Here is a 70161-nt window from a genome sequence, read left to right as displayed (position 1 = left end):
GGCGTCGTCTGCCGTTCAGCTCTCAGGAGACGCCTCCAGCTGCCGACTTCACCGAGCCTCAGATAGGCGAGGTGCGAAATATTATCAGCCCCAACACACTCAAGAAGGCGGTCTGTGAGCAGAACTCGGTCCCATTACAGGAGAAGAAGAAGGCACGCAAAAGAAAGACTAACAAGGGTGCGGGCCAGCCGGCACCGAGTACGATCCGTGCTCAGGACGGGCCACCTTCACCTGAGGATATCTTGAGGAGGGTGCATGTGGCGGGTAGGCCGATGCTACCGAGAAATATGCTCGATGCTGCAACCGGTGCTATGTGGAGTCTGCATGACAGTGTTCTTTCTTTGGAGAAGCGGCGTCTCGGAGAGAAGGATGTGGCATACCCGGTTTTCGCGGCCAAGGTGCCAGAGGGCAAGGGCTTTGTGGATAACTCCATCGGGGGTACGATCGTCCTGCGGTTTGATGACATCCACGCTATGTTGAACCTTCATCCGCTGCACTACACCTTCGTTCGGCTATTTTCGCTGAGTATGGAGATGCGGATCATTCGCGACAAGACCCCGGACATCGTGATAGTCGACCCCTTCTACATGCGTGCCAAGATCTTGGGCAGCGCTGGGGACCGGCAAGTCGCGAGTTCTTACCTCGAAGGCGTCATTCTGGCAAACCAAGATAAGGATAACTTCCTCGTGCCTCACTTTCCCGAGTAAGTCCTCCCCTCAACCGCCCCGTAACATATGAATTCTTAGATTTCGATTGTTTTTCTTTTAACATTCCGTGTTTTCTGCAGTGACACACGTTGCACGCTCATCCTCCTAAGCCCCAAATATTCCATGGCCACATATTTCGACCCGGACCGTCAGTCGAACGTAGACTACACAAATGTCAAGAAGGTTCTTGATGATGTTCTCCCCGGCTACGTCAAATCTGGAGGCACCTTCACCAGGCCTATTCGTAAGTACGGCAAGCACGTGTTCTCCCACAATACGACGTTCTGCTGCGTCAAGCAGCCAACTGGCGGTCAGAAGGGTGCCTACTACGCCATCCATCACATGCGGGCGATCGTACGGGACCATCATCAACTTCTGCTACCGAGTAGACTCAAAGATTGGGCCGCGAGCGTGTCGGCAATCCAGGACGCGGACATCAGACAAGAATTCTTTCGCATCCAGTCGGAGTTTGCGGAAATCATCCATCAAGATGTCCTTCGTACCTCGGGGCAGTTCTACCTCAGAAATCAACCGTCCAACAGTGACATCGACACAATCCTACAAATGCAGGCTAACAACGCCCGTTGTTTCATGACTCCCACGATAGACGGCGGCTTCATCCACGCTCCGGTCCCTTGAGTCGAGTCGAAAACAGTGATGCTGTGTCTAGTCTGAAACATCGATTGGCTCATGTTGTAATTAAACTTTAATGAACTTGTAGTATGTCTCTTTGGTTTCGAGAGTCGTTCAACTTAGATGTAATCGATGCTATTAATGTTTTGCTTTTCTCTTCAGATCGTTCTATTGCATACTTATATATTGCTTATGTATTGTCTGTGAATTGGTACTAACGTTTCGTTTGGCTACTGCATAGCGATGCCGTGGTATGTCGTGTACAAGGGTAAGGTTCCCGGAGTCTACAACGACTGGGAGGAGTGTCGGAGACAGGTTCACCGATTCAGCGGTAACAGATACAAAGGGTACACCACTAGGGCCGAGGCCGAATCTAGATACGCCCGCTATCTAGCGGGAGAGGGGAGGGAGCGTTGGAGGAACCGGATGAAGACGAGTTTCATCGTGATGATGCTCATCGTGATGACCGCAACTCTCTTCTATGTGATGGTAGTTTAGATGATCGATATCGACTTGTAATGTGAAGACAAACTCGCGGTCTCGAGACTTCTAGTATAATGTTCTATCTTTGTTCGGTCTTTTCAATTCGGAGACTAATATGATGAATTGTATTCGGAGACTAAAATGATGAATTGTATTCAGAGACTAATCTTTTATTTTATTCGATGAATCTGTTGTTGATGTGTGTTGTCTATATTTTGTCTAATTATACATTTTGTAACCTGTGCAAAAAACAGAAAATAAAAAAATAAAAAAACCCTAATATTCATACTAATGGCGCATCACACCATAGTGCGCCATTAGTATGCCAAAGGATACTAATGGCGCATCATTAAACAGTGCACCATTAGTATGCCGAAGTTACTAATGGCGCATCCTGTTGTTGTGCGCCATTAGTATGCCAAAGCACCGGGGTATACATGGCCTCCTGGGAGGCATACTAATGGCGCACTGTTGTATATACTAATGGCACATCCCAGGTGCACCATTAGTATACCAGATACTAATGGCGCACTAGTGGTGCGCCATTAATAAAATATATTAATGGCGTGGCACTAATGGTGCATCGCTAATGCGCCATTAATGGACAAATTAGGTGCGCCATTAGTAGGCCTTTTCCTAGTAGTCTTTTGAAGGTGCTCATAGGGGTAGGCTGTGCGTGTGTACGCTCATAAAGGTGAGTGTATGTGTGTGTATATGAGCGCTTGCGTCTGTACTTGTTAAAAAAAATGCAGTACATAATTCTTCAAAAGATGGGCAGTATATATTCCGACAGCACATACCATAATGTTAGTACATGCTCCGTAAAAAAGGTCAGCATATACTACGTACGAAAAATGATATACTCCTTTAAAAGGCAGTGCATACTACTTACATTTTTAAATACTAATACTCATATAGTTCTTCAAAAACAAATTCAGTATGTACTCCAAATGAAATTCAGTATATACTCCTTTGAAAAGCCAGTACACACTCGGTGAACTAAGTCAGTGTATACTCCTTAAATAAAAGCAGTATATATCCATTTACAAAAAACAGTATATACTCCTTGAAGAAAAATGTAGATGTAAGATATAACTCCATACGCATTTCACAGGTTCAGAGATACGTTGGAAATTGCTCACATACTAATACCAATTGCAAAAATGTCAAGGTATAAGCTGGATCTTGGCGAACATAAATAATCTTCCTAATTATTTAAGTAAAGCCACCGGCTGCATGTGCCTTTTTTATAGGGGGAGTAGTTTCTCATTTGCACGGCTTGCTCAACAGTTGCTGGGTATAGCCATCTACCTTATCCATTCATGTGGGAGTGCATACTCAGGAGTACTCCCCTATGAAAGAAAAGAAAAGAAAGATAAAGATTACTATTAATTGATATAATCGAAAGCATGTAGCTAGCTTGACCGATCAATCGCCAGAGTACAAGGCCACGTTGCTGGCAAAGTGTGCGGAGACGAAATTCTCCGTGTTCTGCTGGTACAGGACATTCTTAGTAGCGCCCCTCCTCCGAGACATCACCACGTCGCATTCGATAGCATCACGCGACGCATCGGCCAGCTTGTTGGCCGCTCCGACGGGGCTTCGTCCGGCGATGAGGTCGCCGAGAGCGCTGTCCACTGTCTTGCCCATACGGTCACCGTAGGAAAGCTTGCACTCAGCAAGGTCGGAGAGTAGGCCTTGGATGAGCTTGACCGTGGACGTGATGTTGCGCGCGGTGGCGTTGGTAGCGATGATGGCGAGACCGCGCGTGTCCCTGGCAGAGGCGGCCGCCGCCGGGTCGGAGGAGAGGACGCTGAAGCAGTAGTCGTAGCCAGGGTATTTGTCGTATGATAAGGTGGAGCATGTCGCGTTGATGATGGCAGCGGCTCGGGCTCCGGCGAGATGCTGATCACTGCCGTTTGATGATCTAGAGGACTTGGTGATCAGCATCGCAATTTCCCTGGCGAAAAGGGCCAAGGCCATGTTGTCCGAGTTCTCCTGCGCCAGAGGTTCCCTAGAGAAGCCCCACCTCTCGGTGAGGACGATGAAGCAGTTGAGAGGGCCCAGACCGTAGGCGTCAATCAACTTGCTCACAGCCTCAGATGGGTCGCGTCCGGCCATGAGGTCTCCGAGGGCGCTGGCCACCTTGTCGGCCATCTGGCGCCCGTACAACTCCGAGCATTCGGTGAGGCCGTCGAGCAGGTTGTCGATGAGCCCGATCGTGTGCGTGACGTTGTGCGCGGTGGCGTTGGCTGCAAGGACGGCGAGACCACGCCCGTCACGGGTGGCGGACGGCTCGGAGGAGAGTACTTGCACGCAGTAGTCTTAGCCGGGGTAGGCGTCGGCAGTAACCAAGGAGCATGTCCCCTTGATGGCAACAGGCGAGGCGCCAGCTGCCATGGCAGCGGCGGAGGTGAGGACCGCGGCGAGTATCCCGGCGAGGGGCTGCATCGGTGTTTACCTGGCTTCGATTACTGGCCGTGGCCGGGAGGGGTGTGATCCTGTGATGACGGGTGCCTTAGAGATGGAAGCTACAATTTCCGGCAAATCAATAAAAGGAAAGATACGAAGTAGCGTGAATTGATGGAATTGATTATACCAAATCTGGTTTCTTTTCATTCCATTAATCCTTCTCCAAAAAAGTGCAATCGTACTAATGAATTAATTTCCTTATTTACGATTGCCACCTATCTACGCATATACTACCTCCATTCTTTTATATAAGGTGTATTTGTTTTTTTGATAAAATTTCAGAACGTAAGGTGCATTTCTTCTGATTCCTTATAATTCACTTGTTAGCTCTTCAGAAAAAGGGAAAGTATCTCTCTTCTGATTGTCTGCATCTCTTCTTGTAGCAAAAGAAGCAAAATATCTCTCTGTTGATTGCATGTATCTCCTATTTTTTCGGACTAACTGATTTACTTGCCACTAACCAAGAAATTTTGACAAGGGTAATTTCGTCGTAACATGTCTATAATTATGTGCCTTGGTCACCGTGGCAAAAATAATACACCTTACATAAAAAAACGGAGGGAGTATTCAATTAGGAGGAATGTTATGTCTCTGATGTAAGAAATGTTGTCCCTCCAAGCGAACATGCTCGTTGCCGGGAAATGCACTCCACGGATCTTAAAGAGGGGAGAGGAGACATGTCAACCCTGAAACATATTCGCTACAACAAAAACGGGTTGTGCCCTTCGTTGGCCATCCATCCTGGTGAATCTTTGATTCCGGCGCACTACTGGAGCTGTGTCCCCTTTCGGCTCCTTGGCTCGCCGACGTCCCTGCTGCTCCGGTCTCGGTGACCAGGTTTTGCGCTACCCTCTGGATTGTGGCTCGGTTGGGCCTCTGGCCACCGTCACATCCCTCGCCACCTCTCATTCCGCCTAGCCACCCACCCCCGTGCCCCATTTGTCCCTTCGCCGCTCCATTGATCACGTGTCAGGTGGCGCCCAGTGCCTCCTTCGGCGGCGGGCATGGCTACCCTTTCCTGTGGTCCTGGTTTTGGCCTATGCTCAACTTGCTCTTCTCCGACTCGTGCTCCAACATATTGGGATTGCTCGGACTCTCGCCAGGGTGAAATCCCTGCATCCTATGTGGGCAGCAGCGACACCCGCGGGTGGCGTCGCCTTCTTGAAGGCGCTGCCACGGCCGTTATTTGTGCCCCCTTCGATCATCAGTGGAAACACTAGGTTCGGTTGGCGTCTCCGCGTCGTTCTTCTTCGTGAAGGCGGTGTCCTATTTGCTTGCAACGTCCTTGGTTCTGGGTCTAAAAATGTTGGTTGTCTTGTTGGTTTGGGTTACTTCTCCGGATGGCGAGTTTAGTTGTTCTCTGTTTGGGCCGAGCATCTCATGTCTGCCTGCTTCGGGCGTCATGTTCATGACTATTGCGTCTGTGTCATGTGTTTTACCATATTTTACACTCGTTCTATCTTCTTCTATCAGTGAATTGAATGAATTAATACGCAAGCTTTGCATATCGAGAAAAAAAAAGAACACAAAAAAGGCTTGAATTCTCTCCTATCCAAACACACCCGCACACCGCACAAGCTAGCGCCTCAAGCATCCACTTAGAGGACTTGGGTTTCAATCCCAGTTACTTCCTTTTTCTCTCTTTACTAGGTGGCAACAAATATGCAAGAAATTGTTTTAGGTACATGGAAAATTCACAAAAGATGTATGCAGCAATATTTTGAACCAGGTACAAACGGTCATCCCCAAGTTTGTTTGGATTTGTTTGCAGTGAATTTATTTACACCAAATTACATGGCGGTTTTATTTTCATGCATCATTTCAAAGTTGTCATGTGTCTATGGCAAATACATTGTACACACAATGGCAAGTTTTCCAATTAGTCCATGGAAATATTAATTGCACTATGGTAGTTTGATCGTGGGTATGATAAACATTTAATTATTTAGGCCATGACCTTTTTTGTAGGTAGCATGGCAATTTCATCATTTAAACCTAGCAATTTTTTCACTTAGACCATGGCAATTTTATTAATTCGACAATGGCAATTTTCTTAATTAGACATTGGCAAGAAAATTGGATCTTTTTACAAACTTTTTTTGGTCACTGGACCATGGAAAATTTATTTGATTCATCTAGATAAAAAAAAATTTCTAGCAAATGACAGTTTCTCTTCCATTTTTCTGTATAAGTTTTTTTTGCTCATGGCATTTTTTCAAATAAAAATTGGCTAACTGGGCCTCTGGGCCAAGCGGGGGTCACGCTAGACTCCCCACCGAATAGAACGCTAAAGAGAGAGAGAGCATTTCGCTCGCTGGTCCATTCCTCGCCTAGTGAGCGGAATGCGTTCCTCGCCCTGCTGTATCGGCATTATACGAATCTACTCCCTCCCTCCAGTAATATAAGGATGCCTATCGATGCAAGGGCATCTACAATGCCAAGCGCTTATGTAGGCGTTTAGAGAGGAAAAATAAATAGCAGAAAATCAGAAGTAAATGTAAGCGCTATCTCTTGAATTGGTAGGCGCTAGCTTAGAGGCGCTAAATACGGATCTGAAACAAGGCCCAGAGGTATCGCACATGAAAGGAAAATAGCAAGCGCTCGAAGCAATAGTTGGCGTCTACGCGACACCTGACACCAGAAATTGACGAGGAAACTGCCGATTAGCTGGGAATAATTTCCTAGCGCTCCTCACTAGCGCCCGGCGTTGGACATGCCCTAAGACACCACCTTTCACACAACATACAAGTCAAAACGTACGCGTCATGTCTCATGTGGGTGGAATGATGGGTATCACAACACAAGTTATGAAAGAATCTGCAACTACCACAGAAAATGCACACACGTGCATATCCATCTACAACCGTTGATCTGTGCCATGATCTGGAAGCTTGTTTCAGTGGAAAATACCTGAAAAAGAGATGGAAATTATGAATCCTATCAATACAACATAGTATACATGTTTATCGTGTACTAATACTTCATGCAACCATTCTTCTATGTTCATATTTGTGTATGTAGGCTTCATCTTTCTGTCCTGTTTAATGCTTTCTTTATTCTTAAACTGGCTCTTCCTTCCCGCAAAAAAAATGGCTCTTCCTTTTCATCATGAGTCATCCTTTGTTACAGTTCACATTATTCTTCCTCGACGCACGTGTTTCAGTGTCACCTTTCACTACCCTTCTCTTTCGTGTCATATGTGTTCTTCCTTTCAATCCTTTGATTGTGTTGTTTCTCGATTGGTTTTATGCCCGTCCAATTATCTTCGTCTTCTTGATCTCACTTGATCAGTTCCTCCTGCTTTGTGCCATCGCAAGTCCATGTCATCCTTGTTCCCATCATAAATTCATGCACTCTTTATGCGATACAATTATTTTAGTACGCCGCAATATGCCATCTTAGACATGTTCCTCCAACCACCTTGGACGTATACCTCCTTCCACATTATGTGGAACAAACGAGATAAACATCAACCAAACTTCCGGTCTAAATGAGGTAGTACGCCTGTTGAACGCCTCATTGTGTGGAACAAACGAGATAAGCAGATCCTCCTCCTCTAACTCAATAGGTGTGACCACTGCCATATCCCTCATGAAGGAATCAACGAAACTGAAAATCCCAATCCCAAACAGATGGTCACTGACCTCTGTGGTGAACAGCTGTGATTCATGGAGCAGCGCAACGATCTGGTTGCGGACAGCAGCTCTGCGGTGCAGAGGAACATAGTGGCTGGACTTCGCGATGGCCAGGAAGTCGTGATTAAGAGGAGCAATGGGGCCGACCACCATGCCGCTGCGCACAAGCCGATCCGCCGGGCCGGGCTCGACGACAAACCCCGGTGGGAGGAAGGGTACGGGGGTTCAGTGGATAGTTGGCCATGGTCGAGGTGTGAGAAGGATGGAGTGACTGCAGTGTTGACGGGACAGGGCAGAGCGAGGGCTTTTGGGTTTTCGAGGTGGAAGACGGAGCGTGAGGGGGGGACGGGGCGGTTGTGAAACTTTTACTACCCACCTCCACTTCTTCTGAAATTTCAGCCTTCTGCAAGATCTCTCCACGTGTCCGTAGAAGCCACATGCGGCACAACGGATGGACGGTTTGGATTGATGAGCAGGCTGGTGAGCACAAATGGGTTCTCCAGAAGATCCGGCTGGATTGATCGTAGTATTGCCAATTGATGAAACTTTCCCATTAATTTGTGAAGCAGTGACACGCTTGGGCCAGTTAATGGCTTTGTGATCAGGTCCCGAGCAATTAATCCAAATGAGTCTCGCCTTGCAATTAATCCGTTTGTGCCCCCATTGAAGACATTTTGAACATAAGGCAGCCCAATTAGTAGCAAGATCCTCGATTTCCTTCTGCGAGTATTGCGCTTGAGCTAAATCATCCTTGTGTTGTGCCTTGAGCAAAGGTGGCCAAATATCGTGAGGAGGGGCATATTTGAATGCCGAATTCAAAAAGCATAGAGGCAACGGGGCATAAGGCAAATACAAAGGGCATTTAAAACTGGCCAAAACAAGGCATTCAATGACTTGATTCTCCTCAGACTGAGCATGCGACAAATAATGATTCATTAGAGCAATGTGATTAGTGCCTCGTGCCGAAACCACGCCCAAATCTTTGCTCGTTGGAATTGAACCAAAATGAATTGGAAATTGCTGCTTCGGATCTAATGAAGAAGAAGAAGCTTAATGGGCATTCTTGTTCAAAAATTCCGGTTGTCCAGCTGAATAAGCCCAAACTTACTAAGCTCCCTCGAGGATGAATGATCCAACTGCTCCTTGGGAGCCAGAAACTTGAGTGAAGAATTGAGGGCCATGGTATGGCGATCCTCAATATCAACCAACTCCGTATCAGCATGCCAATGATTATCAATAGAATGAGCTTTGTCAAAACGACCATTGAACAAATGAAAGTGACACACAAAATCTGGCCAAATGCGGTCTTTGAGCCCATATATGAAGTGCCCCACTTTGTTATTGGCTACCGAAAAACAAAAAGAACGTAGAGTGATCGGCACCACCTTGAAACCAGAGGAAATCCCTCCAAGACAACATTGCAACGCAATACCCACTGATTCCACAAAGAGAGGGAACGAAGCCGAAGAGAAAGAAACGACCAAAAAGAACCCTTTGGTGTCTCTAGAGGGGGAGAAGTGAACTGTTGACCCAAACTTCCTTCTCACCTGATCTGCAAGGGCCAAGCCCGGAGCAAAGTCCTAATGCAGTAAGCTTTCCATGGTTGATTAGGCTAGAGATCGCCATTGTAGGTGGAGAGCAGGTGGAGGGAGAGGGAGGGGGGAGAGGGGGAGGAGAGGAGAGCCATTGTAAACCAAAGCGTCGTCATCATCAGTTGCTATTGTCTGTAAATGATTTCTTTCACCACCAGAAGATCCACGGGAAGGAACTTTACTATGTCATTTTAGAGATTTTAGAAAAATTTTATATGTTAACTGATGTCATTTTTATTTTACGAACTTTACTATGTTAACCATTATCCAACTTTTTTTGACCCACGTTGAATCAACTTTATTATGAATTTTTCTTCCGTTGCAACACACGCTAAATTCCATGTGATGTCTTTGACTCCCGATGTGTTGCAACACACGTTTAAAAAATCATAATCGATGGCCATTGGAGATTATGGGCATGGCCACTGGAGATTATGAATTTTTTTATTATGGTTTCTTTCTCCCATTGCAACACACGTTAAAAAAAATCATAATATCCAATGGTAATGCCCACACTTTACTGCATCACCGAGATACACTATCACTATCATTATCGTGAAATCGTGAACAATTGTTGAAAATCATGACAAATTTTTAAACTTCTGAACATATCTGAAATCATGAATATTTTTAAAATTCGTGAACAATTTTTTAGAGATTTTCGAACATTTACTAAAATCAGGAAAAAATTGAATTCATGAGCATTCATACTATTTGCAAAACAAGTTAAAAAATTGAAAATTTTCTAAAACAATTTTCTTGAACAGGAGAACATTTCTAGAATCGACAAACATTTTTTTGGAAATTGGTGAAACAATTTCTGAAATTCACGAACATTTTTATATTTAACAAACATGTTTTAAAATGCATGATCATTTAATGAATCAGCAACCATTTTAAGAATCAATGTACTATATTGTAAGTCACGAACAGTTTTTGAAGTTTTAGGATATTTTTTAATTCATGAACATTTTTGAGTTGGCAATATTTTATTAAATTTCATTAACATATTTAGAAATTATGAATTGTTTTTATTTCCTCGACATTGTTTCTCAAAATTGGGAACATATTTTAAAAACGCAAACATTTTATGAATCAACAAACATTTATGAATAATTAAACATTTGGTTTTAGAAATTCTCATTTTTTAAATTTTCAAAACTTTTTGTTGAATTGCCAAACTAATTAAAGTAGAAAAAATAAAGACGAAAAATAGAAAACAAAAAAAATCGAAAACAAAAAAGAAGGCCATCCAGACATGGGCCCGCCTAAAGAGGTGCGCTATGTGTTCTCCCAATGCGTGCGTAGGGCAGTGTCCAAAACTCATGCACATATTTGAAATCATTAGCATTTTGCATATTCGTGAACACTTTTACAAATTTTCGAACAATTTCTAAAATCAAGAGCTTTTATACTATTTGGAAACATTTTTTAATTGTAAACACTTTTAAACAATTTTCTTGAATCGGTGAACATTTGTTGAATCGATGAACATTTTTTTTGGAAATTGGTGGAACTATTTCCAAATTCACGATTTTTTTATTTAAAGAACACTTTTTGAAATTCATGGTCATTTTTTGAATAAATAAACTATTTTTTAAGTCAAGAGCAGTTTTTCATTTTTAGGATATTTTTTCATTCATGAAATTTTTTTGAATTGGTAAAATTTTGTTCAATTTTGTTAATGATTTTTAATAGATGAACTATAAAGAACATGCATAATTTTTTATTTCCCGAGCATTTGTTATCAAAATTTTGAACATTGTTTGAATAAGCAAACAGTTTTTCAAAAACTGTGAACGTTTTTTGAATCCACAAACATTTTATTCTTTATGATTTTTTATAATAAAATTATCATTTTATTTTAAATCTTGGAGTTTTTTGAAGTTCCAGATTATTTATAAAGTAGCAATAATGAAGAAGAAAAATAATAAGAAAAAATAAAAACGAAAGTTAAAAAACAGGCCACCCGGACATAGGCCTGCCCAAACGGGTGTGCTGCGTCATCTCCCGGCGCACAGAGCATAGTATAGGAGGTCCGTACTGCATGGGCCGAAAAGGCGGGGATTTTGCTGTTTGAAATGTTTATTCATGACGTACTCGCAGAAGCAATAGACCCTTTTTTATTATAGGCATAGATAGATATATATTAGTAGATGTGAGACAGATTAAATATTTTTTTGGTTTGAACTGCTACCATCATTGGCTATGTTAAATCACCATTTTTTAAAAGATAGTTTTATCGAATCTAGCAAATTTATGGTGCGTTCTAGTACGATAATTTTTTTAGCCAGATGGACACGTAAGTTCGGTAAACGTCTTCTTTTCTCAGGAAAATGCTAACTAGAAACAGAAGACCTCACAAGCAGTCGAACACATCTCTTGCACTGAGTCAATGTTCTAATCCAACTGTTTAAATTGTCGGCACATATACAAGCTAGTATGAACTTCAATGTGTAGACTTATTCTAATAATGAAGTCTAATAGAAGCAAAATAATACATGCATGTCGCATTCCGATCCAGTTTATTCTAATACCCAGTGTTGCCCGTCAGAAACACTGGCATAGGCTCCAATATAAGATGAACATTTTGTTACATATATGAACATTCATACTGAGACACCTGGACATTTTTCGGTTTTTCGCAAATATTTTTACTTGGATGGCCAAATTAGATTTATCAACCAACAAAATTATGCAGGGCATGACCGAGGAAAGGACACACTGTATGCCGATATTTGCCCTCCATCGAGAGTATGCCGTTCAGCTTCTACTACACATACCCTTAGTTATCCTCCATCGTTCATGTGGTTGATGATACTACGAAGGCTGGCACATCAGAATACCTTGAGTTTGCAGTGTGTGGGCACATTAAATGTTCAAGAGAGTCTCAACTAGGATTGTCCAGGCATCGTTTCATCTCGTTTTTCTATGCTTGCCTTGGTAGGCTAATAGCTCATTCGGCATGCTACCATCTAGGACTATTCCTAAGCCTCCTGATGTGTCGGTCCAACCGCGATATATAATTGGGTGGCCAAGTATGAGTTACCAATTCCCGATCCTTCCCAAACCCAGACATACATGCACACCCGCAGTTGGCCTTGGCACGTAGTGCCCTGCATTGTGTTTCGTCTTTCTCAACTATACCAAAGTGTTCCCATGAGAGATTGTTTATATAACTTCCTTTAGGATTGACACATTTATAGGTATGCCTTCAATATGAAGATGGGCATTGATGGATATCATCAAAGTTAGTGAGGTTGTGTAAAATGTGTTGGTGGATGCCATCAACCTCCCATTGTTGTACGTTAGTGCAAGTCGAAGAGATCGAGTACACAGGAGTCGTCCTTTGAGTGCAAATATGTTATTGTCATTGCAGTTTGCACATAAAAAGATACACAAGCGTTGCAAAAGAATGATGTAGTTTATGGAGTGCGTAACAAAACTCCTTTCATTTTTTTATTTTGTTAATTTTTTTGCAGAGTTTATTTGTTAATTTAATATTGATAAAACCAGACTTTAAGTAGTGTTGTAGTACTTTTAAAACAGTAACATAACTCTTTTCATTTATATCATCTGTTAACTAATTTCATTTTATTTTTCAAACTTTACTATGTTAACCATAACCCAACTAACTTGCTAGCTCCTTATTTTTGATATTGTAAACAATACGTTTACATGTTTAAAAAAAATCCATGACTTAAAATAATTAGTGGATGTGAGACACATTTTAAGAAAATTAGCTGGAACTCTTACCTTCAATGGCTATTTTAAATCGCCATTTTTTGTTCAGGCACTCTTGAAAATAGGTTTATATAAAATCTAGCAAATTTATGGTGCGTTCTAGTACGGTAGTTTTTCTAGCCACATGGAAACATCTCTACTCCTAATGGAGCAGTTTGTAGTCTCGCTTCCAGGTTTTTTTTCGTCCCACCTCCCATGGTTTTTTTTGGTACCTCCTCCCACCTTCGCTGGTTTTTTCGTAGATTTTTTCGCCCCCTCCCCCCACTTCATCGGTTTATTTTCACGTCACCCTCTCACACAACGAAAGAAATCTGAACAGATCAGAATTTTCCATACTGGCGCAAATTATTTAGTAATGTAGAATCAATCACGAAGAATCTTTAAAGATCAAATCTAAATTAATTAACCTTACCTTAAATCACTCAATCACATTAATTAGAAAACAAATAATTGATTTTCAGAAAAATCGCTCAATCACATTAATCTTACCTTAACTCACGGATGGTAATCAATCTCCAAACAAAGGAAATAAACTCCCTTTCTTACATCGAGGGAGCAGTAAATAAACTCCCTTTCTTATGACATGTATATGATCTTCCCTTCCCTCTCCGTTGTCGAGCGTTCTTGATTCTCGAGGCCGATGCTTGGGCTGCGTCACTGGGTCGCGACGGTGCCAGAGGACGAGGATGGCGAGGCCGGGTGCCGCGGCACCGCGTTGGTCGTGGCCGGTGAAGGGGGCGCAGAAGGGCGGCTTCCCTGGCCGTGGCCCTGGGAGTTGGTGCGGTGGAAGCGGCACTTGAAGGACCCGGCGTGGGTGGCCGGTGCGCAGAGGCACTTGGAAGCGGGCCCGTGGCCCGCGCCGGCCCGCGCCGACGCCGACCCGGGCCACCTCCTCCGCGTATTCTTGGAGTTGTGACTGGCCGATTTACATGAAATTAATTCCCTCAGTTGTGATGGCAAATATAATACACATAACCCATATTGTTATGCACTAGCGTGTCTGTGTGAAATAGATGGATTATGGTCCCGAATCTAATAAGATGGATATATGTGTGTTTGTTAGAGAGAGAGAGAGGGAGAGGGGGAGAGAGGGTGAGGAAGAGGGAGAGAGAGAGAGTGTGTGTGAGGATTTGGTGGTAAAAAAGGTTGCCAATGTTACTTGATATGTATGAGAATATTAATATTACTCTTAAAATTAATGTGGCTCCGTGGCAACGCACGCGCGATTCTTCTAGTAAGTTCAGTAAACGTCTTAATGCTAACTAGAAACACAGGACTTCACAAGCAGTCGAACACATCCCTTGCAGTGGGTGAACGTCCTAATCGAGGTGTTTAAATTGTCGGCACACATACGAACTCGTATGAACTTCCTTCAGAGTAGAAGCAAAATACATGCATGTCGCATTTATTATAATCAATACCCGGTGTTGCTCAACACGGACACTGGCATAGGCTCCAATATGAGATGAACATTTTGTTATATATATATATATATATATATATATATATATATATATATATATATATATATATATATATATATATATGAACATTCCTATTGAGACACCTGGACATTTTTCAGCTTTTCGCAAATATTTTTACATGTTGTCTTAGAATATTTGCTTGCATTCTGTTGGATAAAATTATATTTTCTTTGTTACGGTATTTCTTGAAATATACAAAATCGACACTAGGAATGTTGAATAGGAGGTTTCCATGTTCTTTCCACCGTCCGACGACAGTCCACTGTATAGTTTCTCCGGCCCTCTTCATTGTTTCCACGGCCCATTTCAGATTCTGTTTTAGCCATCATTTTTGCAGGGGAGGCCGACCCATAAGCCCAACTCTGGCTTATCCACCCCTCAAAAGAAAAAAAAAAGAAAACTCTGGCTTATTCATCCATCCATCCAAAGAGAAAGAAAATATCCACAATGGCGGCCGGCGGCCGGAGGCCGGTTGCCGGCGAGCGATTCCCCCGGCGTCCGTCGTACTTGGGCAGCTCCCGCTCGGATTGGCCGGCGGCTAAGCGAGCTCCTCGTCTTCTCTCGCGTCTCAGCGAAGCGCCCCCAATCCTCTGCTCTGCTCTGGCGAGGGACTCCGGCGGGACGGGAGCTCTCTGCAATCCCCTTGTATGCTCTCCCTTTGTTTTTAGTGCAGTAGCATGATTAGTGCAGCCGGATACTCTCTTTTTTCTGCGCATCTCTGTATTGGAAAAGAGCTTACAGTATCTCTGTATTGTGATTTGGAGAAGGAAATGGCTGCTGCACTACACTAGACTAGACAATGGAGTATGTATGAGGCACTAGCACCGTCTTGCTCTCTTCTTAACTTCAGGGAGATCACATCAGGAAATACTAGTAGCACTGATGAGGAATGCACTGTAGAAAATACTGAAGCATGGAACCGCAGAGCAAAGCTCCATGTTAAACTGTCGAACGCAGAAAATAAAGCTCCATGTGATTCTGATATGCTGCAAATAGCTACTACGACTATTCCTATATTCACGCATCAGCTGGCAGGTGCTGCTAGTAGAGGGGCAAGGTCGAAACAAATTCCATGCTAGTGCTATGGATTGCTGACATTTTGAGGAACAGGGCATGATTAATCCATCTGTAGAGTGATCCTGTGATATTCTCAGCACAATGAAAGGGCACAATCAAAGGGAATAATGCACTGCAGGAAATACTCAAGTGGAGATAAATCAGCGGAGCAGCAGACCAAGGTAACCAACAAATCACTGTATTTTTAGCTGTTGTACAGTCCAAAAAAAGTTCAATGTCCTTCTCATATGGTCTTGCATATACCTAGTAGTACTATTTTATTACATGGGGACGGACGATTATTCATACAATCAGGCGCTAATAGAGTGGAAAGATGGAAATATACTGCATGCTAGTGCTATGCATTGCGGTGCAACTCATGGACTAAGTGCATGTCTGCAATATGTACCTGCCTGACGGCAGCATGTTCTATGTGCTTTATGTTGTTGGATGATTTCCAGACGACACAAAGGGCTTAGGGGGAATCTGTAGGTTCTGCAACCTCCCCGTTAACATGTTTACCACCTTTGTCATTGAAGGCCGATTCTTCGGGTTCCACTGGATACACCACAGGGCCACAACCGTCAGCTGCCTTATATTTTCTTTGTCTTCTGCTGTCATTTCCGAAATAGGCTCCCATTCTTCCCCAGTGATTACTTTCTTGTAGATCCACTCCGGGAGATATACTTCATCCTGGTTCTCAACACTTGGATCCAAGTTCCTCCGTCCGCTCGCCATTTCCAACACCAGCATGCCAAAACTGTATACATCTGACTTGTAAGACACCCCTCCAAAGTTTCGAGAGTATAGCTCTGGTGCGATGTATCCCATAGTGCCTCTTGCTGCTGTTAAGGTAACAATACTCTGGTCCCTTGCACACAGCTTTGCAAGGCCAAAGTCTGAGATCTTTGGATTGAAGTTGTAGTCTAGCAAGATGTTGTGTGGCTTGATGTCAAAGTGGAGAATGCGCTGGTTGCAGCCTTGATGCAGGTATTCCATTCCTCGGGCTATGCCTAAAGCAATGTCTTTCATTTTGTTGGGTGCTAGGAGTTGTCGAGAGATGTTAGAAACGTCTGAGAATATGTATTTCTCCAGTGACTCGTTAGGCATGAATTCGTAAATAAGAGCCCGTCTAGTTCCTTCGGAGCAAAAGCCCAAGAGACGGACGATATTTGCATGGTGAGTTAGTCCAACGGTTGCAACTTCATTTATGAACTCTTCTCCCTCTCCTGTAGAGATCTCTAGCATCTTCACTGCCACAGGCACTCCATTTCGTAGCTCGCCCTTGTACACACTTCCGAATCCGCCCTGACCGAGTTTATCCTTGAACCGTCTTGCTATCTTCTTAACTTCAGGGAAAGTGTACCTTGTAGGTTTTGATGTGCCATATGCCTTGAGAAACATTTCAACCTTCCTATTTATCTCTTCATTATACCTTGACTTCAGTGAGAGGTAGAGCGTTGTGGCTAACATCAATGAAAGAGCTACAAATGCAGCTACAGATGATGCTGCTGATTTAAAAGAAAGGAAATTAGCCAGCTGCATTTAGAGAGTTAGCTACGTTTCCATGATTAAATGTTTTTCCGAGGGATATATTGTATCTCATTGCAATGAGAGAACATGAAATTTAAGGTGGTAGGAATTGACGCAGCTCAGTTAAACCCACACCACACAGGTTCAATGACTCCTCGAGTTAAATTTCAGTGGCTATTTCTCATATGAGTGAAAAGTTAAGAACATTTATAATGGAAACAGAGAAAAGTTGCAGCATTACCTGCAATTTGGATGACCTGCATACCTGCATGTAAGAATGACAGAATGAGTTATCCCATGATTTAATGTTGACAAAACATAAGAAATGCACTTCTAAAAATTTATAGAAACTTGTTGCTGATTTGTTTTCATGAGATTTGATATGTGGGTATAGGAGGGGCATATATGTAGTGTAGCTTCCTGTTAGCTTCATCTTTCATGTATATTGGGCCTCACACGTAGGGCTTATATTGGTCAATATATTTCATATTTTATTCATTTTCTCATACCTTTTGTGCAAATCTAGTAACATAAAGCTGCTACGAACATTTGAATACTGCAGCTACGTGCTTATTGGTTAGTATCCAATATCGTTACCTATTATTCCAGTTCGATATTGAAATGTCGAACATGATTTAAATTAATACAATTTTACTAAAATGGATGCTTATAAATGTGAAGTTTACAGTCAGTACATTTATACATTGCTGCACATGCTATTTATTGGACGGTTGTTCCTCAAAATATTATAAAAGTTCCACACAAAATTATTATTGGACGGTTGGCCTCTACTTGTAAGGTAGCCCTGCCTCTAACTAACATGGGAGATGGGGGAATATGGCATAGACATAAAACTGTTATCTTCAAGCAATCCATATGAGTGTGTATATGTATTAAAGAACCATATAGGTTGGTGATTTTAAAAAATATAAACTTTGATGTTCATTCTGTTAGTAGTAATAAAAAAGATAACTTGTTGATTGGTTCCATAAATTTACACCAACTTAACACGAATAAAGACCATTGTATGCCGTGAATGGTAACATGTTGAGTATTCATGACAAGTTTGCTTTCTGTAGCAAAACAAAGATCTATGTTAACCTGAAATCAGGTGCTAGAGAGAACAAAATGCTTAATCCAACAGTCCTGAAGATCATCATAGCAGAGGTGCACATGGACAACTTTGCAACCAACACAGGTTTATAAAAATCTGTTTCAGATTCAACTTTGTTAGCAATGTATGATTTTGTTGTGTGAATGGTCTAAATAATTTTGTTATTATTAGTAGCTTGTGATGGGTAAACTTTTTTTATAACCAAGACTCAGGACTACTGCAGTAGCACAAACGGACATAATTCTAATGATGACTACGTTCAGGCTACTCTACAGTAGTCTAAAGTTCCAAACTAAGAGAACCTGGCGTTTAGCTCCATTTGACTCTAAAGTTACCAATGGTCTATGCCAAGAAGCCCAAGAAGTCCAAGTGGATCATATTTTGGAACCCACCTGGTTCAAATTCTCTTAAGTTATCGGAAACTTAATCCAACACAACTGAATTATGTCCTAAAAACCATTTACATTATATCTGACAGTATGCAAGTGTCAATATTCAAATGTTACTGATGTTAGATTTGTTGATAGTCATCAGTGCACCTCACATCCATACAGTGCCAAATTTCATGGACTAAAATCATCTTCTGAATGCTTACTTTGGGCAGAAGCAAAAAAAGGAAAGAAAGGAAATAATAAGGGAGTTTTTGTTGACAGAAAAATAATAAGGGAGTTACTGATAACCAAAGTCCATATCAAGCCTTGCTAATCTAGGCAAAAAGAAGACCTTATGTCCAAGCAAAATTTGGTTTCTGTTCTGAAACAAATGATCTGCACGGTGGGCAGCCATGTCTTGTTCCTTTTTTCGTGAGAAATTTGCAAAAGAGCTAACCATAATAATTTCACACTGCCATCTCTAGACAAAAAGTTTTTGAGGGTACGTCCATGGGTGTGAACATATGTGAAAAGTTTTGCTATTGGTAAAAATCTTGCTGAGTATCAGGAAAATTTGGAACATACGAGATTGGCAAGCGAATAGATGGACAAATAAAGATTCTGAAATGTCATTAGAAAGGAATTGAGACACCATAATGATACATGATTTGGACTAGGGAAAGGAAAAATACCGTGACTCTTGCAGAAAGCTCGATCCCTTTCTGAGTTAAATCCACATTGTTGACCTTTTTTGTCACACTGTTGGCAAACACTAGTGATGTTACTAGAGTACCAAGAAAATGCTGTCTCACCAGGGCTGATGCTTCTGCTTGCCCTATACTCAAAGGTTGCAGTGTGTTCGACCTTCTTTGGTATTATGAAAAAGTCTGAGTAATCAATCTGACTAGTATATGGTATTGTGATGTCCTTAGAAACAACCATGCAGTCCAAAGGTAGAACAGACATGTAGGCATCGGGGTTCACCAAATACCAGAACTTGATGGCCTTGTTAATAAGACAAGTGACTGGGCCCACTATACCATATAGATCTATTGGTATAGGATCTCTTGAACAACCTACTAAGCTGGCAACATCCAACTTTTGAGGTTTGTACACACCAGTTGATAGATTTGCTGAGATGAGTCTCTGAAGCGGGCAGTCAAGTGATGAGTCTACAGGCGGACTGATGTTTATGACTAGATCCTTGTAAAATATTGTAGTCACTTTGCAGGAGCCAAGAACTTGGTGATACAGGATTGTGTCCTGTCCAGAGCATGATAGTTGCATACCTGGTGCACCACAAGGCGGAGGTTGGGTTGCAAGCCTGAATGGGAACCGGACCTCTGGTCCATGTTTGCTGCACCGACTTGGTGAACAACTCTTGAAGAAGTTTTCATCATCCAGTGATGTGGCAACATATGTTTCTTTGGCGAGAAGAGAGATCAGCAGCACTGTCAAGAGAAGTCCTGGCATAGTGTTGGGATGTATTGCAGAGAAGCCTGTGAGTGTAACAAGGAGCACCTGTAGTTAAATTAAGCGAGAATGTATGGTTTGCTTGCATGATAGCTGTGTGGATAAGGAGGGATTCCAATTGCCAATGAAACTTCTGACGTGCTGCGTATCAGGAAAATGAAGAAGCACTACTATTCAGTGCTGGCTTGCTGTGAATGTAGATTAGTCAGAGATTCGTCCTCCAATGGCTTCACTACAAACAAAGAGCAATAATATATGGCTTCCTTTTCACCACGACTGGTACATGGCCATGACTACTGGATACAATTGGATGTGGAATGGAATGTCACATCCATTAGACCAACTGGAATTTTTCTTCTTTTGCCATCACGTCAGGCAACTGATCTTCTTAACCAGTTATTGTATCATCTACATGCATGTGCGGTTCTTTGAACCGGTCTGCCATGGCGAGAGCTATTCTGTTCCACCATATCACTGCCTTGAAAGCCTCAACTGCCTTATTTGTGCTTGCAGTTCTGGTTCCAAATTATGTTCAAGGGCGACTTCATTGGCATGACTGTCCTCCTTTTTCATGTGGCCCTCTTAGGGACGTATCGTCGCCATTTCGTCAGGCAGGTGATCCATCCTGGTGCGGTTTTCAGTCTTACGAGCTAGTTTGCAGTGATACCAAGGCTACAATTCACATCAACAATGCAACATACCATGTGTCTCACATCAACTATACTTTTTCTTACTTCTGGGTTGTTGATGCTATCTTTGATTTACCCGACCAGTGCCCTCTTCCTAGCTGGAATCGGCCTTTGAATGAACACAAATATGGTCCAGATGTCTCACACCCTGAAGTTGAATTAGCACCTCGTACATACAGTTTCGCAAGCTTTATTAGATGTTCTCATGAAGTAAGGAACAATGGTAGGTACATGCCTGTCACTTGCATGAGCACCAGCTATTCGTTTGTCTATGTGTTAACTGGCATGTACTCTGGTGCTGTCGGGAGCCTCGAGCCTTCTTGTGGATATCTGGCAATGACTCCATTGGGTAATCGGGATTCTCCAAAACTCACAGATGCAAGTTATGCAGAGACCATTGAATTCATGAGGAACGGATTCGCTGTTCGATTTCCCACTGGGGGCATCACCGAGTGCCTAATGAAGTTGGTACGGTGAGTTTGCTATAGTACCTTTTTCTGTTTGATTCCTATACACTTACGTCTTTCTTAAATTTCCTTTTTGTACCATGGTGATGTGCCATGGTCTTGCAGCGAACTTGATGAAACAAATACTATTGAGGACTGGGCTTTGTTATTTTCTTTCATTGACGTCTACTTATGGAGATGTGTGGTTTCTGTTGTTCCATTGCATGACAACATTGCTTGGTCCTTAGGCACATTTATAATAGCTCTTGTAATCTGGCTCGTGAAGTACATTGCTGGTATGTCAGAACTTTTATGTTCTTCTTGATGATCCAAGCTAACGTACTGAGCTTCATTCATATTGTTATTAAAATGAATGAACCTGTTTATGCAGTACTATGCAGATTCGTGTTGGCACCCGTAGCTGTATTGATCTTCCTCGCTCACAAGTACTGGAAAACAAGGATAACAATCGATGCAGTAGAGAAGTTCCTTCGAATGCAGCAAATGCTGGGTCCAACAAGGTATGCCTACACTGACATCACCGCAATCACAAACCATTTCAGAGATAAGCTGGGTCAGGGAGGCTACGGCTCCGTGTTCAAGGGTGCGCTATCACCAGGCAATGTCCATGTCGCGGTCAAGATGCTAGAGGGTAACACCAATTGCAATGGAGAAGATTTCATCAGTGAAGTCGCCACCATTGGCAGGATCCACCACGTCAATGTTGTGCGTCTCATGGGGTTCTGCCCGGAAGAAATGAGACAAGCGCTCGTCTACGAGTACATGCCTCGAGGTTCTTTGGACAAATACATCTTCTCAGCCAAGAAGAGTTTCTGCTGGGACAAGCTCATGGAGATTGCTTTAGGCATTGCCAGGGGTATTCATTACCTGCATCAGGGTTGTGACATGCAGATTCTGCACTTTGACATCAAGCCACACAACATCCTTCTCGACAGCAATCTTGTCCCCAAACTTGCTGATTTTGGTCTTGCCAAACTGTACCCAAGGGACAAGAGTTTTGTGCCGTCCAGAGCCCTACGGGGAACTATTGGGTACATAGCGCCTGAGATGATATCACGGAGCTTTGGCGTCGTATCGAGCAAGTCTGATGTTTACAGCTTTGGGATGCTGCTGCTGGAGATGGCTGGAGGAAGAAGGAACGCGGATCCGAACGCAGCAAACTCGAGGCAAGCATACTACCCGGCTTGGGTGTATGACCGGCTAATTCAAGAAGACCATGTGGGTGAGATATCTGCTAGTGTTGATGATATTGAGATGCATGAGTTGGAGAGGAAGCTGTGCGTTGTTGGATTATGGTGCATCCAGATGAAGTCCCATGACAGGCCAACAATGAGCGAAGTCATAGAGATGCTGGAAGGTGGCTTGGATGGCCTGCAAATGCCTTCCAGGCCATTCTTCTGCGACAATGAGCACACCGCTGTTCTGGATTCTTACCCTTTGTTATCCGAGCTGACCGAGATCTCGGAGGAGGATGAGATCTCGGATTCTTATGTGTCCCGTGTCCTGTGAGCTTTTATGTGGAAATATGTAATAAATCTAGCAGTTAAAGAGGAGGTAGAACTCCAACTGCTTAATTGGCTGAATGTAATCATCTTTCTCGAAGGCAGATATTATTCGAATATATGAATAATAGCTCGTGAAAACTGAAGTGCTATTTGGTTATGTTGAAACATTGTTAGCACGACTACATGGTTGAAACATGATGTAAGAAATGCAGAGAAATCCATTTTCTACAGCTGCTGGTGACGATTTTTTTCTGCTGCCACAGTGTTTTGTAAGTCAGAACTTCTGTAGTAAGTATGAACCATTTATCCCATTGTTGGTAAATGGTAGCCCTGTATGAGGCCGCTTGACCCAGTCATTTGCAAGTCAAGATTTCTGTATGATTACCAAGTATGTTTCCTTCTTCCAGTAGCAAACTTTTACTCTTCTTGCTCTTGTCAGTCTTCGAGACCGCGTGAAACTCATTATCCAGGCTGTGGATGCAGCCTCCTGCCGTGTTCACACTTTTTTCTAAGGCAGTTGTTTTAACCGTGAATGTGATTGCAGACTTGTTGCCGTCCCGGTCCAGGTTAGTATATCATCAAGTAAATTGCTGTAAAAATGCCGAGGCCTTTGGACCGTTACAAATCAGTGGACAGGAGTAGCAAAACCTCAGCCTCAGAGTAAGAAATTGAGTTGTAGAAATTGAATTGCACTGATGGCTATTACCTTATCTCTCTGGAATTTCAGTCACCTGCAGTCCAGTGTCACATATATAAAGTAGCAACCTCAGTCTCAGGGTATCGAAATTAAGTGGGATTTCTTGTTGTCACATGCATTCTGATTTAATCGGCGGTCGTTTCAGCCGTATAAAAAACGTTCAGCAGAAAACTACAAGCCAAGAATGCAATCTCCTGCCGTAGGTGCTCCTACAATTACGGGTGCGATTGTAGACTCGCTGCCATCCAGTCTCACATCTTCAGCAGTAAACAGCCCCTGCGAGAACCACGAGTCCTCTGGCTCATATGAACCACTACAAATAACTGGACAGCAGCAGCAACCTCGATCCCACATCACCTCACTGTCAGGGCAAGGAAAGTCCCGTCTCTTAAATTTCTACGGCAATAATTTCAGACATGTAAATGTCGAAACGACTTGTAGACCGGGAATAAATTGCGACGGCATTTCAGTTTAATCTGCGATAATTTCAGCCATATAAAAACATTCAAATGACTTGGAAGTCCAGCAAAAAATTACAAGATAAGAGTGCGACCTCCTGCCGTATGTGTTCTTGCGATTAGGAGTACGACTGTAGACTTGCTGCCGTATGTGTCCGGCATCTTGAGTAGAGAATCATGAATGCAATGTAGACTTGGTCTGAAAATTCCAGGCCCAGTATCATCACCATCAAGTAAATTGCTGCGAAAATGACGAGTCCTTCAATTACAAAATCAGTGGACATTAGTAGCAGCCTCGGTCTCAGGGCAAGTTCAAAAAGGAAAAAAAAAACTCCATCAAGTTCAGTCATATAAGCGTTGCAGCAACTTGGAATTTCAGTCAGAGTCAGCGATCAATCCAGCTGAGATCAATTTCAGTCATAGCTCTCGAGGAATTCAGTAGACAGCAGTAACAACCAATCAGTCTCAGGGGGCAAGAAAATTCAGTCGCGTATAAAACACGCTCGAGACGACTTAGAAGCCCAGCAGAGAATTACAGCTAAGAATCCAATTTCGAGTGCGACTGCAGACTCGCTGCCGTCCAGACCCGCATCTTCAGCAGCCGCTGCCAGAACAACGGTCCTCTGGCTCATATGCACCACTACAAAATAACTGGACAGCAGCAGCAACCTTGCTCCCAGGGCAAATAAAGTCCCATATCTCTCAATCAAATTTCTACAGCAATTATTTCAGATGTCTAAACGTCGAAATAACTTCTAGAGCAACACCGAAACCATGCTTGCAAGGGTTCGTTTTGGTCGAATGGGTGCAGATCTGATTTGATCTAGCATATAAACAGATCTAGAGCAACTTCCTGGCATTCCGTTAGCACAGCCATGCCAATTCTTCTCAAACAACGGCTGAATAGTACAGACAAACATAAAAGTCTAGGCTCAAGAGATGAGCTGCCAAGCACACAACATGTAGAAAAAAGTAAGACATGACGAAACCCAACTTAAAATTATACTAGTATAGGCCGAAAATCCCCAGATTACGTATTCAAAAGCATCTTAGTACATTACATACTTTACTCGATTAAGGCACCATAAGTTTTTGCAGATAACATATATATAAAGTTATAAACACCACCGACCCATTGATGCGACGCGACAGACTCGGTGACAACTAACAACTGCAGCAGTAACTCAATACAGACAAATATGAAATCTCATAATAGCACCTATGTAACATAGTGTATGAACAAGACGGTATAAACTAGCAAGCGAAAAAAAAGACAGTACAAACTCATGATGAGATCAGCAAAATAAAAAAGAGCAAGTATCCCCTAAAAAAAGAGCTATATCATAGTACTAGCTCCACATCCCAGAACACCAATGCTCCGGCGTGCTTTCGTGTCGCCATAATCCGTGCCCGCCTGCGGGGGACCAGTCGCACTCGCGCTCGCCTCCCTCGCGTCTCACAGTCACAGGTACACCGACGGAAGCTATGGTAATCCCTTTGCTTTCCTTCTCCTTTCACAACAGAAATTGCCCGCCTGCAGAATCCCCTCTGTTTTTCTAAAATATAAGCAGGAAATGGCCACAGTTTATGGTGGAAAGGGGATGAAATCACAGCAACGACATCATAGGATAATTTAATTTGACAAGTTCTCGTTATTCAAGAGGGCGACGCGAGGGGGCGGGCTTCAATCCCAGATACGTACATTCATTCACGTTGTAATGCACTAGGATTAAGATGTCATTGACATGATTAACCTGCCTGTAGGATGAACCTATGAGATTCTCAGCGTAATAGCAAGTACCACGTTGTCCTGCTCACAGCTTACTGAGGAGTAATGCACTGTTCTAGAAAATACCCAAGTCCCAAGTGTGGAACAGAGGAATAATAAGGTAAGCAACGGGTTGTGGTGTTTTAACTGTCTGTCAGGATGCAAATAAAGTTCCATGTGATTCCGATATGTTGCAAATAGCTGCTAGTACTAACTATGACACGGTGACGACTGGTTATTTTTCATGCTTCAGGTGGCACGTGCTAATTGAGGGGGGAGATCGAAAAACATTCCATGCTAGTGCTATGGATTGCTGAGATTTGTAAGATAAGGCATGATTTTTAACAACTGCTCAATCTGAGCACACCTCCCAATCCAGGTGGCCTGCTTACTGAGCAGGAATGCCCTGAGAAAATATTCAAGCGTGGAACAGCAGGATAAGGTTGTTGCGTTTTATCTGTCAAAATGCAAATAAAGCTATGTGATTCTGTACTATGACGCGGTGACGACTGATTATTATTCATACATCAGGTGGAATGGATTCCTGAGATTTATTCATACATCAGGTGGCCTGGATCCTCCAACATTCTCACAATAATTGAAGTGACAATCAGATGGCCTAATCATGTTTCTCGAGGACTTCTATGAGGATGAATGCACTGAGGGAAATGCTGAACTGGAGATAAATCGCCAGAACATCAGAACAAGGTAACCAACAGATTATTGTATTTTTAACTGTTTTTTTTACAATCCAAATAAAGTTCGATGTGATTCTGATTACAAATAGCTAGTAATAGTATTACATGGCGATGGATCCGTATTCATACATCAGGTACTAATGTAGTGGAAACATCCAAATATATTACACGCCTCAGTGTTTACTAAGTTGTGGCAGCATGCTCTCCATGATTTACACCAAAGGATGGTTTTCAGATGAGATGAATGGCTTTGGGGGCATCTGTAGATTCTGCAACCTCCCGGTTAACATGTTTACCACCTTTGTCATTGATGGTCGATTCTTCGGGTTCCACTGGATGCACCATAATCCCACAATGGCAAGTTGTCTGAACTTTTCTTTCTCTTCCGGTGCCATGTCCAAAGTAACTATCAAGTCCTGCCCAGTGCTCACTTTCTCATAGATCCACTCCGGGAGGTAGACATCGTTCTGGCCATCAACACTTGGGTCTGAGTTCCTCCTTCCACTCACCATTTCTAACACCAGCATGCCAAAACTGTATACATCGGATTTGTATGATACTCCCCCGAAGTTCCGTGAGTATAGCTCCGGTGCAATGTAGCCCATCGTGCCTCTTGCTGCAGTTAAGGTAATGATACTCTGGTCCCTTGCACACAACTTTGCTAGCCCAAAGTCTGAAATTTTGGGATTGAAGTTGAAGTCCAACAAGATGTTGTGAGGCTTGATGTCGAAGTGGAGGATGCGTTGATTGCACCCCTGATGTAGGTACTCCATTCCTCGGGCGATGCCTAAAGCAACATCTATCATTTTATTGGGCACTAGGATGTCTTCAAAAATATTAGAGTTGTCAGAGAAAATGTATTTCTCCAGTGAATCATTAGGCATGAATTCATAAATGAGAGCTCGCCTCGTTCCTTCAGAGCAAAAGCCCAGGAGATGGACAATATTTGCATGGTGAATTAGTCCAATGGTTGCAACTTCATTGATGAATTCTTCCCCCTCTCTTGTAGAGCTCTCTAGCATTTTGACTGCCACAGGCACTCCATTTGGTAGCTCTCCTTTGTATACACTGCCAAATCCTCCTTGCCCTACTTTTATCTTAAACCGTCTTGCTATTTTCTTAACTTCAGAGAAAGTGTACCTTGTGGGTTTTGATGTGCCATATGTCCTAAGAAACATTTCAACCTTCAAATGTATTTCTTCGTTATATCTTGTCTTCAGTGAAAAGTAAAGGGTAGTGGCCACCATCGACAAAAGAACAACTAAAGTGGCCACCGATGATGTAGCTGGATAAAAGAGAACCGGTAATCAGAAAGTAGCATCATGATTGAAAGGCTTTACTTAGTGCTTGTGATGGGGATAAGAGGATGTTAGAGTTAGAATATTCTGCAATAACATCTGTGCATAATTGAAAGCTTGGAGCAGTACAAAAAAACTGGGTTGGAGCAGTACCTGCAATGATTTTGATACGTGAACCTGCAAATACCAAGAAGAGAATGAGATTCAGTGGATAATTCAGCAAACATATAGAATGTACTTGTTGAAAAACGATCTAGAACCAACATGTTGTTTTAGTACTACCTAGTGTCTAGCGTCGCTCCAATGCATTGCCCCAGTGGGATATGATAGAGTTTCCCTAGAGGGATAGACGAGTTTTAAATTCTTTAGGTACACTTATAGAATGATTGTGCCTTTTTAGGAGAAATCTCTTTCACATCTTATCTAACATTTCTGTTCTGAGAAAATACAGGAAAACTTTGCCTCTTGTAATTAAGAAGGCACAATATTCTTGCTAAAGAAAACTAGAGTAGAAAATAAATCCGGTATAGAGGTACTGCCAAGATTTAGACCGTGCTTAGTCACCAACTAGTAGCAGTAGCAAGCTTTTTTCTTGCTCCTATTTATGCAAGCTTTTGCTTCTGTATGTATTTTTTATTTGATTTTTTTCTTTTTATTTCCCATAATGATCGTGTCTGGATGTCTAGAGCTCTGCCTTCTTGCTGGTATTGAGATATGTTGCAGAGGATGTGGTTGCAGATTTAAGCTTTGTTTGGTGTTTTGTTGGTTCTCTGGCTTTCAGGATGGCCACATAGTGCGCCTTGCAGGCAACTTGTAAAGGTTGGATTAGTGACCTGAATGTGAGACTACATACATGAATTCAAGAGTAGTTGGCCCAGAGTGGGAAAACATTTGGATCGGGCATATGGTCAGACTTGGTCAGCTCTTATTGGGCGATTAAGTGAGTCAGCATAGCCAACTAGGGCATTTTCTCTCTCTGCAACAATAAATATGTGGGATTTTGCCAATCCAGCATTTGCTGCTTTAAAACTAATAAATTGTGTAGCAACTTCCTGGAATACAACATTTGCAGTCCAGCAGTTATCCCATTAATTACTGCTATTCATCTCAAGGCAAATGAAAAAAAAACAGAGCACGGGTGGAAGATCATCTCATTATATCAACAGAGATGGCATGTTTTTCAAACCAAAGCTGAGAAACACAAACTCAAACTGAAATTGTCATGGCCGGAGAGCTATGAGCTGCCAATCGCAAGCACGTACATAAGCAACAGATAACAAAAACCAACTTGCATTAACACTAGGGTATTCATAAGCATCTTGCTACATTAGAAACATAGATAGACCAAAGGCATATGCATTAACTGATGTGTGACAAATTCAGTGACAACAAAAAACTGTAGCATCCCTTTCTTCATCTTGAGAACACAAAAGCATTAACTTGAAACTAACCCAATACAGATAAATATAATATCTAAAAAAATTGATGATCAGTTCAGCATTACAAAATCATTAATCTGCAAGTAACCTGGTGGGAAGAAACTCGTGAATGGGTAACAATAATTTGGAGAACGGGTCACATTTAGTTTCCTGGATTGCATTGACTTGGGTTGAACTATATAGATACCACCGCTCATACCTAAAAGGATTACATCATTATCCTCATCATACCCTCCAATCCAAGCCATTCGGTCTTTCTCCTAGTTCAACGAGGGATGTTAAGAAGGTTACCCAATGCAACAGTCTTGCGTGGCAACCATTTGGCAACGCCCCGATGATTGACCTTCCTCTGCCACAATTGAAGGGTATGATAAGACAACACGGCGAGACCAACGGTACCGTACTCTGCCTAGATGATATGGAAGTTGCCAGAATCATTCATACCGCGAGGCCCCTTGATAACTGTAAGGTTCTGTGTGTCCAAATCAAACTCAAGTATGTTGTCTGCCCAATTATGTAAAGGCCAGTAAAGAACATTACCAACAAGGGTGCTAGGACCAATATGAGAACACTTATTATGTGAAGCCTCTGTAGAGATGAGACCACTCCATGTGCTAGTCTCCGAGGAGTAAACGTGGGCGATGGGTTGTCCATAATTATCTGTGTATTCTCTGTACATGGACACCAAGACCACCTTAAAGGGGGAAGGGGCTCGAATGGCATACGCCGTGCACGTGGCCCTTATCACTGGTAGAAAAAGGGCCTATAGTCCCGGTTCCTGAACTGGGACTAAAGTGTCGGTACTAATGCCCCGACCCTTTAGTCCCGGTTCAATCCAGAACCGGGACTGATGGGCCTCCACGTGGGCAGTGCGCAGAGCCCAGTCAGGAGACCCTTTGGTCCCGGTTGGTGGCACCAACCGGGACCAATAGGCATCCATGCGTCAGCATTTCTGTGGCTGGGGTTTTTGTTTTTTTTTGAAAGGGGGGGGGGGTTGGGGGTTTTGGGGGGTTAATTTAGGTGTTTCATATATTGTGTTAGCTAGCTATAATTAATAGAGAGAAGTGTCCTCTCTTATGTCCGTGCTTGGTCGACGCTACGTACTATACATACGTATAGAGAGGACTAGACACGCTGGCTAGCTAGTAAGCAAACGAAGGAAACAGAAGATCGTGATGAACATATATGCATACAGAGAGAAGTGATATCGACCACCTCTCTTTCTCCGAGAGATTGGTCGAACAACAAGTTCTCGTATATCTATCTGACACTACCGGCTACATATATACAATAATTATCTCTTACAAATATAATCATACGGACTCAGGGTCAACATAGAATTCTCCGTCTTCAGGGATCACGTGGTCAAGAAAGAATGCCGCCAATTCCTCTTGAATTGCTTGCATGCGAGCTGGTGCTAGGAGTTCATCCCGCTTCCGAAACATCTAATTTAAAGAAGGGGGTCAATACATATATATATGAATGAATGAAACTCAACACAAATGATGGTAATAAAATAAAATTGTGAATGTTGTTATTTACGTACTTCATATTGTTCGTCAGTGTAGCCCCGCTCACAGGTCGTGTGGCAGATGGACTCGCAAACATAGTATCCACAGAAATCATTCCCTTGTTCCTTCCACAACCACTTTACAAGAAATAGAGGTTAATCAAACTGATAAGCAAGAATGCCAAATGGTATTGATGAAACTAGCGCTTGAATGATTAGTAGATGCGCTTAAAATGCTACTATAGCTAGTACTTACTTTCGGGTGTCTAAATTGCAGCTCCTTCGGCAGTCCCGGAGCTTTTCTGGTGAATTTTCTCCAAACCCTGCCGGACAAAGAAAACAATTACTTGATATATCAGGAAATGAACAAAGTTGCTGATATGGAGGATAATGATCGATTTAACTTACTTCTCGAGTATTTGAGTCATGTCTGCATAGTCCTTGGGATCTTTTCGTCTTGAGTCTAAAACGGTTACTAGTCCCTGCTCAAGCTTAATATGTAGGAGAATATAGTGGAAACTGCACACGCATGCATAACTCATCAATTACATTACTATAACCTTGACTAATATATAAGGGAAACCGAATATGCACAAGACAGTAACACTCACTTGAAGTTGTAAGGAAAGAGTATTATATCTTTGTTTTGATTTATTATCAACGATTGTAGCATGTTGGCCTCGGTCTCTGCGGCATGAAATTTAACCTGAGTTGCATATATGAGATATGTGTTAATGAACTCAATATCACCGACTTGTCTTTTCTTCAATTCGACGATCTTCAATCTGCATAATATAGTGAGGATGATTATAAATACATGCAATGAAAGAGCTAAGCTATATAGAGAAACTTAATGACAGAAGTAGTACTACTTACAGACAGTAGCAGGCGACCGTTGTTTTATCGAGGGCCAATTGATTGAAAAACTGATAGAACTCCTCAAATGGAACAGGCAACAGATCAATTCCAACGAGGTCATGCTCCTTTTTAACTTTCACATACAAAGTACTCCTCCCCCCAGAGTCTCTGCAGATTTTCAAGTACCAATCATGCAATCTTCGCATCATCGTTGATAGAGATCTTTCATCTTTGACGAGAGGCTTCCCGTACTCGTATCTTTGTATCTGCATGTCCATGGGTTCATAATGTACTTCGTCGGGCAGGTAATCTACAAGATTGCTATAACCGGGCACCATCCTCGGATCATTAGCGACGTTGTGGCTAGGCACCTTGAGCGGGGGGCACGATTGCTTCGCTTGTTCGCCGAGCTGGGCAATTTGTTTCCCAGCTCATCGTTCTTTCAGCCTTTGATCACTGACAGTACTTCCCGACCGCTTCGCTTCGGCAAATTCCTTTCAAATAATGCGGTCATAGTTTCCTTTCGGCGGATCAGACTTCGGTGGTTTTGTCAGGGTAGCCAGAGTGCGCTTCACTTTCACCCGATCTACCTTCTCCTCCAGAGGTGGATGTTTCTTTGCTTTCACCCCTTCAAAGAATTTCCTCACTTCTTCTCGCGCGATCTCGGCGTTCTCCTCCTGGGTCCTCTCGTATGGTAACTTCTCTGGAGTCTTCAGAGAAGGACCGAATCTGTATGTCCTCCCGCCTCTGGTTGTACTGCTAGACACCGACCGAGCAGACGGAGCGGTTGTCTTCTTTACTTGCTTAAGAGGCGGAGGAGAAGGACTACGACGCGCCGGAGCAACTGGAGCGGCGGCAGGTCTCTTCCGCCCTTGCTGACAAGGCGGAGATGGAGGAGGCTGGCTGCTCGGGCGCGTCGGCGCAGGCGGAGAAGGAGGCGGAGTGCCGCCACGCACCGGAGAAGGAGCCGGCCGAGGGCCCTGATCGTCACTCGCCGGAGGAGGAGGCGGTGGAGGAGGCGGAGTGCCCTGACTCGCCGGAGGAGGAGGAGGAGGCGGAGGCGTCCAGTTCGGAAGGTTGATGAGCTCCTTCCGCCATAGGCATGGAGTCGTCAGAGCAGACCCCAGCCGAGTCTCCCCTTCACCGGTAGGGTGGTCAAGCTGGAGGTCCTCAAATCCCTCCGTTATCTCATCCACCATCACCCTAGCATATCCTTCTAGAATCAGCCGACAGTGAAAAGTTGCGCCGGGTTCAGTAGGATAAACAGAGCCAACAGCCGCCTTGACCTTCAAATTCATCCATTGCGTCATAAGGTGGCAATTTTGAGACTCCGTGATAGCATCCACGGGATAGCTGGCAGGAGCCGTCAAGGCATGCTCTGGCTGAAGCAGCTCGGTGGAAGCCACGCTGCTTCTGCGCTGAGATGGCGGGGTAGCTTCGGGGGAGGCTTCGGCAGTACGTTTGCTGCGATTTGCTTCTCGTTCCTCTATCGCGTCTACCCTTGCTTGCAGCGCCTGCATTTGGGTCTGCTGCACGTTTTTCCTCCTCTCATGGGATTTGTAACCGCCTGCGTCCGGAAACCCAACCTTCCATGGAATGGAGCCTGGCGTGTCTCGTGTCCGTCCAGGGTGCTCAGGATTCCCGAGGGCCATTATGAGCTCGTCGTTCTCTCTGTCTGGAAAGAACGTCCCTTCCTGCGCTGCTTCGATATACTGCTTAAGCTTACTGACTGGTATGTCCATTTGATCATTCATCCAAATGCACTTCCCTGTTACAGGGTCCAAGGTTCCGCCAGCCCCGAAGAACCAAGTCCGGCAACGGTCTTGGCCAGTTAATTGTCTCTGGTTCGATCCCTTTATGAACCAGATCATTCTCAGTCTTGGACCACTTAGGCCGGGCTACGAGGTAGCCACCTGACCCCGTGCGATGGTGAAGCTTCTTCTTCGCAGCATTTTGCTTGTTTGTCGCCGACATCTTCTGACTCTTTTCTGATGTCTTGTGGGCCACAAATGCGGGCCAGTGATCTCTGATCTTCTCATATCTGCCCTTGAATTCTGGTGTCTCATTATTTTCGACAAACTTATTCAGCTCTTTCTTCCACCTCCTGAATAGTTCTGCCATCCTCTTCAGAGCAAAAGACTTGATTAATTTCTCTTTAACTGGGTTCTCTGGACTATCCTCAGGCGGTAGGGTGAAATTTGACTTCAGCTCAGTCCAAAGATCATTTTTCTGCATATCATTGACATAAGACACCTCAGGGTCTTCTGTAGCCGGCTTAAACCATTGCTGGATGCTTATCGGGATCTTGTCCCTAACCAGAACCCTGCACTGAGCAACAAATGCGCTCTTTGTCCGGAGGGGTTCAATAGGTTGGCCGTCTGGCGCGATTGCTATGATCTCAAACTTTTCATCCGAGCTCAACTTTTTCTTCGGGCCTCGTCTCTTTACCGAAGTTGTGCTCGATCCGGAGGGCTAGAAAAAAGAACAAAGACTTAATTAATATGTGTACATACCAAAACAATGAATGCATCAATCAGCTAGTCAGCATAGGCTTAACTAATATATATACCTGGCCGGACTCGGTTCGGTCACCGGAGCCGTCATCACGGTCTCCTTCTTGCACTGGCATTGGGTCACCGGAGCCGTCCTCATGTTCTTCTTCTTGCACCGGCATTAGGTCACCGTAGCCAGCTTGTTCACCCTCTCCTTCCAGACCATCGGTTTCGTTGAGAAACAACGAGATGGCATCACTTCCTTCTGCGATTATTTCCCTCAACAACACTTCTTTTGTTGCTTCGTCTAGGGCGGTGTCCATAGTTTCTACAAATATTTACAACATGGCAATTATTATTCAAACATGACAGATGGATATGTTAGTGCCAAACGTAGAACTAGCTACCTAATCATAGTAAGCTATCGGGAGGGGGTATATATCGACAACAACGACACTACATCTATGTCCCTCGACGACCCTCGTTCCTGATAAAAAAAAGAGGAAGAAGAAGAAAAAAAAGAGGAGAAGAAAGAATAGAGGAGAAGAACTCCTCTATTCTTTATTCTCCTCTTTTTTTCTTCTTCCTCTTCTTTTTTTATCCTCTTCTTCCTCTCATGTTCGAGAGGATCGCCGAGGGGTCGGGAGGTTGCCTAGTGTCAAAGGATTCAACAAAACCATGTCTTCATCATTAGGCGAAAGTAACATGTGCATGATGGTACGAAGCTCTTCGAAGTTGTTCTGGAACGGAGTCCCAGATAGGATAATTCGCTTTTTGGTACAAAGTTCAGAAAGAGCCTTCCGAATATCGCTATTTGGAAGGCCTTTGCTGAATTCATACCAAAAGGCGGATTATTCTATCCGGGACTCCATTCCAGAACAACTTTGCAGAACTTCGTACCAACATGCCCTGGTTACTTCCGGCTAATGATGAAGGCATGGATTTCTTCAATACTTTGACACTAGGAAACCTCTCTTGACCCCTCGGCGATCCTCGACCCCTCAAACCCTCGACGACCCTGAAACCCTCGACCCCTAGACGACCCTCTTCTTCCTCTCATGTTCGAGAGGATCGCCGAGGGGTCGGGAGGTTGCCTAGAGTCAAAGGATTCAACAAAACCATGTCTTCATCATTAGGCGAAAGTAACATGTGCATGATGGTACGAAGCTCTTCAAAGTTGTTCTGGAATGGAGTCCCAGATAGGATAATTCGCTTTTTGGTACAAAGTTCAGAAAGAGCCTTCCGAATATCTCTATTTGGAAGGCCTTTGCTGAATTCGTACCAAAAGGCGGATTATTCTATCTGGGACTCCATTCCAGAACAACTTTGCAGAACTTCGTACCAACATGCCCTGGTTACTTCCGGCTAATGATGAAGGCATGGTTTTCTTCAATACTTTGACACTAGGAAACCTCTCTCGACCCCTCGGAGATCCTCGACCCCTCGAACCCTCGACGACCCTGAAACCCTCGACCCCTAGATGACCCTCTTCTTCCTCTCATGTTCGAGAGGATCGCCGAGGGGTCGGGAGGTTGCCTAGTGTCAAAGGATTCAACAAAACCATGTCTTCATCATTAGGTGAAAGTAACATGTGCATGATGGTATGAAGCTCTTCAAAGTTGTTCTGGAACGGAGTCCCAGATAGGATAATTCGCTTTTTGGTACAAAGTTCAGAAAGAGCCTTCCGAATATCGCTATTTGGAAGGCCTTTGCTGAATTCATACCAAAAGGCGGATTATTCTATCCGGGACTCCATTCCAGAACAACTTTGCAGAACTTCGTACCAACATGCCCTGGTTACTTCCGGCTAATGATGAAGGCATGGATTTCTTCAATACTTTGACACTAGGAAACCTCTCTCGACCCCTCGGCGATCCTCGACCCCTCGAACCCTCGACGACCCTGAAACCCTCGACCCCTAGATGACCCTCTTCTTCCTCTCATGTTCGAGAGCATCGCCGAGGGGTCGGGAGGTTGCGTAGTGTCAAAGGATTCAACAAAACCATGTCTTCATCATTAGGAAAAAGTAACATGTGCATGATGGTACGAAGCTCTTCAAAGTTGTTCTGGAATGGAGTCCCAGATAGGATAATTCGCTTTTTGGTACAAAGTTCAGAAAGAGCCTTCCGAATATCTCTATTTGGAAGGCCTTTGCTGAATTCATACCAAAAGGCGGATTATTCTATCTGGGACTCCATTCTAGAACAACTTTGCAGAACTTCGTACCAACATGCCCTGGTTACTTCCGGCTAATGATGAAGGCATGGATTTCTTCAATACTTTGACACTAGGAAACCTCTCTCGACCCCTCGGAGATCCTCGACCCCTCGAACCCTCGACGACCCTGAAACCCTCGACCCCTAGATGACCCTCTTCTTCCTCTCATGTTCGAGAGGATCGCCGAGGGGTCGGGAGGTTGCCTAGTGTCAAAGGATTCAACAAAACCATGTCTTCATCATTAGGCGAAAGTAACATGTGCATGATGGTACGAAGCTCTTCAAAGTTGTTCTGGAACGGAGTCCCAGATAGGATAATTCGCTTTTTGGTACAAAGTTCAGCAAGAGCCTTCCGAATATCGCTATTTGGAAGGCCTTTGCTGAATTCGTACCAAAAGGTGGATTATTCTATCCGGGACTCCATTCCAGAACAACTTTGCAGAACTTCGTACCAACATGCCCTGGTTACTTCCGGCTAATGATGAAGGCATGGATTTCTTCAATACTTTGACACTAGGAAACCTCTCTCGACCCCTCGGCGATCCTCGACCCCTCGAACCCTCGACGACCCTGGAACCCTCGACCCCTAGACGACCCTGCTGGAACCCTCAACCCTCGACCCTATAGAACCCTCGAACCCTCGACCCTAAAACCCTTGACCCTTGACCCCTTAACGACCCTCGACCCTCTACCCTAGTTCCCGACCCTCGACCCCTCGGCGATCCTCGACACCCTCGTTCCCGATAAAAATTAAGAAGAAGAAGAAGAAGAAGAAGAAGAAGAAGAAGAAGAAGAAGAAAATAGAGGAGAAGAAGAAAGGAATAGCTAGAGGAGAAGATCGAAGAAAAAAAAGAGGAGAAGAAGAAAGGAATAGTGGAGAAGAAGAGAAAATAGAATATATTCTTCTCCACTATTCCTTTCTTCTTCTCCTCTTCTTTTTCTTCTTTTTTCTTCTTCTTATTTATTTCTCCTCTTCTTTTCGGTAGAGGAAACCCTAAATAGCAAGTATCGTGGGTGTGAGATACATGTGGCCGTCGGTGTCGGACACTACATCCACGTCCCACAAGTGACGTGGGCGTCGAAGCCCGCGCCACTTGTGGGATGTGGATGTAGTGTCCGACACCGACGGTACATGTATCTCACACCGACGATACTTTCTATTTAGGGTTTCTCCTCTGCCGCTCGGCGACCCTCGACGACCCTCGTTCCCGATAAAATAAAGAGGAAGAAGAATAAAAAAAAGAGGAGAAGAAAGAATAGAGGAGAAGACTTCCTCTTCTTCTCCCTCTTCTTCCCCTTCTTCCTCGCCTCTCTCATGAATGTCCGGCGTTCTCGACCCCCCCCACGTGTCGAAGAAAAAAAAAGAAAAAAAAGAGGAGAAGAAGAAAGGAATAGAGGAGAAAAGAGAAAATAGAATATATATATATTCTATTTTTCTCTTCTTCTCCTCTATTCCTTTCTTCTTCTCCTCTTCTTTTTCTTCTTTTTTCTTCTTCTTATTTATTTCTCCTCGTCTTCCTCTCCCCTCTCGGCGACCCTAGACCCCCTCTCGACCCTCGACCCCTAGGCGACCGTCGACCCCCTTTCGACCCTCGACCCCTAGGCGACCGTCGACCCCTCCCGATAAAAAAAAGATGAAGGAGAAGAAAAAAAAGAGGAGAAGAAAGAATAGAGGAGAAGCTCCTCTATTCTTTCTTCTCCTCTTTTTTTTCTTCTTCCTCTTCTTTTTTATCCTCTTCTTCCTCTCATGTTCGACGACCCTCGACCCCGATAACATTTTTTTCCCCGATAACATTTTTTTCTCCGAGATAGTTAGTGTTCCCGAGTGAACCGGAGGGGGACATTGGTCATATCGGATTCGTCATATTTTCTACGAATGTTCTATATACATACATCCATCGATATCATTCCATACATACATATACATCTACATTATATATGAACAAAAAAAATCAAAATTCATCATACATACATCTATAGTATATATGAACAAAAATTATAAACTTTCTCCCCAACTCATACATACATACATACATCTACATCATATCAATATTTTGCAAATTAAGGAGCAGGGAAGGAAGGAAGGGAGGAGGATGGGGCGGTAGCTACCTCTCCCGGAGGGATCGGGGAGGAGATGCGGGCGGCCGGCGTCGGGGGCGACGGTGACGAGGACGGGCTCGGGGTCGGCGAGGGCGAGGGCGACGGCGGGGCGAGGGCGAGAGCGACGGCGCGGCGCGCTCGGCGGCGGCGGACGGGCTCGGGGGCGCAGGGGGTGCTCGGGGGCGGCGGATGGGCTCGGCGGCGCAAGGGGTGCTCGGGGGCGGTGGACGGGCGGCCGGCGACGACGGCGAGGCAGGGCGCGCTCGGGGGTGGGGCAGGGGCAACGGCGGCAACGACGAGGCGAGCAGAGGGGTAGCCTGGTGGCGTCGTCGGGGCGGGATCGAAGAAACTGAACCAAAATTTTCACAAGTGTGGCTTATATAGACGGAGCATTGGTCACGGTTCGTGGCAAAAACCGTGACCAATGCTCCCCTTTAGTCCCGGTTGGTGCCACCAACCGAGACCAAAGGCCTCTTTTCAGCAGCCCAAAGGGCGGGAAGCGGCGGCCTTTGGTCCCGGTTGGTGGCACCAACCGGGACTAAAGGGGGGCATTAGTCACGGTTGGTGCCACGAACCGTGACCAATGCCACCTTTAGTCCCGGTTGGTGCCACCAACCGGGACCAATGGCCTTGTGCTGCCCCGCGCCCAAAAGTTTAGTCCCACATCGCTAGCTGAAGGGCGCCGGCACTGGTTTATAAGCGCTGGTGTGCCTCCCCATTCGAGCTCCTCTCTAATGCAGGCTTTCGGGCCTAAACTTGCTACTACCCGTGGGCCTATTGGGCCTTCTGCGGGCCTGAATCCTGGCCCATGTAGGGTTTCTAGTCGTATTCAGGCCGTGGAGGCCCACTAGGACGCATTTTTTTTGGTTTTTTCTTTTTTATTTCTACATTTTTTTGGTTTTTTATTTTTTTATTTCTACTTAAAACTAAATACTTACAGTTTTTTAGTGATTTCTTTTTGCTTTTAGGTCACAAAAATTATAAACTTTCTGTTAGTGCCATTAGTTTTAAATTTTGAATAGTTTAAATTTGAATTTTTAAAAATTTGTGTGAATCACCAGTTTATGAATAACTTTACTATAAAAATAGAATTTTTTTTCTATTTATTTTTTATTTATACTTACAACTAAATACTTATAGTTTTTTAGTGATTTCTTTTTGCTTTTAGGTCACAAAAATTATAAACTTTCTGTTAGTGCCATTAGTTTTAAATTTTGAATAGTTTAAATTTGAATTTTTAAAAATTTGTGTGAATCACTTGTTTATGAATAACTTTACTATAAAAATAGAATATTTTCTATTTATTTTTTATTTATACTTACAACTAAATACTTATAGGTTTTTAGTGATTTCTTTTTGCTTTTAGGTCACAAAAATTATAAACTTTCTGTTAGTGCCATTAGTTTTAAAATTTTGAATAGTTTAAATTTAAATTTTTAAAAATTTGTGTGAATCACTAGTTTATGATTAACTTTACTATAAAAATAGAATTTTTTCTATTTATTTTTTATTTATACTTACAACTAAATACTTGTAGTTTTTTAGTGATTTCTTTTTGATTTTAGGTCACAAAAATTATAAACTTTTTGTTAGTGCCATTAGTTTTAAAATTTTGAATAGTTTAAATTTGAATTTTTAAAAATTTGTGTGAATCACTAGTTTATGAATAACTTTACTATAAAAATAGAATTTTTTCTATTTATTTTATATTTATACTTACAACTAAATACTTATAGTTTTTTAGTGATTTCTTTTTGATTTTAGGTCACAAAAATTATAAACTTTCTGTTAGTGCCATTAGTTTTAAAATTTTGAATAGTTTAAATTTGAATTTTATAAAATTTGTGTGAATCACTAGTTTATGAATAACTTTACTATAAAAATAGATTTCTTTCTATTTATTTTTTATTTATACTTACAACTAAATACTTATAGTTTTTTAGTGATTTCTTTTTGATTTTAGGTCACGAAAATTATAAACTTTCTGTTAGTGCCATTAGTTTTAAAATTTTGAATAGTTTAAATTTGAATTTTATAAAATTTGTGTGAATCACTAGTTTATGAATAACTTTACTATAAAAATAGAATTTTTTTTCTTCTTTGCTATTTATTTTTTATTTATACTTACAATTAAATACTTATAGTTTGACTTTAGGTCACAAAAATTATATTCTTTTTGCTATTGAAGAATATTATAGTTTTATTTTAGTTGATCATAACATAATAATTTAATTGATTGTTTTTATTTTCATAAAAGTTTTGTAGTTTATTCTGTTTGCTATTAATTCATTCTTTGAGCTAAATGACTCTGAAATTGGAAAGCATTTCAAAATGAACTCTGAAAAGGTTGAAAGTTGGCATGGTATCATCATTTCACCCACATAACATGTTCCAAAAAGTAGAGAGGGTTACGACAAAAACTTGATGCACTTCGTGTACAAAATGGACAATCACTTTCGAAGTATCAAAGTTTCGAACCATAAGACATTAAAGCATTTCAAATGAACTCTGAAAAAGTTAAAAGTTGGGATGGTATCATAATTTCACCCACATAGCATGTGCATGTACAAAATGGACAATGGTAGCATGTTCGTCTGTTACAAATTTGGCATGGTATCATCATAATAGTTGCGGGAGAAAGTCTTCACTTTTTCTTCGCTTGTGTCATTTGCTTATTGCGCCGTAACCATGGATAATCTTCATTGTTTTTCAGGATGCTTGGGTCAGCCTTGACATTGAAGGGAGGAATTTCATGAAACTTTTCATAATCTTCAGACATGTCTGTCTTGCCGTCCACTCCCAGGACGTCCCTTTTTCCTGAAAGAACTATGTGGCGCTTTGGCTCATCGTATGATGTATTCGCTTCCTTATCTTTTCTTTTTCTCGGTTTGGTAGACATGTCCTTCACATAGATAACCTGTGCCACATCATTGGCTAGGACGAATGGTTCGTCAGTGTACCCAAGATTTTTTAGATCCACTGTTGTCATTCCGTACTGTGGGTCTACCTGTACCCCGCCGCCTAACAGATTGACCCATTTGCACTTAAACAAAGGGACCTTAAAATCAGGTCCGTAGTCAAGTTCCCATATGTCCACTATGTAACCATAATATGTGTCCTTTCCGCTCTCGGTTGCTGCATCAAAGCGGACACCGCTGTTTTGGTTGGTGCTCTTTTGGTCTTGGGCGATCGTGTAAAATGTATTCCCATTTATCTCGTATCCTTTGTAAGTCAATACAGTCAAAGATGGTCCCCTGGACAACAAGTACAACTCATCACAAACAGTGTTGTCACCTCTGAGACGTGTTTCCAACCAACTGCTGAAAGTCCTGATGTGTTCAGATGTACACTACTAGGAAAAGGCCTACTAATGGCGCACCTAATTTGGCCATTAATGGCGCATTAGTGGTGCGCCATTAGTGCCACGCCATTAGTATATTTTACTAATGGCGCACCACTGGTGCGCCATTAGTATCTGGTATACTAATGGTGCACCTCAGATGCGCCATTAGTATATACAACAGTGCGCCATTAGTATGCCTCCCAGGGGGCCATGTATACCCAGGTGCTTTGGCATACTAATGGCGCACAACAACAGGATGCGCCATTAGTAACTTCGGCATACTAATGGCGCACTGTTTAATGATGCGCCATTAGTATCCTTTGGCATACTAATGGCGCACTATGATGTGATGCGCCATTAGTATGAATATTAGGTTTTTTTATTTTTTTATTTTCTGTTTTCTGCACAGGTTACAAAATGTATAATTGGACAAAATATAGACAGCACACAAAAACAACAGATTCATCGAATACAATAAAAGATTAGTCTCTGAATACAATTCATCATTTTAGTCTCCGAATACAATTCATCATATTAGTCTCCGAATTGAAAAGACCAAACAAAGATAGAACATTATATTACAAGTCTTGAGACCGCGAGTTTGTCTTCACATTACAAGTCGATATCGATCATCTAAACTACCATCACATAGAAGAGAGCTGCGGTCATCACGATGAGCATCATCACGATGAAACTCATCTTCATCCGGTTCCTCCAACGCTCCCTCCCCTCTCCCGCTAGATAGCGGGTGTATCTAGATTCGGCCTCAGCCCTAGTGGCGTACCCTTTGTAACTGTTACCGCTGAATCGGTGAACCTGTCTCCGACACTCCTCCCAGTCGTCGTAGACTCCGGGAACCTTACCCTTGTACACGACATACCACGGCATCGCTATGCAGTAGCCAAACGAAACGTTAGTACCAATTCACAGACAATACATAAGCAATATATAAGTATGCAACAGAACGATCGGAAGAGAAAAGCAAGACATTAATAGCATCGATTACATCTAAGTTGAACGACTCTCGAAACCAAAGAGACATACTACAAGTTCATTAAAGTTTAATTACAACATGAGCCAATCGATGTTTCAGAACTAGACACAGCGTCACTGCTTTCGACTCGACTCAAGGGACCGGAGCGTGGATGAAGCCGCCGTCTATCGTGGGAGTCATGAAACAACGGGCGTTGTCAGCCTGCATTTGTAGGATTGTGTCGATGTCACTGTTGGACGGTTGATTTCTGAGGTAGAACTGCCTCGAGGTACGAAGGACATCTTGATGGATGATTTCCGCAAACTCCGACTGGATGCGAAAGAATTCTTATCTGATGTCCGCGTCCTGGATTGCCGACACGCTCGCGGCCCAATCTTTGAGTCTACTCGGTAGCAGAAGTTGATGATGGTCCCGTACGATCGCCCGCATGTGATGGATGGTGTAGTAGGCACCCTTCTGACTGCCAGGCGGCTGCTTGACGCAGCAGAACGTCGCATTGTGGGAGAACACATGCTTGCCATACTTACGAATAGGCCTGGTGAAGGTGCCTCCAGATTTGACGTAGCCGGGGAGAACATCATCAAGAACCTTCTTGACATTTGTGTAGTCTATGTTCGACTGACGGTCTGGGTCGAAATACGTGGCCATGGAATATTTGGGGCTTAGGAGGATGAGCGCGCAATGTGTGTCACTGCAGAAAACACGGAATGTTAAAAGAAAAACGATCGAAATCTAAGAATTCATATGTTACGGGGCGGTTGAGGGGAGGACTTACTCGGGAAAGTAAGGCACGAGGAAGTTATCCTTATCTTGGTTTGCCAGAATGACGCCTTCGAGGTAAGAACTCGCGACTTGCCGGTCCCCAGCGCTGCCCAAGATCTTGGCACGCATGTAGAAGGGGTCGACTATCACGATGTCCGGGGTCTTGTCGTGAATGATCCGCATCTCCATACTCAGTGAAAATAGCCGAACGAAGGTGTAGTGCAGCGGATGAAGGTTCAACATAGCATGGATGTCATCAAACCGCAGGACGATCGTACCCCCGATGGAGTTATCCACAAAGCCCTTGCCCTCTGGCACCTTGGCCGCGAAAACCGGGTATGCCACATCCTTCTCTCCGAGACGCCGCTTCTCCAAAGAAAGAATGCTGTCATGCAGACTCCGCATAGCACCGGTTGCAGCATCGAGCATATTTCTCGGTAGCATCGGCCTACCCGCCACATGCACCCTCCTCGAGATATCCTCAGGTGAAGGTGGCCCGTCCTGAGCACGGATCGTACTCGGTGCCGGCTGGCCCGCACCCTTGTTAGTCTTTATTTTGCGTGCCTTCTTCTTCTCCTGTAATGGGACCGAGTTCTGCTCACAGACCGCCTTCTTGAGTGTGTTGGGGCTGATAATATTTCGCACCTCGCCTATCTGAGGCTCGGTGAAGTCGGCAGCTGGAGGCGTCTCCTGAGAGCTGAACGGCAGATGACGCCTGTTGCAACTTGGCTTCTCCGCGGTACCAGCTAGATCGCGCACGTCTTTTGTTGGGTTGGGTTCTTGAGAAGGAGGCCCCATGAAGTCGCCACCGTACCCATGATCGACAAAGTACTGATCGACGTTGGCAAATGTATCGTCATCGTCGTCGTCGTTCTGATCCAGTGCCATATGCATGTTTGGATCCAGTGGCATAGGGATGTCCGGCACCATTGCGGCGGTCTTGCCATGGGGCCGACTTGGCGCCGACACGACTGGCGGTGTTGTCTTTGGGGTGGTGTCCCCCGCCCCCAAACGAATCTGGCTCTTCGGCCAAAGCAGGGGCCAGCTCAGGCAGGCGCTGAGGGTCATCACGTCATCATCGTTGGCCCCGACGGGTCGAATCGGAGGTAACAACTCGTCGCAGCCTGGCAGCACCCGAACCAGTTGAACCCTAAACAAGTTGGGTGGCATTTGGGTACCGTGGAACAAGGGGTTGCCCGGTTGAACGATTTTGCCCTTGGCGACATCGACCAACTCGTTGTTCACGAAGTGCAGGAGAGTGCACGGAACGTCGTCGGCGCCCTGCGAAAACATATAGGGCGTTAGGGATGCCCAGTCAAAGGCAAGGAGATGAAGTCCTCAGTCGAGAGAGGCTTAATTAGTTACCGTGATGATGGCGTCGAGCTCGGCTAATGTTGAGGCACCGCCAACGGCGGGCGTGCAGTTGACGGAGGGGCCGCTTGCTGCAGAGGTGCCGGCCGGCATACACCCGGGTGCATTAAGCTCCCGTGCCGGCGTCGGAGACACCAATGCCGCCTCCGCCGGAGACACCAATGGCCCCGCCATCGCATTCTGCGAGTTGCTGGCTGTGAATCTAGGAATCGGGGGCGGCCCCTGTTGGCCGCCCGCAATCCATGCACTAATCCCCTGGATCAAGGTAGGCACAATCGCGGTGAACGTCGCTCCGAGTTGTTGTTGCACTTGCTCTTGGACAATCTCCGGAATCCGCGCCACCTGTGCCCTGAGTTCTTGAACCTCGCGTGCCTTGCTTTCCGAGCTGGTCTTTTTCTCCTTTTGCCCACCAGTGTTATAGTATGACGACCATTTTGTCGACAAGCCTTTGCCGGCCACACGACCAGCTGACGTCGGCTTACTGAGCTTATCCTTGTTCTTCATTACATTCAACACCCTATTTAGAGTGGTGTCCCAAGGGTTGCTCTTAGTCGACCCCGTGCTACTGCTTTCAGTCGCCTACGGAAGGAATGTGAACCATTTAGAAATTTGGCTTCATTAATTAGAATGCAACCATATGGAGCTAATTACGCGGGGGTGTATTCCTTACCAGAACAAGCTCAAGCGCCCGGGTCTTCGGATCCGTGGTAAGCTCCTTTGTTTTCGGGTCCTTCTTGTACCGGGCCCTGACAAAGTTCCTGGTCTGCTTGTCACCGTATTTATCGAAGAGGGGCGGTAGGCCTTGCTCGGCACGGTCCGCCTCCTCCTTGTCCCATATAGGCTCCGCCACTCTGTAACCGCCGGGACCGAGTGTGTGTTCCCCTAAGTTCAGCTCTCGCATTTCTTTCCCCCACTTACTTGATTCGGAGTTTGCGGTGCTCGAGCAATTGATCTTGAAGTCGTTGTAGTCATCTTCGGTGATCGAAGGATTTTTCTCCTTGATCTTCTCATAACTCTCACCTTTCTCGATCATTCTCTTCACATTGCTTTTCCAAGTAGACAGGGCCGTGCTCATCTTCGTGAGGGCAGCACTGTTCACTTTATTCCCTTTGAGGCTTGTGTTTTCAAATTCAGCGGGGAACTTGTATCGTTCGTGCAGCTTCGTGAAGAGGAGGTTGCGCAAATTCCCTCGGTCAGGATGCCTGAGGTTCTCGGTGTTGATCGAGACGGTGCTCCGGAGAATGCACCCGAGCTGAAGCGAGTACCCCTTGACTATTCGTTCGGGCGCCGTTGGATTCCCGTTGGATTCCAGTTCAGTAACTTCCTCCTTGAGGGTGCGGAGCACGGTCGGGCGTCGGTCCTTCCGTTGCCTCTTCGGTTGGCTGCCATCTGTGCGTGCGCCGCCATCATCAGTGGAGGCATCCTCGGCGGCACCATCAGTGGTGGCATCAGTGGGGTCATCCTCGGCGGTACCATCAGTGGTCTCAGGATCGGTGGGGAAGGCGGCGTCCTCATACAAGTGAGGTTGTTCCTCCATCTCCTGGGACAGCTCCCAGAATGCCTTGACGCCCGAACCCCCGGCCTCATCGTTGTTGGCCATGTTTCTCTCTAAATAGGAACAAAGTTTGGTCAAAAAGTTGGTTATTGTCAAGGAACAAGATCATGGTCTCATCATTTAGGGTTTGTCGACACCGAGGCATCCTAAAAGCTAAGCTTTTATCATTGAGGGTTTTTCGACGCCGAGGCACCCTAAAAGCCTAAGCTTTCATCATTTCGGTTTTTATCGACACCGAGGCACCCTAAAAGCCATGCATTAGTCACAAGTACGCCGGGGCACTTGATCCTATTTAATTAACTACTAAGATACCCCGGCCCATGCATTAGTCACAAGTACCCCATATGTCCTATTTTTAGCAAAGTCATGCTAAAATTCACGGAAAATTTCAGCATGACCTTTGCTGAAAATAGGACATATGGAGTACCCAAATTTGCCGGAACGGAAGTTAATCGACATTCCAGCAAACTCAAGGGCCTCTCGGGTGGACAAGGCAAAAAAGGCCTCCATCACAACATGGAAAATACATTGGCATGTGAAGAGGTGAAACAATATATGCATCTCCAAGCAGTATCATTCAACATTTTGGACAAACCACTACAAGCAATACTGGACCATTTCTCCCCCAATACATCATAGCAACATTATTTGGGTACCTATATGGTATTAACATGCCATTCTCTGTCAACAGAAGTAGCACAAAATCATTCAAGTACCAGACAACTGACAGACATTGATCAACTGACAGAAGTAGCACATTCACCTATATGGTACTGACAGAGCTTTTTGGCCAACACTCATAACACTGATCACCATTTCTCTAACTCGGACTACTTTACACTGATCAACTGTTCTAATGGAGGAGAGGAGGAACAGCTGAGGTGGCTACTCACATCTACTTCTGGTGGGTGCTGAGGTAGGACTTCTCGCAGTACTCGGAGGCGGAGTAGAGCTGCGGCCACAGGTTCTTGAGCTCCTGCATCAAGCATGGCCACAATGCTCAGTTTATCTACCATAGACAGTTTAGCAGAAAAAAAAGCAACACACACATGTCTATGAAGTATCTGAATTTTGCAACTTTATTGTGTCTGAAATAGCTTTACTCGATTGTGTACATGCAGATCTCAGTTTCAAACTGGAATAATTTACAAGCAGTTTCAAACTGGATACATATGACTGTGCCATTCTAAGATTAAAAGGAAGACACGAAGAACTTAATTAGATAAAGCAGTGTCAGCTTTCCTAAGACAAGTATCAGCAAAGCATACACAAAAAGTATCCAAAGCAATAAGCACCAAAACATTACTACACACAAAATATCCAGTCTACATACATATGCCTTCTAAATCTTCCATGCTTCTAAATGAAGGTCAAAATAGAATAATGCACACAACATCGACACAATAATTATGGACCCATGTTTGTGGAAGCTCGATATACAGGAAGCAATGAAAGATTGTTTTAACTGAACCAAAAGAATGCTAGATGTGCATTCTAATTGAACCAAAAGATGCTGCTGCTGCTGCATATACGTACAAACAAACAGAAGCAAAACTAGGTGATGTGTAAGTAGACTATAATTTAGGGCAACAAGTAATCACCAAAACAGAGGAGGCGTGCTAGGAGCAGATTGGTGCTAACCAAATCCAATGATTGGCGGTAAAGATCATTCATTGTTAATTGTTGATTTAGCAGCAGGAGCATGCTAGTAATCAAATCTACCGAGGAGGAGCTTATTTGGCAGCAAAGGATTGTCGTCCCATTCTACGAATCCAAACCGGAGTGAGCCTTTTTGTCCCCGTAAGTAAATATAGAAGACAAGAGCAGACCATCCTTTGCCTCTAAGGACGAGGTACTGGACTTGAATATCTCGAGAAGATAATAATAGTAATGTAGAAACAATGGAAGATAGAATATTTCTTGGAGGTGGTGAAAAAGCCAGCCAGACCAGAAACGCTCAAGTTAACTACACATACATACATGCATACATAACACACACATATGTATATTCCCTGCCCTCCCATGTATAGTACGTAACAAGGATGGACCATTTCCATGATTATGCAGAAGAAGAGAAAGACCTGCAATCAGCTCGGATTGCATTTGTGGAGTTCATCAACTAAAGCAGAGCGAGGTACTGAACTTGCATCTTGAGAAAACGCAAATGTAGCAACAATTACAAGATAGATTATATATCTTGACCATATAGAGCAACAGCCAGCCAGACCAGCGATACCGAAAAGCTAACTACACGTGTGGGCGTGAGTTGCAAACCTGAAACTCTGAATTTCCGTTGCCAATACAAGTCTGAGTCTGAAACCTGAAACTCTTTGGTGTACCTACCTCCCCCCCAAATGGATCTCTTCCCTGTTGCTTGCAAAACTGAAAGTTAAGTGTTGGAATCAATCATCAAGACAAGACAACAAGCTGGAGATGAATGTGCAGTTTTGTGAAGAAGGAACTATAAAAGTTTGAGATTTGTGTCTCTGGTCTGAAGATATAAGTTGCAGCAGGCCTTGGAATGCGGCATGGACAATGTAAGAGTGAGAGGGAGGAACCCTAATGGATCTAAAAGAAGAAGAAGGAGGAGAACTTACTTGGGCTGATGAGGCGGCGGGGCAGCGGCGTCGGGGCGGTGTCGAGGCGGCGGGGCAGCGGCGTCGAGGCGTCGAGGCGGCGTCGGGCGGCGTCGAGGCGTCGAGGCGGCGGGGCAGCGGCGTCGGGTCGGCGTCGAGGCGGCGGGGCAGCGGCGTCGAGGCGTCGAGGCGGCGGGGCAGCGGCGTCGAGGCGTCGAGGCGGCGGGGCAGCGGCGTCGAGGCGTCGAGGCGGCGGGGCAGCAGCGTCGGGAGAGGGGAAGGGGAAGGGGATCGAGGGCGAGGGCGAGGGAGAGAGAGGGGATAGGTTAATTTGGGCCGGGGAGGAAATATGGATGGGGGCGGCACAATACTAATGGCGCACCACCCCTCGGTGCGCCATAAGTACATCCATACTAATGGCGCACCTCACCGTGGTGCGCCATTAGTAGTTTTTTTTTCTTATAGCAATGGCACAATACTAATGGCGCACCACCCCTCGGTGCGCCATAAGTACATCCATACTAATGGCGCACCTCACCGTGGTGCGCCATTAGTATTTTTTTTATTTCTGTTCGAGCCAAAAGGTTATCTTCCACCTGACCTGATCCACACCAAGTTCCCTCTACTAGCTCGACTGGTCAGCAGCCAGTTCTCACACCAGGAGGTCTTGGGTTCGATTCCCAGGCTCCACAAATTTTTTTATGCATTTAAAATGCTGTTTGATACTTATTTGTGTTTAAATATGTTCAAACTTGTTTAAATCATAACAGTAATATTTTTTTATAAGACAGTAATAATTTTTTTAAAAATATCATCAAACAGTAATGCCGGTGGAGCGGGGGAGGGTGCGCGGGGTGCGGGGGGTCGGCAGCGGTTGAGTAGGAGAGGGGTGCGGGGGGTCGGTGGCGGCGGTTGAGTAGGGGAATCGAGGGTGCGGGGGGTCGGCGGCGGCGGCCGGTGGACCGGGGGGTGCTCGGTGGCGAGGGGGACCGGATCTGGCAAGGTGGGATAGCGATCGAGATGGAGGGGGATCGAGATCGAGTGTCCATGAAATTTAAAAATATTCATGATAGTTCAAAAAGTGCCCATGAAATACAATCGAGAAATGAAGACTACGATTTAAATACAATCGATCTTAGCTAGCTATCTGTTCACAATCTTCCTGCCCTTCTTTTTCGCAAATGGAGTTCTTCTGTGGAACGGACGTCCTTTAGGTAGGGTGGTCCTGCTTCTTCTTGTCGTGTATGCTGCTACTTCATCATCGTCGTCATGTTCGATCCTCGGGTCGCCGTACTTGTCGAGTCTTGCTCATTGGCTACTCCATCCATTCCGATGATCTTCCTTTTGCCTCTCCTCACGACAACACGACTGGGCTTTGACGGGTCGGTAATGAAGAAGCATTGGTCCACTTGGGAAGCCAGTACCCATGGCTCATTTTTCGCGGTGACGTTTGCGCCCGCGGTCTTGGATTTGGCTTCGGGTATAACCATGGTGGTGAAATACCGGTCTTCTTTTAGGACGCTCTTGGCCCATCTGACACGGAACATCGGGACCTTCTCTCCAGCGTAGCTCAGCTCCCAGATCTCCTCGATCCTTCTATAGTATCTGTCCATGTCGTTACCGGTGTAGGATTCCATCGTTACCCTGGAGTTCTGATAACCATCGCTCTTCATGTCCTTGGCCTCGGTGTAGAATGTGTAGCCGTTGATATCGTACGCCTCATAGGTCATCAGGTTGTGCTCGGCGCCCTGTGACAAGGCGAATATGAGTTGTTCTTCCGCGGAAGAATCCTCATGTAAAGGGTACGACAGAAGCTTCTTCTTGAACCAACGCGTGAAACATGAGTTGTGCTCTTTGAGTATATCTCCGTCCGTCCTCTGTTGGCCTCGGTCATTGTACGTCTTCTTAATAAAGGTTTTGTGCTCTACCACCCAAGGATCGACCACGTCTATGTGTTGTAGCGCGACTAGGTTTGCTCTTTCAAAGTCGGCGAGTCGACCCTCGAAGTCGACATGCATTTCGCGACGACCCTCACGGTGACCCCATCCAGCGAGCCTGCCGAGGTGCCTGTTGACGGGCAGACCAACGGGGTTCTCGATGCCTAGATAATTCGTGCAGTAGGAGATGCACTCTTCGGTCAGAAAGCCCCTGGCTATGCTTCCCTATGGACGTGACATGTTGCGAACGTATCCTTTGATGACACCATTCATCCTTTCGAACGGCATCATGCTGTGCAGGAACGTCGGCCCGAGTTGGATGATATCGTCCACAATATGGACCAGCAGATGCACCATAACGTCGAAGAATGCGGGCGGGAAGTACATCTCAAGCTCGCATAGTATCACCATGATCTCTTCATGTAGCCTTCTGAGTTGCCTCACGCCAATAGACTTCCGAGAGATGACGTTGAAAAAGTTGCATAGGCCAAATAGGGTTTCACGGACGTGCGCGTCCATGATCCCACGGATTGCAACTGGAAGTATCTGCGTCATCAGCACATGACAGTCGCGAGACTTCATCCCGCTGAACTTCTGCTTCGCTGGGTCTAGGTATCTGCTTATCTTCCCCGCGTAACCGTAAGGAAGTTTTACTCCTACGAGGCAGGTGAAAAACTGCTCGATCTCCTCCTGACTTAGAGTGAAGCATGCGGGAGGGTAGTCATTTCCGGTCTTCTTGGCCTTTTTGCCTTTGCGACGACTTTCCGTGTCCTGCTTCGCCTCATCATCATCATCATCATCATCATATATAGCGTGAAGCTCCTGCCTGATGCCCGTTGATTTCAAGTCTGCCCTTGCTTTCGGCCCATCTTTGGTCCTCTCTGGCATGTTGAGCAGGGTACCAAGCAGACTCTCGCACATGTTCTTCGTGATATGCATGACATCAAGGCTGTGAGGCACACGGTGGATCTTCCAGTACGGCAAGTCCCAGAAAACAGACCTCGTTTTCCATACCTTCAGCAGCGGCTCTGGCGCCTTTCGCTTCTTTCCCGGCTCTGGCGCCTTTTGCTTCTTTCCCGGCAGTGGGCAGTCTTTCCAATTTTTCAACAGCTCGTCTATTTCCTCGCCGCTCCTCGTACGCGGGCGTCCTCGGGGTTCGGTTTCACCATCGAACAGATCCTTGCGTTTTCTCCACGGGTCATCGTCGCGAAGCCACCTTCGATGTCCCATGAACACGGTTTTCGAAGACCCAGGATCTCTATCTAGCTGGCGATACGTTGTGTCATCCATGCACCTGACGCATCCAGAAAATCCGTGGACCACCTGCCCCGCGACATATCCGTAACCGAGATAGTCGTGCACCGTCGTGAGCAGCGCGGCTCTCATAGGGAAATATTCTTTCTCTGCAGCGTCCCACGTATTGGCTGGCGTTTTCCACAGCGTGTCAAGCTCCTCTTTCAGCAGCCCCAGATACAGATTGATGTCGTTCCCTGGTTCTTTCGGTCCTTCAATTAGCATACTCATGTGAATATACTTCCTCTTCATGCACAACCAGGGGGGAAGGTTGTACATCCACACAAACACAGGCCAGGTGCTATGTGTGCTTCTCTGGCTGCCAAACGGATTGACTCCATCGGTGCTCGCGCCCAGCACGATGTTCCTTGGATCATTCCCAAATTCTAGGTCTTCGAAGTTCAACGCTTGCCACTGGCTCGCATCCTTAGGGTGACTCAGCATCTTGTCTTTTTTATCTATCTCCGGATCATTTGCGTCATCTTCTCACTTCTTCTCCTCCCTATCCGCGTGCCAACGCAGGAGCTTTGCTACCTTAGGGTCCGCGAAATACCGCTGCAGACGAGGAGTGATCGGAAAGTACCACACCACTTTTCGAGGAGCTTTCTTCCTCTTCTTGTATCGAGTGACGCCGCACACCGGACATATGGTAGACTCCGCGTGCTCGTCCCGATAAATGATGCAATTGTTCATGCACACATGGTATTTCACATGCGGTAAATCCAGAGGACACACGATTTTCTTCGCCTCCTCCAAACTGGTCGGGCACTTGTTCCCCTTGGGAAGACGTTCGTGCCAGAATGACATGTTCTCGTCGAAGCATGCGTCGGTCATTTTGTGTTTTACCTTCATCTCCAGAGCCATGAGCGTTACTTTCAGGCGGGTATCCTCGGGCCTGCATCCTTCATACAATGGAGTAACCGCGTCTAACTCAAGTTGATCCATCTTGGCTTTCTCTCGGGCGGCAGCTCTTGCGTTATCCGTCTGCTTGAGAAGCAGCTCTTGAATATGAGGGTCCTGCACCCAGCCCATCGATGGTCCAGCGTCGTCTGCTCTGCCGGCATCATCATCTTCATGATAATGCCCGTCGTCTGCTCTGGCATCTTCTTCATCATCATGTCCTGCATCTTCTACATGATGACTGTGTACAGCATCACCGTCGTGATCATCTCCTGGGGATTCTTCATCTTCTCGCCCGCCCGAGCCGCGGTGGTTGTCTTGCTGCCCTTCCTCATTTCTTGCCCGGCCCCCATGGACGACTTCGTAGTCATCTTCATCACCTTGCCACCGATAGCCATCCATGAAACCACGCAAGAGCAGGTGGTCCCGCACCTGCCCGGATTCCGGGTCCGCAATAAGGCTCTTCAGCTTGCATCTTCGACACGGACATCTTATCTCCGCCTCGTTCTTTTGAAGCATCTCGGCCTTCGCGGACCTCAAAAACCTATTCACGATGCCTTCGGTCATCATGCGGACCATGGTCGCCTGCGGGGTAGAGCAAAACGATATTTTAGAACCAAGAAAAAATTTGGCATGACTTTCCCTAAAAATAGGACCAAAAAGAATGCTTAATGCCAAAATTCTCGCCGAAACAGAAATGAATCAACATTCCGGCAAAATATTGGCAACTATCGCATTTCAAATACCGGTACACCTCCAAACACAAACACATATGCAACACCACAAACATATGCAACACCACGAACATACATAGATCTAGCTAGGCCATAAAAAGTGCATGTGCACATTGTTGTAGGGAGAACAACATAAATATAGCTTTCCCCCTTACTTACCTATCAAAACAAGGTAATTTAACCACTTAAATTGAATGAATCTATGGTGGAAATGAGGTGAAAAAGAGGAGGCACCCGAGACAAGGAGGAGGTGGAGAGAATGAAGTGGGGAGAAAGTGAGTGTGGGTAGGAGAGGCTGTCCCAAATATCTTGTTGCTGCCCACTTACTAATGGCGCACCAACTCTAAATGCGCCATTAGTAATCCAGGTTACTAATGGCGCACCTTCTGATGGTGCGCCATTAGTAGTTTAGCAAAAAAAAACATATTAATAGCGCACTGTCCCACAGTGCGCCATTACTAGTTTAAACTAGTAATGGCGCATGGCGGAACAGTGCGCCATTAGTAGTTTTGCAAAAAAGGGAATAAAAAATATAATAAAAATACAACATTAGTGGCGCACTTTCCGGCAGGTGCGTCATTACTAGTTACAACTAGTAATGGCGCACTATGTCTGGATGCGCCATTAGTATGTTTGGACAGGCACACTAGTTAAAAAAAATTTGATACTAATGGCGCACCCTGGGCCAGGTGCGCCATTAGTAGTTTCAACTCTAATGGCGTATCAGAAGGTGGTGCGTCATTAGTATATACTAATGGCGCACCGCTTGTCTGGTGCGCCATTAGTGTCAATCCCATCTATAGCCCTTTTTCTAGTAGTGGTAATCCAGTCGTCGCATTGCTCCGGGTGTTTGGAGCGCAGACTGTTCTTGTGTTCATCGACATACGGGGTCACCAAGGTAGAGTTCTGTAGAACTGTGTAGTGTGCTTGAGACCAAGAATATCCGTCCCTGCATATTATTGAGTCTCTTCCAAGAGTGCCTTTTCCAGTCAGTCTCCCCTCATACCGCGATTTAGGGAGACCTATCTTGTTAAGGCCAGGAATGAAGTCAACACAAAACCCGATAACATCCTCTGTTTGATGGCCCATGGAGATGCTTCCTTCTGGCCTAGCGCGGTTACGGACATATTTCTTTACGACTCCCATGAACCTCTCAAAGGGGAACATATTGTGTAGAAATACGGGCCCCAGGATGACAATCTCGTCGACTAGATGAATTAGGACGTGCGTCATGATATTGAAGAAGGATGGTGGGAACACCAGCTCGAAACTGACAAGACATTGCGCCACATCACTCCTTAGCCTTGGTACGATTTCTGGATCGATCACCTTCTGAGAGATTGCATTGAGGAATGCACATAGCTTCACAATGGCTAATCGGACGTTTTCCGGTAGAAGCCCCCTCAATGCAACCGGAAGCAGTTGCGTCATAATCACGTGGCAGTCATGAGACTTCAGGTTCTGAAACTTTTTCTCTGGCATATTTATTATTCCCTTTATATTCGACGAGAAGCCAGTCATGACCTTCATACTGAGCAGACATTCAAAGAAGATTTCTTTCTCTTCTTTCGTAAGAGCGTAGCTGGCAGGACCTTTATACTGCTTCGGAGGCATGCCGTCTTTTTCGTGCAAACGTTGCAGGTCCTCCCGTGCCTCAGGTGTATCTTTTGTCTTCCCATACATGCCCAAGAAGCCTAGCAGGTTCACGCAAAGGTTCTTCGTCACGTGCATCACGTCGATTGAGGAGCGGACCTCTAGGTCTTTCCAGTAGGGTAGGTCCCAAAATATAGATTTCTTCTTCCACATGGGTGCGTGTCCCTCAGCGTCATTCGGAACAGCTAGTCCACCGGGACCCTTTCCAAAGATTACGTAGTGTAAATCATTGACCATAGCAAGCACTTGATCACCGGTGCGCATGGCGGGCTTCTTCCGGTGATCTGCCTCGCCTTTGAAATGCTTGCCTTTCTTTCGACATTGATGGTTGGTAGGAAGAAATCGACGATGGCCCAGGTACACATTCTTCCTGCATTTGTCCAGGTATATACTTTCAGTGTCATCTAAACAGTGCGTGCATGCGTGGTATCCTTTGTTTGTCTGTCCTGAAAGGTTACTGAGAGCGGGCCAATCATTGATGGTCACGAACAGCAACGCCTTAAGGTTAAATTCCTCCTGTCTGTGCTCATCCCACGTACGTACATCGTTTCCATTCCACAGCTGTAAAATTTCTTCAACTAATGGCCTTAGGTACACATCAATTTCGTTGCCGGGTTGCTTAGGGCCTTGGATGAGAACTGGCATCATAATGAACTTCCGCTTCATGCACATCCAAGGAGGAAGGTTATACATACATAGAGTCACGGGCCAGGTGCTGTGATTGCTGCTCTGCTCCCCGAAAGGATTAATGCCATCCGCGCTTAAAGCAAATCATACATTCCTTGGGTCCTTTGCAAACTCATCCCAGTACTTTCTCTCGATTTTTCTCCACTGCGACCCGTCAGCGGGTGCTCTCAACTTCCCATCTTTCTTTCGGTTCTCACTGTGCCATCGCATCAACTTGGCATGCTCTTCGTTTCTGAACAGACGTTTCAACCGTGGTATTATAGGAGCATACCACATCACCTTCGCAGGAACCCTCTTCCTGAGGGGCTTGCCGTCAACATCACCAGGGTCATCTCGTCTGATCTTATACCGCACCGCACCGCATACCGGGCATGCGTTCAGATCCTTGTATGCACCACGGTAGAGGATGCAGTCATTAGGGCATGCATGTATCTTCTCCACCTCCAATCCTAGAGGGCATACGACCTTCTTTGCTGCGTATGTACTGTCGGGCAATTCGTTATCCTTTGGAAGCTTCTTCTTCAATATTTTCAGTAGCTTCTCAAATCCTTTGTCAGCCACAGCATTCTCTACCTTCCACTGCAGCAATTCCAGTACGGTACCGAGCTTTGTGTTGCCATCTTCGCAATTGGGGTATAACCCTTTTTTGTGATCCTCTAACATGCGATCGAACTTCAGCTTCTCCTTTTGACTAATGCATTGCGTCCTTGCATCAACAATCACCCGGCGGAGATCATCATCATCGGGCACATCGTCTGGTTCCTCTTGATCTTCAGCAGCTTCACCCATGGCAGCATCATTGGGCACACCGTCTGGTTCCTCTTGATCTTCACCAGCTCCCCCCGTTGCAGCATCACCGTATTCAGGGGGCACATAGTTGTCATCGTACTCTTCTTCTTCGCCGTCTTCCATCATAATCCCTATTTCTCCGTGCCTCGTCCAAACATTATAGTGTGGCATGAAACCCTTGTAAAGCAGGTGGGAGTGAAGGATTTTCCGGTTAGAGTAAGACCTCGTATTCCCACATTCAGTGCATGGACAACACATAAAACCATTCTGCTTGTTTGCCTCAGCCGCATCGAGAAACTCATGCACGCCCTTAATGTACTCGCGGGTGTGCCTGTCACCGTACATCCATTGCCGGTTCATCTGCGTGCATTATATATAATTAAGTGTCCAAATTAATAGAAGTTCATCATCACATTAAAACCAAAGTGCATACATAGTTCTCATCTAACAACATATAGCTCTCCAGAGCATCTAATTAATTAAACCATACATTGAAACTATGTAAAACATTTCAATGCGAAAACAAATGCGATCATAATCGCAACCAAGGTAACAATTGATCCAACGGCATAATGATACCAAGCCTCGGTATGAATGGCATATATTCTAATCTTTCTAATCTTCAAGCGCATTGCATCCATCTTGATCTTGTGATCATCGACGACATCCGCAACATGCAACTCCAATATCATCTTCTCCTCCTCAATTTTTTTTATTTTTTCCTTCAACAAATTGTTTTCTTCTTCAACTAAATTTAACCTCTCGACAATAGGGTCGGTTGGCATTTCCGATTCACATACATCCTAGATAAATAAAATCTATGTCACGTTGGTCAGCATAATTTTCATAAACAATAAATGAACCAATAGTTATAAATATAATATACATACCAAATCCGAATCATAGACAGGACGAGGGCCGACGGGGGCGGATACCAAAACCATCGCACTATATAAGATGCAATAATAAATGTAAGAAAATGATACAAGTATCTATCTAAACATACAAGTAAGAATATTTTTCCTTTCAGAAAGAAGATAAGAACAAGAGGCTCACCACGGTGGTGTCGGTGATGAGATCGGCGCGGGTGATCGACGGCGGTGAAGACGGGGACGGGGCGTGACGGACCGCTAAATCTAGACAAATCTCGAGGAAAATGGAGCTTGGAGGTCGAGCTTCGAGAGGAGAAAGCTTAAGTAGTGTGGCTCGGGCATTCCATCGAACACCTCATGTGCATAGGAGGTGAGCTAGAGCACCACAAAGCCCTCTCCCCCTCGGCCAGAAAAAACAGAGCACTGTGCTCTGCTCTTGCGCGAGGGGGTATATATAGGCACCTCATTAGTCCCGGTTGGTGACATGAGCCGGGACTAAAGGGGAGCCTTTGATCCCGGTTCAAGCCACCAACCGGGACCAATGGTGGTGGGCCAGGAGCAAGGCCCATTGGTCCCGGTTCGTCCCACCAACCGGGACCAAAAGGTCCAGACGAACCAGGACCAATGGCCCACGTGGCCCGGCCGGAGGTTGTTTTTTTTTTGCAAAATAGTGTGCCACACGTCCGAGGTTTTTTTTTTTTGCAAAATAGTGTGCCACACGTCCACTTTGCCACCCAGACGCTAACAGCGGGCCCTATGCCATGTTAGTGTGCCTCATCAGCACCCTATTCGTACAAAAAACGTGATTTGCACCGTATATGCACGTCAAAGCCAAGTTGTGGCACCAGTTCAATGTATGCGCAAGTTTTAGCATCAAACTGACTTTTTGTGCCAAGTTGTGGTACCAGTGGTGTAATTGACTCTATATTTAACCAGACACGAAGGGCAATTGCTTAGCCTTCTCGTTGTTCATGAGTTGTTATACATTTTCGGTGCCTTTGGCTCGCTTGGACACAACGTTGTGTGACCATGGCAGAGTGCCGTTGTCTCCAGATTGGCAATGGAGACAATATCTAGCTGGGCACATATAAGTGATACCCTACACTGTTTTGAACATGCATTGGTTGGCACCATGGATTCACAAGATTACAATGATTGCGACTATGCCAACAAGAAGGAGAACTAGTAACACAATTCTCGATCCTTCCCAAGCCCACTGGTATATATGCATGCCTTCAATTGGTGGCCAACTTGGCACATAGCGCCCTGCATGGTGTTTTCTCTACCTAAACTATGTTGAAGTGTTCTCATGAGAGCTTATTTATATACCCACCCAACTTAGAATGGATGTATTTACATGCCCCTTTAATATGAAGATTGAAGATGGGCATTGGTGATAGGTGGCCAACATCAAAGTTAATGTGATGTGAGTAAAGTGGTTTTGTCCGTCTCAACAACTTATTTACGGTTTTAATAAGACCATAACATGGGTTTGTTGGTTAGGAGGGGCCCAACATCTAGCAAGATATGGTGCTGCAAAATGAATGTGGAGTTTGTCTAGCTAATCAGGTCGGTGTGGTGCAGTACCCTCTGCTGTTCATATCTTCTTCTTTGGTTGCCATTCTGACGTCCTGATTCTGTTGCTTAGTTGCGATAGATTTCCGTTCACTTGGTCTCTGGATATCCAGAAACCTGCGATGAAACATATTGCTTGAATGGTCAACTCCGTCACTGGCTATCTTTTAGACTTACTACACTTCTTGCATTCTCTTCTTCAGTGAAAAGTTGTTATATGCTAGGAAACAAGCTTCAAATATAACTTAGAACAGACCTAAATACATTCTTAGTCCAATAGTTAATTCGTATAACCATGGCAACACCTGGCTTGCTATTTTTTTACATTCGAGCCAAAACCCTTAGGCTGCGCTTGGATGCAGTGTATTCCAATACGGATGTATTTATTCTACACGTGTATCTTACCGGCCATGAACATATTTTCAGCCGGAAACAAAACGACGAGCAGAAACCTGTATTCTTACAAGGATAAACGGTAGTCCAAACAAGGCCTTAGTTGATTCATGCACGTTTGATATTATTTATTTAGTAGTATGAAATTTTGATGCAAGTAAGCGTATTTACATAATACATGTATCTGTAATCAGTTTCCTGTCATTTTTAATACTCGCTTCACCTGTGAAGAGGGGGGAAAGATATCTATCTTCACCGACAGTCCATAGTCCTCGAGTGTTTGTACTAAAATTCCTTATGAAGAAGCTTATCTGTAGTATGTAGCTTTTCTTTTATCATTGTGCATGTGCAGATAATCTTTTTACAACAATGTGCGCTAGATGATATCTCGCGAAAAAAAAGTGCGCTAGATGATGATCATGAGCATTTCCTGTACAAGGTTTACTGTTCTGCAGGTTGTACTCGTAGCAACAGCATGCTGATCTCTTTTCCCTCCCCAAGTATGTAATGATTGGTTCATCTTTTTGCCCATCAGTGTCAAATAGGGTGCTGGATTCTTGTTTCTATTGAGCTGTTGCCTGCATTGTTACCTCAATTGTTACCAAGCTAACAGAGGAATTTCCTGGAATGTGCTGGTACCTGTGCTTACAGGGTTTCCATGCCTATTATGAAGTTGAAGAAGGCATTGATAGTATCAAGTTCAGACCATCCCTTGTCAACCTCAAATTGATGAGTGTGTTCTTATTTCGTTGATACTTGGTATGTTTGTTGAATTTCAATGCATTTTTTCTTCTCAGAAGCAAGTTTGACCTCTTTCCTTCTCATGTGTAGGTTGGGGGGGGGGGGGGGGGGGGGGGGGATAGGTCTTGCAGAAGAAAAAACATGCTTGAGATCTCAATAGTAAAAGATTTGGTTTTACTGCGTTTGTGCTAAAAACATGTTCTAATCATGTCAGGGAGTGTGCAACAGAGGACCTTTTTTCAGAGGGATGTATCATGTATGCAAAGCCAGTAGAGTATCAAAATTTACTTGCATCATCATAGTAACTATTGCAGTTTTAGTTTATTCATCCCTATAGCTGGGTGCAAAACTGCAAGTATGCCTCTGCATATCAATGTTTAAGGTTATTGTGGCCATTCGCTCACCGAGTGAAAGATCTGTTGCTCCGGGATTTGGAGTATTTGCACCCGAGCTCAAATGCTCATGGTGCACAGTAAAATAATTTTAAAAATCCAATTTTTTTGTGGTAACCTTTAACAAATGTTCTGTGTGCTTGCAAAAATTTATCATGAATGAACGTTTATGGAAGTCATGAAAAAAAATCGATACTCCAAAAATGCTATTTTTGAAAGCATTTGGAGTACTGATATTGCTTTTTTGCCATTACTTCCACGAATGTTATTTCGTGATGAAAATTTTCAAGCATAGAACACTGTTGTCAAAGGTTACCAAAAAAAATTCAGATTTCTTTGAATTTTTATTTTATTTTATTTTGGTTTTACTGTTCATCCCTGATCGAGCAGAAGAACACTAGTGTGAGATTGTTTACTACAGCCTGGAGTGTCTCATTTTAAAAGAAAACAGAAACCTTTCGACAGACAGTTTATTTGAGTCTATCCTTTTCCACAAGTTATCTTGTCTCCAAGTTTTTACAGAAGTTCATATCTCATAGAAAACTTCAAAATAAATGGGCGTGGCAACGCGCGCCATCGATGGTCTAGTGATACTGGAGTGCCCGCCTCCTGAGGGCCTTCATGGGCGAGAGCGCCCTCCGTGTCCTACGTACCAAGGTTGCGTGCCACGGGGGCTTCCCGAGGTCCCTTTGCACCATCCATTCTTCCCGGACAGCGGCCTGCGCACACGGGGCCACCGTCATGGGGCGGCTTTGGGCTTATGACATTGCTTTAGTGTAGGAATAATCCCCAGCGTCCGCGTCATGCTTGTTTTGGTGTGGCTATGTGTTTTTGTTTTAGCGAGTCGATGCGTCTTGGTTGCGGTGATATCGCTTCGGTGTAGGAATACCCCCCCTCAAGGTGTGCGAAGGTGTGTCTCCAATGGATCTTCCTGGTTCCCATTGGTTCGGATGTATCCAGGGTTCGGTCAACGTTGTGGACTTTGGAGTATCTACATTTTTTCAGGTAACGTGCAAGTGGCTTGGTTCTTTTTTAGTCAGAAGTAACACTTCCCTCTTTTTTTATGTAACGTACCAATGGCTTGGTCTTTTATAGGAAAATCGTACGAGTAGCTTTATTTTTTGAGGCAAAAATCGTACGAGTAGCTGGCTGCCCAATACGAGTTCTCCGCCGTTCCACAGCCCGGACAGTGGATCGGCCCAACAGTCAATTCGTATCGTTTTCATTCCCATTTCTACAAGGGAGCCCGACCCAACTCAGGTTTATCCCCAAAGGGGAAAGGTACCTCCATAGTTTTCTCCAATATGTTGTCACAGTAGACAATAGTGGCCTGCTCAATAGGCCTGTGTAGCTCGGAGAGTAACTGCCAAATCCAGATTGTATCTGCAACGGCATGTGCCACGGCGTGATACTCAGCCTCGGCCGACGAACGTGAGACCGTAACCTGTCTTTTCGAGGACCAAGAAATTAAATTGTTACTAAGAAAAACACAACAAACCGGAAGTGGACCTTCGAGTGTCAGGACAAGCAGCCCAGTCTGCATCAGAGTATGCGGTAAGAGAGTTTGGAGAAGAATTATTTAAGTGAAGACCATGATTGAGAGTTCCTTTTAAATACCGAAGAATGCGTTTAACATGACTATAGTGAGGAACCCGAGGATCATGCATATAGAGACATGCTTGTTGAACAGCAAAAGAGATTTCAGGACGAGTAATGGTGATATATTGGAGAGCACCTGTTAGGCTACGATAGAGAGTAGGATCTGAAAAGGGTTCACCGGCAGCCAAAAGTTTAAAACTAGCATCAACAGGAGTGCGAGATGATTGACAATTAAGCATACCAGCACGATTAAGTAGATCAAGAATATACTGGCATTGGGAAAGAAAAAGGCTGGAGTAATCTCGAACAACAGTAATGCCTAAGAAATGATGAAGGAGTCCTAGGTCAGTCATAGAAAATTCAAATCTAAGAAGAGAGACAATATGATCTAAGAACTTTTGAGAGGTTGCGGTCAGAATGATATCATCTACATAGAGAAGTAAATAGGCAGTATCCGAATTTTGATGATACACAAAAAGAGAGGTGTCGGAGAGAGATGGAGTGAAGCCTATTGTTTGGATGAAGGAGGAGAAGCATTGGAACCAAGCTCGTGGGGCCTGTTTAAGACCGTAGAGAGATTTCTGAAGAAGACAGACATGAGTTGGAAAGGATGGATTTTCAAAACCCATAGGTTGTTGATAGTAGACAGTTTCTTGAAGTGAACCATGGAGGAAAGCATTTTTAACATCAAGTTGGTGAATAGGCCAGGAAGAGGAGACAGCAACACTAAGAACGGTACGCATGGTGCTAGGTTTAAAAACAGGAGAAAAAGGTTCCGTCATAATCAATTCCTTGTTGTTGAGAAAAGCCACAACAAACTCACATGGGTTTATATCGTGAGAGGCTCCCATCGGAGTGAAACTTTTGGCGAAAAATCCATTTGCCAGAAACAATATTTGTATTGGGAGGACGAGGAACAAGTTGCCATGTGTTGTTTTGAAGTAAAGCTTTATATTCTTCTTGCATGGCAGCGGCCCAATTGGGATCAAGTAGAGCAGTTTTGTAATTCTTTGGGAGGGAAGTGAGAGATACGGTGGTATGAAGGTTTAGGCGGTCTTGGGGTTGATCAAATCCTGATTTGGCCCTAGTACGCATGCGATGATCATTAATCGGGGCTGCTGTAGGAATAGCACGAGGGGGTATGGTGGGTAAGGGTGAGTCCGGCGCAGCGGAAGAGTCGAACGAAGGAGCAGGGCTGGGTGGGAGTAGGGGCCGGGGCCCGGGGGTGTTGGGGAGGGAGGAGGGGTCGAGGGTGTTGGGGAGGGAGCAGGGGTCGGGGGTGTTGGGGACGTCTCGGGTGGGGTGAGGGTAGGGTTGGTATCGGCTATGGCGGGTGTTAATGTTGGTGGTGCTATGTTGTGTTCAGCATGAGGGGGTGCAGGTAGGGGAGTATATAGTTGGAAAGGACGGGGAGAGGGGATGTTTGCCGAGCTAGGGGTGTTGGATGGTGTAGTAGTGCGTTGTGAGAAAGGAAAAATGTGCTCAGCAAACGTGACATGACGAGAGATATGAACGTGTCCGGTGTGAAGGTCGAGACAGCGATAGCCTTTGTGCTCGTCAGAGAAGCCGAGAAAAGCACATGGGATAGATCGTGGTGTCAATTTATTTGCAGAAGTGGCGTAGGCATTTGGAAAACAGAGACAGCTGAAAACACGAACTGCGGAGTAGTCGGGGTGGGAATGAAAGAGGCAATAATAGGGAGTAGTGTTGGGTTTAGTTTTAGAAGGTCGAATATTTAGAAGGAAGGTGGCCATGTGTAGGGCTTCAGCCCAAAACTTGGGAGGCATAGATGATTGAATGAGAAGAGTGCGGACTATATCATTGAGGCTGCGAAGAGAACGTTCGGCTTTACCATTTTGAGGGGAGGTGTAGGGACATGAGAATCTAAGCAGGATGCCATGTTGTAAGAAGAAAGTACGATTTTTAATGTTATCAAACTCGCGACCATTGTCACATTGGATAAAGCGAATTGGGAGGAAGAAGTCGAAAGACATATAGCGTTGAAAATTAAGAAAGAGAGAATGGACCTCGGATTTGTTGCGTAGAGGAAAAGTCCAGACAAAGTGGGTGAAATCATCTAGGATAACAAGGTAGTATTTAAAACCTGAAACACTTGCAATGGGAGAGGTCCATAAATCACAATGTATTAATTCAAAGGGATAAGTGCTACAAGAGATAGAGGAAGTAAAGGGAAGACACACATGTTTGCCTAATTGACATGACTCGCAAAACACAGAATTATGAGACTCCCTATTACATGGTATCGTAAATTCACTAAGCATAGAAGCTAAGACAGCAGGGTTGGGATGGCCCAAGCGATGATGCCAGAGATCGATGGAGGCCAGCATGGATGTTGGAGAGGCGGCGGCAGGAACTCCATTAAGAGAGTAAAGATCACCGGAGCTATTGAAGCAAGCGATCTCGGCCTTGGTCAGGTAATATTTCACAGATAAACCAAAAGGGTCAAATTCAGCCGAAACTAGATTGTCGCAAGTAAATCGGCGAACAGAAATATGATTTTTAATGAGGGCGGGTGCAACTAGAACATCGCGAAGTAGAAGAGGTTTAGTGGAAGAGGGAAGTTGAGCCTGACCAACACAATATATAGGAATAGATGATCCATCTCCGAGGGTAATGGAAGGGAAAGGAGATTTAGTGCAAGATGATAACCAATTACTAGATGCAGACATATGACTAGAGGCCCCTGAATCAAAGATCCAATCCGTACCTGAGTTTCCTTGTGCAGCAGTGTTATTCATGGCCTGGAGAAAAGCAACTTGATCCCAGCTCGGCGTCGCAGGTGAGGGTGGCGTCGGGAGCAGTGCCGGTGGATATGATGGTGAAGGCAGCAGGGCCGGCTGGGGTGTGTAGTAGGCGCTGCTGTCAGTGGAGTAATGACCATAAGGAGCATACGTCGGGGCGGCGTGATAGGCACTGGACGGCTGTCGGGGGTTTAGAACCCCGGGAGCACCAGTAGGCGGCCGAAGGCCGGGTTGCCAGGCACCTGAGTATGCCGGCGGAGTACCGAATGGGGACGGAGCGGACTAGGGCATGGGCCACGCCTGAACAAGCCCCGTCCAAGGATCATGAGGAGGCCGCCATGCAGCCGCGGATGGAGCACTGGCGGGTGGTGCAGGACTCGGTGCTGGTGATGTCGAAGGCGGAACCGAATGATTCGACGGCGGCCTGTAGATATGATTTTTGCCGCGGTAGTTCGGACTAGGGCGCCAGCCTGGGGGCAGTTGAGCAGATGACAGCACGGACGGCCCAGCTCCGGGAGCCGGCATGGGAGGCGGCGCTGGTGTAGACGGCGGAGGAGGACGAGCCGCAACATGAAAGACCTTGGGGCGAGAGTCCTTGCGAGCTTGTGTTTCCGCCGCGAGTTGGAGCAGGGAACGAACTTCAGCGAAGGTAGGAGGAGGTCGTATCATCGGTATGAACAAGGCTTGCTTGTCAAAGTCCTCGCTGAGGCTGACGACTACGATGTTGATTAGCTGTGAGTCGTTGACTATATCGCCGAGTTCGCGGAGCTCATCACCAATGGTCTTAACGCGCTGGCAGAACAGGTTCACCGGAGCGTCGGTGTTGCTTTGGAAGAGCTGACGGAGGGAGTGCAAGATGTTGGCAGCGGTGGCGCCGTCGTGATCGAGCATGTTGAAGATCTTAGTGGTGATGCGGGTGTAGAACCAATGGACGATCGCGAGATCGTCTTTCAACCATTGCGGATCGTCGGGGCAGGGAAGACAGTTGGCGGCGACATGCGAGCGCAGGTTGTAGCGGCCGAGGTGGAGATCTAAGAGATGCCTCCAAGGGTAGTAGTTGTGGGCGGCGAGGTCAAGAACTACGGGGATGTAGGGACTGACGTCGGAGATTGTGTCAGCAAGAGACATTGGTGCGGCGAGGATGGGTGTAGTGGAGTTTTGTGGAGCTATGGAGAGGGTCGAGAGAGAAGCGGCCGCGGCGTTGGCAGCCTTGGCGATGAGAGCGGCCCGGCGCTCGAAGTAGCCGGGTGCTGGCGGCCTCGGCGGAGCCATACCCTAAACCCTAGGATCGGTATCTGATACCATGAAGGATGAATAAAACTGTTGCTTATTTATTGATTTGGTGCGGCATACAAGACCGACTTGAGGTAGGGTTACAAAACTGAGACTAGAAGTCGTATACCATAATGACTACTCTAACACCGATCAGTTGTCTCCAAAACTCTAACATTCAATAGTACCCGACCCATCACAGAGGCAACATAGACATCTTTCCGCTGCACACTATGATAGAGGAGTGGCACTAGTAGAAAAGGGGCCAACGGTCCAGGCCGGGGCAGCCCATTAGTCCCGGTTCAGACCAGAACCGGGACCAATGGGGGCATTGGTCCCGGTTCGTGAGCCCAGGGGGCCTGCCAGGCCACGTGGGCCATTGGTCCCGGTTCGTCTGGACCTTTTGGTCCCGGTTGGTGGGACGAACCGGGACCAATGGGCCTCGCTCCTGGCCCACCACTATTGGTCCCGGTTCATGCCACCAACCGGGACCAAAGGCTCCCCTTTAGTCCCGGTTCATGCCACGAACCGGGACTAAAGGGTTGGCCCAGAGTTTAGTCCCACCTCGCCAACCGAAGGGCGCCCACACCTTTTTATAAGCCCGTCCCTCTCTGCGTTGTTGAGCTCCTCTCAAAGTGAAAATAGATGCACCTATAGAGGAAATTGGACCTAAATTCATAAATAGAAATTAATTATGAATTTATGTTTAATTTTCTCTATAAGTGCATCTATGTTCACCAACAGAGAAGTTTTTATTTTTTGTGACCTAAAAGGAAAAAGAAATCACTAAAAAACTATAAGTATTTAGTTATAAGTAGAAACGAAAAAATATATAGTAAAGTTATTCATAAACTAGTGATTCACACAAATCTTAAAAACTTCAAATTTTAACTATTCATAAACAAATTTTGTGACCTAAAATAAAAAAGAAATCACTACAAAACAAAAAAAGTGCCACCTACTATTAAATAGCAGGAAAAAAAAGGGAGGTTTAACTGACTCCATGTAACCCTAGATACCCCCCCCCCCCCCCCGGGTAACAAATTTTCTCTATAAGAGCTAGGTTTAACTGACTCCATGTAACCCTAGACCCCCCCCCCCGGGTAAACATCGTGTCCCTCGTCTCCTGTTACCATCGATCCTAGATGCACAGTTCGGGGCCCCCTACTCGAGATGTGCCGGTTTTAACACCGACTGTGGTGCTTTCATTGAGAGATCGACTGTGCCGTCGACAAAAAATCTGGAAAAAAATACTTATATTAACAATAAGTATTTTTTATAAGTAGAAACAAAATAAAATACATAAAGTAACAAAGAAAACAAAGAAAAAGTGTGTTTTCAAATTTGAAAACTAATGGCATTAACAAAAAGTTTATAATTTTTCTAAAACTAAAAGCATAAAGAATTAAAAAATAAAGCAAAAAACAAAAGAAAATAAATAATGCAGGAAACAAAACAAAAAATCTGGAAAAAATACTTATATTAACAATAAGTATTTTGTTATAAGTAGAAAAAAAATAAAATAAATAAAGCAACAAAGAATAAAATTATCAAAGTATTTTCTGTTCAAAACATTATAAGCAAAAAAGAATTATCATAAATATTTCTTTTGTTACAAACTAGTGATTCACATAAATTTCAAAGAATTCAAATTTAAACAATTCAAATTGGAAAATTAATGGCACTAACAGAAAGTTTATAATTTTTATTACCTAAAACCAAAAATAATAACTGAAAAACTAGTAAGTATTTTGCTGTTAGTAAAAAAACAAAAAACTGGATTTTTTTTTAAAAAAATGCCGCCTACTGGGCCACCACAGCCTGCATACGACTAGAAACCCGCTAGTTGGGCCAGGATGCAAGCCCACAGTAGGCCCAATAGGCCCACAGGCACAGAGAGTGGATTTAGGCCCGTAAGCCTGCAGTAGAGAGGAGCTCGAAGTGGTCGGCTCCGCAGGGCTTATAAACCACTCCGAGCCCCTCTCGGCTAGCGAGGTGGGACTAAACATCCCAACGCACCGCGGCAGTTCCAGTACACGCTCTTTGGTCCCGGTTGGTGGCACCAACCGGGATGAAAGGGCGCCTTTGGTCCCGATTCGTGGCACCAACCGGGACTAAACACTAGTAGAAAAAGGGCCTCCAGTCCCGGTTCATAAGGGCCTTTAGTCCCGGTTCTGGAACCGGGACTAAAGGGCGCGGCCACGTGGAGCTCCACCTTTAGTCCCGGTTGGTAACACCAACCGGGACTAAAGGAAATTTTATGATTTTTTTTTGAATTTTTTATTTATTTTCAAATTTCTGAATTAACCTCTAGTTTGTAATCACCACCCCTCATCACTTCTCAATTTATCCTCTAATCACCCCTCATCATTCCAAATCATCTAACTTCCCGAACGGTCACCCATCCTCCCACTCCCCTAGCCTGAGCACGCTTAACTTCCGGGTTCTATTCTCCCTCGCTCCAAGTCTGCACTTGTTGTTTTCCTGACAATACTAAGATGTCAATCCTATTAACCTTCAGGAATTTTGCTTGAGCATGAAGTGACACGTTTCATAGTTTTATTTCGAAACTATTGTTTAAAAAACAATAATTATTTAGTAACACTAATATTTCTTGAATAATTAGTTTGACCATTGTTTGACCACAGTTTGACCACAGTTTGACCAGATTTGACCAAGATTGAAATAACTGAAATAATTATTTAGTAACACCAATATTCTAGATTAATTAGTTTGACCATTGTTTGACCACAGTTTGCCCACTGTTTGAATTTTTCTCGATTTTTTTCACTCTAGATCTTAAAAGCCCCGTAACTATTTTTCTATTAGGTTTTTGAGGATTTTGAATACTTTTCGAGTAGATGATTTTTTAGATAAAAAACTTTTTCATCCGAGTTAGTATGCAAAAATTATGCCCATTTTTACAAATTTCAGAGAGATTTTGCAAATAAAGTCAAAATTCACATTTGCAAATTTTCCCAACAACTAGACCACATATCACATGGGAAACTTATTGTCTTTTATTTTTTTGACATTTCCATCATTTTCTTTTATTTTTTAAAAAACTGAAAAGGCGATCCACGGGGGGGGGGGGGGGGGGGGGTTAGAGTTTGAAAATGGGACCTTTAGTACCGGTTCGTGGCACGAACCGGGACTAAAGGTCTCATCCCCATTAGTCCCGGTTCGTGCCTCAAACCGGGACTAAAGGTCTAACCTTTAGTCCCGGTTTGAGGCACGAATCGGGACCAATGGTTGTGGGCCAGGAGCGAGGCCCATTGGTCCCGGTTCATCCCACCAACCGGGACCAAAAGGTCCAGATGAACCGGGACCAATGGCCCACGTGGCCCGGCCGACCCGCTAGGCTCACGAACCGGGACCAATGCCCCCATTGGTCCCGGTTCTAGACTGAACCGGGACTAATGGGGTTACCCGGCCTGGACTAAAGCCCCCTTTTCTACTAGTGAAAGGC

General features: G+C 44.8%; 2 protein-coding genes, 2 long non-coding RNA genes and 2 pseudogenes across 12 annotated transcripts; 3 read left to right on the top strand and 3 right to left on the bottom strand.

Moving 5' to 3' along the window:
• The first annotated feature begins 15148 nt into the window (after nucleotides 1–15148).
• Nucleotides 15149–15732, top strand: LOC147977680 (uncharacterized). The gene is made up of 2 exons (XR_015617921.1): nucleotides 15149–15395; nucleotides 15518–15732. It is a non-coding gene; the product is annotated as an uncharacterized LOC147977680 (long non-coding RNA).
• Nucleotides 15389–20297, bottom strand: LOC147977679 (rust resistance kinase Lr10-like). 2 transcript variants are annotated; one of them, XM_087545877.1, is made up of 3 exons: nucleotides 19517–20297; nucleotides 17581–17604; nucleotides 15389–17314 (listed from the first exon to the last, which is right to left on the bottom strand). In XM_087545877.1, the coding sequence occupies exons 1-3, from the start codon at nucleotides 20295–20297 to the stop codon at nucleotides 16245–16247; spliced, it is 1875 nt and encodes a 624-aa protein (XP_087402003.1). In that variant the 3' UTR covers nucleotides 15389–16244. The 2 variants fall into 2 exon arrangements, with proteins under 2 accessions (XP_087402003.1, XP_087402004.1); XM_087545878.1 differs by lacking the exon at nucleotides 17581–17604 and having other exon boundaries at nucleotides 19475–20297.
• Nucleotides 20298–20713: 416 nt separating this feature from the next.
• Nucleotides 20714–23314, top strand: LOC147977678 (rust resistance kinase Lr10-like). Of its 3 annotated transcripts, none has more exons than XM_087545875.1 (4): nucleotides 20714–20908; nucleotides 21071–21459; nucleotides 21559–21728; nucleotides 21824–23308. In XM_087545875.1, exons 1-4 carry the CDS (start codon nucleotides 20714–20716, stop codon nucleotides 22960–22962), a joined length of 1893 nt encoding a protein of 630 aa, XP_087402001.1. In that variant the 3' UTR covers nucleotides 22963–23308. The 3 variants fall into 3 exon arrangements, with proteins under 3 accessions (XP_087402001.1, XP_087401999.1, XP_087402002.1); XM_087545876.1 differs by having other exon boundaries at nucleotides 20781–20912; nucleotides 21824–23312; XM_087545873.1 differs by having other exon boundaries at nucleotides 20714–21459; nucleotides 21824–23314.
• Nucleotides 23315–25398: 2084 nt separating this feature from the next.
• Nucleotides 25399–41573, top strand: LOC147977675 (uncharacterized). Of its 6 annotated transcripts, none has more exons than XR_015617918.1 (4): nucleotides 25399–25581; nucleotides 25685–26002; nucleotides 26135–26589; nucleotides 41206–41573. It is a non-coding gene; the product is annotated as an uncharacterized LOC147977675 (long non-coding RNA). The 6 variants fall into 6 exon arrangements; XR_015617919.1 differs by having other exon boundaries at nucleotides 25400–25581; nucleotides 25698–26002; XR_015617916.1 differs by having other exon boundaries at nucleotides 25400–25601; nucleotides 25698–26002.
• On the bottom strand, nucleotides 26584–28899 carry LOC147977677 (rust resistance kinase Lr10 pseudogene; annotated as a pseudogene).
• On the bottom strand, nucleotides 29162–30016 carry LOC147977676 (uncharacterized; annotated as a pseudogene).
• Nucleotides 41574–70161: the final 28588 nt, after the last annotated feature.

The sequence above is a fragment of the Triticum urartu genome, chromosome 3A, assembly GCF_056163025.1.
Source record: "Triticum urartu cultivar PI428250 chromosome 3A, HENAU_Tu73, whole genome shotgun sequence".
NCBI lineage: Eukaryota > Viridiplantae > Streptophyta > Magnoliopsida > Poales > Poaceae > Triticum > Triticum urartu.
This window is presented reverse-complemented; position numbering and strand designations above follow the sequence as displayed.

Coding starts and splice junctions, on each gene's coding strand:
- LOC147977679 (XM_087545878.1), bottom strand. CDS start 20,297: ATGCCAGGACTTCTCTTGACAGTGCTGCTGATCTCTCTTCTCGCCAAA. Junction 17,315..19,474: donor AAATCATGTATCATTATGGT/GTCTCAATTCCT, acceptor TTAAATCAGCAG/CATCATCTGTAGCTGCATTT.
- LOC147977678 (XM_087545873.1), top strand. CDS start 20,714: ATGTGCGGTTCTTTGAACCGGTCTGCCATGGCGAGAGCTATTCTGTTC. Junction 21,460..21,558: donor TGCCTAATGAAGTTGGTACG/GTGAGTTTGCTA, acceptor ATGGTCTTGCAG/CGAACTTGATGAAACAAATA. Junction 21,729..21,823: donor GCTCGTGAAGTACATTGCTG/GTATGTCAGAAC, acceptor CTGTTTATGCAG/TACTATGCAGATTCGTGTTG.